The following is a 52116-nucleotide window of genomic DNA, read 5'->3' as shown; positions in this document are numbered from 1 at the left end:
AGTCTATTGTCTTGTGTTTAATACGTTATTGTACTGTGTTTTGTACTGTGTTGTCCAGTGTCTTACACTTTGTTGTCCCTTGTCTATACTATGTTAACTTTATTGTGTTGTGATATTTGGATGCAGATTTTTCTACCCATAGGTTATGATTCTCATTTTTATTTGGTCGTTTACAATACGAAGTCGAAGATAATGAATATCATTGACAATAGGCCACTCCCGAAGGGTATAGATATAAGTTCAAAGTACGCAGTATTGAAGACTATTGGATGCAAAATTTTGAACTTTGTTGCGGATATAAAGTTGAGCATTTTTGACACACTCTTTAAATGCATTGTGAGGATATTGAAAATGATCTGGCAAGACGTAGCGAACTATAAGGATTGTGGAGTATTTTGTATACTGCACATGGAGACATACAAGGGAGATCCGAAGTGGACTTGTGGCATAACCCGAGCAAATGCGAGCAAGAATATTCATTGTCTACGAATTTAATACCTATCGAGGATTCTACAATCCGATTCTAACATTTATCGGATGAACTTAAAATATAAGACCATAAAGTTGTATGAAACCAAATTATCCGAAACATTAATGTAATGGTTTCAAGTTAGTAGAATTAAAACATTTCCTTTTTGTGAACCATCAAGTTGTACTTAACGTTTTAATGTGAAGCAACAAGTTGTACTTACCATTTATTTGTTGTAAAAATATAACATTTATGTACTCAGAACAACATAATAATAAACACAGGACAACATAATACAAAATACAGAACAACATGGTATAAGACACAGGACATCACCATTATAAATACAGGACAACATAACAACATAGTATTGGTTTCTAGAACTGTTATAATTTTCGACACTAACGCTATTTCTAGAACCTGGTTTCTTCTTTTCTTTCTAAATGTAAAGTAATGATTTATTAAATTTCATTCATAAAGTAATGAATATAACATTTTTGTAATCATTTTATCCAAAACAAAGTTATCTTTGGGAAATATATTATTAAGCAAAGTTATCTTCTGATGTTGTCCCCACATGAATTATCTTTGGGAAACATATTATCAGATACATGATGTAATTGACCCGACAACAATGAAGTAAATGATAGTTGAGTCGAGACTGGATGGGTGGTGAAGTGTTGATTCCATTGCTCTTGCGTTGATATTGGAGAAGGATTACTTGTTGCGGTAGTATCCTAAAACAAAATGACAACGAAGTCTTAAAACATAGTGTAATATATATGACAACATAGTGTAATACATATGACAACATAGTGTAATACATAGGACAACATAGTGTAATACATGGGACAACATGGTGTAATACACGGGACAACATGGTATTGGACATATGAAGACATAATTGTTGACACTAACCTTATTTCTAAGAACTGGTTTCTTCATTGTTTTCTCAATGGCAGACTGTTTCCGTTTTGTGGGTGGTCGCCCTCGAGCTCTTACCTTGACGGGCGAGTGGATAACTTTTTCGGTTGGTTCAGAATCCGTCGTACAATTTGGAGATATCTTGAACTTTTCCTTCATATCTTTCATCACTTCATCTAAAGAAGAACAATTAACTTGGGATTTGGATGCAAGTTGTTGAACCTCTAGCATGATGTGAGTTAGATAGTTGTACCGATTTCTTTCAATTTCACACACATCCGAATCATAAATGTTGGTGAATATTTGGTAACCTCTCTTCAAGTCTTTACGCCAACGGTCCAATATATAATATGCAGGCACCTGGTTCACTTTTATTTTATTCAAAATAGCCAATATATGCCTACAAAGCAGTCCAAAAATATTAAAAGTTTTACACAGGTTTTTAAAAACAACAGAATATTAACAGTCTAACTACATAAACAACAAAAAGATATATCTATTTATGTCTCCAGTTGTTGGTAGGTTATTTTCATAAATAAACGACATCCCAACATTGGGAATTTTGTCTTCGGTACATGGTGATGATGGTTCATCCATAGGGTTACATAAGACAAAAAAGAGAAATCAGCACAAAGAATACATGACAACACATGAACAACATATTACAGTAATACATGACAACATATTGGATAAAATGCAGGAAGACATATTGAATAAAACGCAAAAAAAAATAGTTTAAAACACAGAACAACATATTACAATAACACAAATGACATCAGAATATTAACATTTCGAGCAACTTAAATATTTACACGGGACAACATAGAACAAAACAGAGGACAATACAAGCCAACAAAAATATTAACAGTTTTATACAGGTTCTTGAAAACAACAGAATATTAACAGTCTAGCTATATTAACAGTCCCCGGTTGTTGGTTCCTACACATAACAATCACAAAACAACATAAAACGTGAATCTCTTAAAATAAACAGAAGAACAATAAAACAAAGAAAAAGTAAACTATGATGACAGAGAAGATATATCATTAGAAGAAGAAACTAAACGGACAGTCGGACAGTGACAAAGACGAATCTAAACAAAACACAGATCTCCAGAAGTAGTGATTTATTCAAACGAACAAAAGAACAGTAAAAAGTGCCACGACGAGGATGAAGACGAATCTAAAGAACGGAATGAGAAGAAGCTAAACGGCGAGGATGAAGACGAATCTAAAGAATGGAATGATAAGATGATAAACAGCGTGTCGACGAGGGTGAAGAAAATGGAAGAATAAGAAGAATGAGGGTTTTGTTTGATAATGAGCAAGAAATGAGATGAGAGTTTACTAGAGAGAAAAGATGTAATTTTTTCTCTTTCCTCCGTGGCATGCCAGGTGGATTCGTTCTCCCATTCGTTCTCCCTATTCGTTTCCTATATCATTTCCCTATAATATATATATATACCTTAATATATATATATACCTTAATATAGAGGGTCAATATTAACCGCTATTAACAATTTTAAATGTTATATATTTAAATTAATTTGAAATTATAATATATATAATTTAAATATTAATAACATTAAAGGATCAGTCATACAAACTATATAATTATTACTTATTATAATTATATATAAAGTATTTTCGTGGACAATGCATATTTTTAGTTGGCGATGACTTTTTGATTAGTTTTTGGGATGACGTATGGTGTAGTGTCATAAGTATTTCTTCATCGGTCCTTGCCTTGATTGCTATATGTAAAGATACAGTCAAAGACATATTTGACGCGAGTTCTAATGATTTGCAATGAGAATCAGGTATAGAAGAAGACTAAATGCGGAAGAGTTACTTTCACATTATAGAGTGTTGAGCTTGGTGGGGCGTAAAGAGGTGAATCATTGTTTATGTGATATTTTGCGTTGATAAGATATTGATAATTTTAATATTAGTCATTGTTATTATAATTGAGGAGTTACGGTCTCATATGGGAAAAGTTGTGGGACTTTAAGTTTTCATTGAAGATGGAGTGTCATGCATTGAGGGATTTTAACAGATGATAAGTGCATGAAAAAAGGGTGTATTATGGCAAGTCAATGTAGAATGTGTCATAAAGAAGCGGAATCGACGCTTCACTTTCTCTTACACTGTGTTGAAGTGATTGCGATTTGGAGCTTATTATGGAACATAACTGGTATTTAGTGGGTTATGCCGAGTTCCATCGTTAGTTGTTGGGAAGTGGGATAAAGACGGTGAATTCAGTTGGTCTAAGTCGTTAGGCCCCTATCCCGTTTATCTTCTAGTGAACCATAATTATATTATTATGACAACCGTGGAAGTTTCATTGGATAAACCAGTTGAGGTGGTTAGAGAACTCATTGATCTTTTTGAAGATCTCCGTGCTCGTTAAAATTTATTCTTTTTGTTTGATCATTGGTAAACCATTTTGTGTTGTGCTTTTTTTAAATGTTTTTCTTTCAATTTTGTAATGTTTTTGTCGTTGAGCTTAAACCACTCTCATTTATATCATTTAACATGAACCATTTTAAAAAAAAAAAATATTATATAAATATTTATAATTTCAATAATAACCATAATATATTTATAATTTATTAATTAATTATATAAATATTTATAATTTAAATTGTAACTATAATATATTTTAAATTTAAAAACTTTATTTAACTTATTTATAATATTAAAGGATATTGAAATAAGTGTTTGGTATAGATTGCTCATTTTTTATTATAATATGTAAATAATCAAACAAAGTTATGCACTTATTAAAAATCATATTCACCTATTGAATTATATAAACAATATTTATTTATTTTTTATTATTTTTAAATGACTGTTTTATCTGTTTCATGTAAAGGGTATAGAGAACACCGTAATATATTGCGTATGAGTAATGATAAAGATAAGAAAATAAGAATTTAGTATCATAAATGGTATTGGATGTGAGTGGATTACAAAATAAAATTTATCTCTCCTATTAAATTTTAAATTGTATCAAATGTTGTCGTATCATTCTCGATATCATTAATGACATAAAAAAATGGGATTATACCTGACTTACTCGAACCCAAGACCTCAGAGAAGCTGAGAATATCCAGCTCTTATTGTCGTTAGGCTAGAAAAAGAGATAAAATTCTTACTCTATATATTACTCTCTCTATATTACTCTATTGTATATATTGATAAAGTAGTTAAGTCATTAATAAAATAACACACTATTACTTTATTACTTTCTTTAGCAGTGTTCTTTGTTCTTCATATTCTTGAATCTTTTGAGACTTGTTAACTTGATTGATCTTCCGCAATTAGTTTCTATATGGTATTAGAATCTAACAATTTATATTTACCAATCACTCGAGAAGGAAGGCAGTTACTCAACTATGGGTGGATCAAAACCTAATTCGATCCAAGAAGAAATAACTTATGATTCTTCAACGATTGTTCTTCAGATGGCGGAGAAAATACATGATCCTACAAATCCACTCTATTTGCATGGAGGAGGAGGATTCTCGACTATTCTTACCAGTATAGTTATCACGAAAATGAATTATTTCGAATGGAATGCCAACAATATCCGTCTTGGACTTCAAGCTAAGATGAAGACATGTTTCATTGAGGGTTCTGGTAAGATACCTATGAAATCGAAAGAATTTATACTCTGAAGAATGGTAAATGTTACTGTCAACATGAATTATGAACACGACGGACAAGAGAAACAAGGTACAATTTCAAAACACTTTTATCTCGCAAAAGTTATGGGATGAAATTAAGGCTCGAAGAAAATAGTGGGTCTATACAGTACTAGTTAAGATAAAATATTTATATCAAACAAGGTAAAATATATGGATTCCGAAGAATACTACTCTAGATAGATTGAGTATTTTTTTTTTAAATCATCATCACACATAATATGGTGATATTCTATTCATAAGAAATTACTCTTCCACTATTTCAAGAGCCTAAAAATCCATCTTCCACATTTCTTAACTACAAAAATTTTCATAAATTATATAAAGTCCAACAAAAACTAATTATATATAATCAAAATGAAAAATGAAAAATAATTTAAATGGGTTTCAACAATATTATTCTTTAGACGTTCACAAATAAAACAAACCCCTAAGAAATATCACAATCAACGAGCTGAATGTGACAGTCTTATTTAATCAATCAAAAAAAATTCCGTTCTCACTACAAAAATATCTTATTTAAATAGAGTTTGTGATTATAAAGATTGTGTTAGTCGCTTCAAATAAAATGATTTATAGATAGAATTTTCAAATATTCTTCAATATATATAATAAACAAAATATTTATTACCCATCAAAATTATCTTAATCACTAATTATAACCGGTTAAAATCTAATTCTCCCTCATTTATCTACATATCCCAGCCTTTCCAACTCTCTTCTCCGCATATAAGAACAAATTAACTGACTAGATTAGATTTCTCTTAAATCATTATACACTAGGAGATTTTTTATTAAATAGATTGATTAATAATATCACATAATGTTGTACATATATAAATAATACAAGAAATAGCAAATTTTATTTGAAGTTGTATTTGTGAGATTAAACACAACTAAAATCATAAAAATGATTCCTAGCTATTGCACAAACTATCTATAGCAACAAATTCCATAAATCAAAAACCTAACAAACCCGAGTAAATCATCACTAACAATAGCAAGACTATATGCATTACATTGCAAGTGACTATTGAAGCTCTTGATTTCGAGTCATCAATTGTGGCTGTGACATCGCCGTTGTTAACGGGATGGTCAAAAATCGATGCAAATGACTTAGTAGGAGGCGATTCAACATCATCACCACCGGATTCAGGACTCAAAGCTGGTGTTTGAGATGAACCATCATCAGCTATTAGGCTTGGGGGGAGACCTTCACCATAAGTAACATTTATATTGAATCGTTGACCATTCATGCATTGCTCACCGTCATAGCTTCCGGAAAAGAAGTAGTTCATGCCAAGTGTGACTAAAGGAACTTCAATGGACACCTTTTGGACGGACGTGGATGAGAGATCGAGGATAATCCATTCTATTGTGTCATTATCTTGCGCATTGTTATAATCGCAATACTGGTAAGTTGTCAAGTTGAATGTTTGAATGACTGAACGGTTGTTATCGGTGTTGAATACTACACAAACATATAAAGAAATTGAAAAAATAATATGATTAAATTCTATCTTCTTTATTTAAAATAAATGTCGCTATTGAATTTTAGCGACAGAATTGCCGACATGTTTGTGATAACCGTCGCTAATAGTTAATTATTGAGACTTACTGAGAAAATCACCGAGGCTGAAGTTCTTGCCGGCGACCCATTTCTGGTAATCGACGGTGGGCTTGAGAAGTTTGTCATACCAACCCAAAGAGTCTCCGACCGTGTAATTCTGGTATGCTTCGGTCGATCCAAACCATGAAATGAAAGACAGCAGCAAAAAAACACTAAAATGATGATGAGAGATTTGAAGATTGTTGCCAAACTTTTGACTTGTTTGTCCCATCATTCTCTTTGTCTTCTTTATTTGGATCGATCTGAGGATTTCCGACAATGAAAGATGTTGTATATATATATATATATATTATATGCGGATTTGTAAACTAACATGTATTTTGTCAAACAACCTTTATATATATATATATATATATATATTCATTCATCATGATGATATGTTTTAGCATATTGGTATTTTTTATTTGATGTAAAGTTAATTAATTTTTACTATTTAAATTATAATATATACTGTTTTTAATTATTATTTTCAATTTTGATCAAATTACTTTTTAGATAATTATTTTGGAAAGAGTTCGATTTAAGAGATCAAAATGTCATGATTCTATCGCTGCAAACGAAATCGGTAGTTTTCCATAATTCAAACAAAAATAATGATCAACTTATTTTTATTTTTTTTAAACATAATAAATATATTGTTCAGTTTCACTTTTGTTCAACATGCATTATATTCATGATCATAATTTTCGTTTCAAATTTTTTTTTGTTTTTGTCAAAGTTGAAAGAGAATTATATATGTTTGATTTTCAACTTTTAAAAAATATATTGGATTCACAACTTAGATTGAAGTCACGATAGATTACTCAATTATAAAATGAACTTAAACTTTCTTATTTATTAACTAACTTACTATGCAAACAATAAAAATATATATAAAACGACTTGAATATTCTATTTGACATTTTTGAGTTTTTAACCAATTTTATTGTTTTCTTTTGGAATTCTAGCTAACATCCTAACATTAACTAATACCTTAATTTTAGAGAGTATAATATAATTTGTTTTTTATTTTAAGAAAAATGACTTATAATAATATTCTAAAGTAGAAAAACATTAATATAATATTTTTTAGAGCGAAACGAATATTTACTTTAACACATTCATAAATTTCAACGAAATTAAGCAATTTTATAACAACTAATATGTATCCCGTGCATTTGCACGAGTAATAGTATAAAAACCGTGAAAAAAATATTACGGTAAAATTTTTATGGGTGGGTCAACCCACAATCCGACCCAAATATCCATTTACTCTCACATATATCCAAATTAATCACAGCTCTCGATCCGGCAATCCGGACACTTTAAAAATTAAGCATCATTATATATATAGATTAGTTAGTTAAAAAGTTGAACTTATATTGTTAACATGTCACGCGTTTATCAAATTTTGGGTTGAATTTAAAATATAAAGTGTTATTAGCCTAATTGATTAAAAGGTTGGACTTGCTTTGTTATGTTGCAAGTTTGAACCATACCTATAACATTTTTAATTTTATTTTTAACCGTTTTAAGTTTATGGGCGGGTCAACCCACAATCCGACCCAAGTATCCATTTACTCTCACATATATCCAAATTAACCACAACTCTCGACCCGACAATCCGAACACTTAAAAAATTAAGCATCATTATATATATATATATATTTATATATATTGAATCTAATTTACTCGTGTTATATTGTTTTTATGACTTTGACATAATCAATACTTGAACTTTTGACATGTTTTTTAGTTCTATTAAGTTATCGAAATTCTTCTCTGTATATTTATGCACATCGGTTCAAATATCTATTCGAACAATACTTGGAAACTAATTATAGGTTTGCACCACTTACATCGAAGTTTTAAAATATATATATATATATATATATATATATATATATATATATATATATATATATATATATATAAAATGTAGTTCATTTTATAATTTTCAGGTGGCCTAGCTATATAACTAAAATATGTCAAAATAATAAAATTTTTGTATAAAACAATCCAATATAAATTAATTAATTAAATATCGAAGTGATTGCTACTTTATCTAGGGTTTGACATAACTTGTGGGGACAGATGTTGGCATATGCATGCATGTGATTCACTTTCAATAATAATAAAAAATAAATAAAAATTCTGCCAGCTAGCATTCTTTGATATTCTTTAATTTATACTTCTAAAAATAAATAATTGATACAAAATAAAATAAAAATTTGAAATGAGTTCATGTCAACTATCACGATGCACATGCCAGAGTCAGAAGCAAAAGATTGCGTCTGTTAGAATTCCTGAAAAAATAAAAAGAAAGAACATGATGTGCCTTGCTAGCTATGATTATCTGTATGCAACTATGCATGATTGTAGGGTTTAAATAATTATTTATTTATTTATTTATATATATAATTCACCAAACAACCACAATCAAGAACTTTATCATAATTAAATTATAAAATTTTGTATCATTATTAAATTATAAGCATTTGCATCCTAATCTTCTTATGTTTTCAAAAGCCTAATCCATTCCTTTATTCTTTTATTAATTAATGTTGATTCTTAATAAATTATATATTATCTCAATGCACTAGTTCAAGTGTTTGGTTAATGGATTTATAATAAGTTTTTTTGGAATTATTCATAAATATTAGGAAATAAAAAAAATGCACTCAAAAGTTGAGTTTAGAAACTCATCCACAATTTTATTGTTTTTTTCTCATAATTAAAATTAATTAGCCAAGATATAATTTTATATTTTTAAACTCGAAACACAAAACCATATACACACTAAGTGTTGAGTCGTGTACTCTAAACACAATGTGATTTGAGCTAATGAACCTTAGTATTTCTAGTGTTGATATATCTAAAGAACCTAATATATTCATGTATAGATAATGACAAGATTGATGTTGTTTAATCTTCCTTTTGAGATGTGAAGCAAGCAATTACGTGATTAGTATATTCGTCTATTCCTCATATATGTTGATAATGACGTTTAATTTTTTTTTGCTAGATTAGTTAGAAGGTTGAATTATGATTATATAATGTTTTGGGTATATATTTTGTAATATGAAATTGACAAAATGTTATGATAAGATTTTTTTTATAAAAATATCATAAAATCATTTTAGTGCCAAAATGTAAAAAGTTTGTATAGAATTGTCATATTTATTTTAAAAATAAATTTAGTATTAATCACATTTGTATTCTCAAAACTTATAGCAAACTAAACACATTAATATTGGTAATTATATGGCCAAGCTTATTCAAATTTCAACCTACTATCAAACTCATTCCCCTTCCGTTTTGAGTATTCCAACCAAACAAAGTCTCAATAAAACCGTATGAAATAAAAAAAAAAAAAAAAAAAAAAAAAAAAAAAAGGAAGTTACAACAATGAAGTTTCATCATAAATAAATAAATTAAAAAATCTAAAAAAGTAAAATCTAGAACTACTCCAAGATGATTTGATTAAATACTTAATTAACAATAATATTATTTATTTTGTAGAGAATGCCATCACAATAACTATTTTCAATTCAAACAATTAATGAGATTTTAGTTAAATCTTCTCATATTCAAGACAATATTGTGAATTTTTTTTTTGCTGGTTTTAAACTTTAATTTTTTTTCATTGGACGAATTATTTTTGGTGAATGGGGCATGCATCTCAATATAAATATAAATATGATCTCTTATTGTCACTTTATTATGTTGATATTGGGTGCTTTTATTTTAATACACATGATTTTCTCAATCTAGTACATTCCAAACTATGTATAAAGGTTTGTCCTTATTTAGACATTTTACAATTTCCTATTCACTACCTTTTAATTATACATTTTAATTATTTCGTTAATGAGTTTAGTCATCGATTTGACAAATCTCAATTTATGATTGTCTTAAAGTACTAGTAATATTTAATCTCTATACAACATTTTTCAATTATCTCTATCTGTTTTTGAATCTTTTACTTAGATTCTTTAGAGATCGACATGTGATTAATAACTTACTAATCCTTAAATGATCTCCACTAGTGATTATCATGTTAGTGGATATGCATAAACATTGAATTTTGGGAGAAAAAAATTAAAGTAGAAAAATCAGTATTATAAAAAATGAAAATTAAAAGTTTAGATCGTCATAGGTTGAAGTAAAGTCGCAAATTCGGCCCTAAAGGTTGGATATTCTTGGTGGACATGTGTAACTTTTATTTTTTTTAACACTTTTTAAAATGATATAGAGATGTATAATAATTTAATGTAAAAATAAACTTATCTTAGTTTAATAGTTATCCTCCTTATAAGCAAATATATATGTCAAATGTTCAAACTTAAGGAAGACAATTTTTTTTTGGATGGTTATATGTAGATATGCATATGTTGCACACGGTTGGAATAGTCTAAATAAGAGTAATGAATGGTCATGTTAACTTCCAATATTAAAAAAACACAAAGTGATATTTTTTTTAGATTGTCAATGTATATTAAAAATGATAAGAATTGTTTAAACACAATGACAAAATATGACATGAAAACGTAAAAATAATATCTCAAAAAACGAATCTTAGAAACGTTATAATTGTATCATTATAAATAATATTCATCAAACGACTACAATCATTGAAAGTTAGACGATTTCTCTTTAACTAGATAGTCCACCAAAAAACAATCGGGATGGTAATCCAAATATGTAGATTTATCATATTAGTAGTAGCGGCCCTGAGAAATGAAGTGCATAAGCAAACAAAAAAAAATATTCTTATTTTTTAATTTAGTAGTTATATTTTATGTTATGTTAAATAAATATAATAAGTTTGTATTATTTTAACAAAATTATTATAGTTAGTTAAATAAGTTGTTAATATATATATATATATATATATATATATATATATATATATATATATATATATATATATATATATATATATATTTGTTTTTAATCAAACCTTGTTGGGTTATTTTTTTTAATATTTTTGGGTGCTTTTTTAGGCCCCTAGACTGCCCTCTAGCTAGTCTTATCATATGGTCAGTCTTTCATATCATTCACCTCAATCTAAATTTTTACAGACTTGGGTATCAATTAATAAATTTCAGTAATATTTCACAAAGACTTAAGATACTCGTCACAGATCGACAATACAAAAATAAATGAATTGTTGATTCAACCTTCTCGTAACATATACAACAACGATTTACCATAATATAACATTTTTTAATACACAAAAAAAAATGAAATTTTAGATGAAATATTTGACTTCCAAAGCTTCTTCCAATAACAATCATATAAAATTATCTTAGCGAACAAATTGTAACAATGTTTCATATGAAAATTATTAATGTCTTGCCAACGCATAATAATTTGAATTCTACCAAATATAAAATTTTATTATTGAAAAAACTCTACACAATGTTTACTCTCATTCTATATCTAATTCGACTAGCGAAACTATTAAATTGAAAATCAAAATATCATTAATTGTTGCATTTATACATATAATAATGAAAGTATTCTCAAGATACGTTACATCTAGACTTTTGACACTACATCAAGTATCATCCCAAAAAGTAATCGAAGATCCATCTTTCACAATTAATCCGATCTACTCGCGAAAACTCTTCTACATAAAATAAATTCCTTCTAAATATTACAACTCTTGGATGGTTTGAAATTTTGGTGACCCAACCAATCCATTAAAAAAAAACACAATTATATACACTTTTTTTAAACAAGTATATATTTTTTGTAAAAACATTGAAAATTCATTAAGCATTACCTCCCACATATTAATAAGATAGATGAAATCTATACATGATGCAAACAAGATGTTCTATGATTTTTTTTCAAATTTAAACTCATCTATAACATGGACCATGGAAATTTAAAAAATATTTTATTAAGATTTGACCGTGCATCTAAATTAGGAGTGTGTCAAAACGATATACAATAAGTTTTTATTCATATCGTATCGAAAATTTCTGTATATAAAAAATAATGTCGTTATCGTACAATTATTTTGACATACCGAAATCTCAGTATGATACAAAAAATATACCGATCATATCGAATATTAACGGTATACCGTGATTTCGGTACAGTATCGGTATTATACCGTTGATACCGAATAATATTAAAGTTTAATTATATTTTGATTTAATTTTTAAAAATTAAGTTTTTATAATTAATTGAATATCAAATTTGTTTAGAAAAAGAATTTTTTTTTATTAAAGTGAGAATAAATATATTTAGATTTGTCTGTAATTTAAATGAGATCCTTTACTCTCATTTAACCCATGTTCCTTCCTTATGGGACAGGTAAAATTAGAAAAATAAATAAATAAATATTTTTGTAAAAAGACTTTTTTGGAGTAGGGATTAGATGGGAACAATGATCCCATTTGAAAATCTATTTAAAAATTAAAATATATTTTTAATTATTTTGAAAATTTTATAATAACCTGAATCTAATTTTAAAATAATTAAAATTTTTAAAAGTAATATATATTATTTTTAATTTATAAATATTATTTCGATATACGTACTAATATATCCAAATTTTAAAAATTTCATATTTTAATTATATCGATAATTTGAATGTTGGACCATACATTACATATATTTTGGTATTATGTAAATATTGATATTTTGATAACTAGCATGTAGTCAGCAAATGCACAAGTAATGATATAAAAAATCGTAAAAAAAATTACGGTAAAAATGTGATACCATTTTTAATTTTATTTTTAACCGTTGCGGTTCAACCCATGATCCGATCAAAGTATCCATTTATTCTCACATATATATCTAAATTAACCAAAACTTTCGACCCGACAATCTGAACATTTTGAAAATTAAGCATCATTATATATATATATATATAATATATATAGTTAAAGTGTCTCGCATTAATCAAATTTAGTTTTGAATTTAAAATATAAAATTTTATTAGCCTTTATATTTGTTTTTGTTATGTTGCAATTTTGAAATATACCTATAGCATTTTTCTTTTATTTTTAACCGTTTTAAGTTTATGGGCGAGTTAACTCACAACCCGATCAAAATATCCATTTACTCTCGTATATTCAAATTAACCACAGCTCTCTCGACCGAAAATCTGACAATTTAAAAATTAAATAATATATATATATATATATATATTTTTGAGTATGGTATTTGACAATTTTGTTATCCTAACAGAAAGTTAGGATGAAATTAAGCGCTGGTTTATGTTTGGTTATTAAGATAAAAATCTAGTTTTTATCTTAAAACTCAAACATTTTATTTTATCTAACAATTTAATTATTGATTTTATTCATTTAAATACTTAAATTACCTCCCTCTCCCTCTCCCTCTCCCTCTCCCTCTCCCTCTCCCTCTCCAATTGATAATTCTCACATTCACTCTATCCTTGCAATCCAAGGATAAATCCAAAGATAAATCGATCCTAAAAATTTAAAAATTAATTTTTTCGAGAGTTTTTAAGAGAAACCCAAGTAAAACCCATTTCCTCAGGCATGTCCTAAGTTTATGTGAAATAACAGAACTAATAATGATTAATGAAGGTAGTCGTTATAATCCAAATAAAGAATCCGAAGAAAAGAGCCAAATTGAAACTTATAATAGAGAGAGAGAAGAGAGAGAACGCTTTTTACATAATTTTGCTTTCTAGAAAGCAAAGCTAACAGACCGTCATCATCTTCCTTCATCTTCCGTTAACCTTTTTCTCTCTCCATTTATTCTCCTCCATTGCTAAAGTTCATCTTCTTCACTCTAGAACATTATTTCTCTACCAGACATCATCTAAGTTTTGCCTCCAGATGATCCAAAGGAAGGAGCATGAATAACAAACTTATCAGTTGTTTTGCATGATCCGTGAGTGAATTTCATTTCTCTTTTTACTTATTCCATGTCTTCTTTTTCACAATCTCATGATGCTAGGGTTTTAGTTTACAGATGTTCTATTAATTAAGAGAATAAGATGTACAGATTTTGATAATTGCAAATCAAATTACCAAAAATGAAGCACGAATTGATGCGGTCCTTTGATTTCTCCAGCGAATAGTGTGAGTTGAGTAGGTATGTCTTCTTCTATTTGAATGAGTTCACGAGTTTGTGATTTATGAATCTGATGTGTAACTTTCAATAGTGTAAAGTGATTCAGTATCATGACGAGGATAGACCGAGTTCTAGGTGATTCTATTAAGAAGAATGTGCTCTCTCCCGTCTCTGCTGATGTAATATTTGCGTCTAGTCGTTTTCCGACTTACAAAGTTGGAGCTAACAATCAGATTGTGGAAGTGAATGATGGTCAGAAGATATTGGCAATGAAGGAAGCTGTTGCACGTGATTCAGCTCAGATCCTTGAGCAGCAGAAGCGTCTCTCGGTTCGTGACCTTGCCAATAATTTTTCGAAAGGTTTGGCTGCTGCAGCTAAGTTGTCTGAAGAGGTTTGTGTTTGTTTAACTTAGCCACTTCATAATACCAGGACTAGTTTGCAGGAAAAGCCACTCCTAGAATATCACACAATCTTGTTATATTTTTCCTGATCAAAATAATTGAAGCATGTAATTTCTTGAGAAGACAATTTTGTGGTATCTAAGAGTTGTTCATTTGGTAATTTAGGGTAGACTTAGGGAGGCAGTTCCAGTGGAGAAACACGCGCTTGTGAAAAAGCTCAGAGATGCGTTGGAATCACTTAGAAGTCGTGTGTCTGTTACTAACAAGGATGATATAGAGGAAGCTATTTCTATGGTTAGTTTTTATTATATAACACTTGTTTCCTAATGCTACCTTCTGCTCTGAGTGTGGTTTAACGGTGGTCGCAACGTCTAGGTTGAAGCGTTGGCAGTTCAGCTCACTGAAAGGGAAGGTGAGATAATTCTAGAGAAGGCAGAGGTGAAGAAGCTCACAGATTTCTTCAAGAAGGTAGAAAAGGCCATCCAGCAGTCCATTTGCATTTCGAATTAGATATTACTATAGTTAAAGGGTTCACAAAGCACTGCCTACTTCGTATGGAGGATATCGAACATCATTCAGAGCGGATGTTGAACTATCATGGGTTTTAAGTGATTTCTTGAGTTATAACTTACAGTTTGATCAAATACTCCCTTTCGGAATTACCTTATAACTTCACTTCTGGACCCAAATTTCCATTACTAGAAATAGGAGCTTGGAACAATTAAGTTTCCAGTTAAATCCTTGCGTGTCTTATATTGTAGCTCTTGTTCTTTCCTGGAATGAATTTGTCTTCAAATCTTTGATCTTTTTGTAGGCTTCAGAAGATGCTAAGAAACTTGTTGACGAAGAGAGATCTATTGCTCGGGCAGAAATTGAGAATGCCAGAGCTGCTGTTCAGAGAGTGGAAGAAGCTCTTCAGGAACATGAACAATTATCGCGTGCTTCTGGCAATCAGGTTTGTCTCACTTTCTCAGGAAAATTACCCATAAAAAAGTCACTACAGAAGAAGCAGATTTATAAGGAGTTGCTGAATTCTGCTCTTTTTTGTTTCCTTCCATCCTTTGCCTAATTAACAATTAATGAGTGTATATTTGATCAGGACAATGCAGATTCTTGCTTGAACTTTGAGTTCTCTCCATATTTAATATGTTTTCACAATATTGATGAATGTTAGTAGTCTAACTGGTCGGCAGCAGCATATGCACCAACGATCAATTTTCAGGCGATGTGCTTGTTAGATTTTACTTTTGTTGTTTAAACATCGTCATTTCTAAATGTGAATCTTTTTTATGTATTAAGGATCCGGAAGAACTAATGAAGGAAGTTCAGGAGGCTAGACGTATTAAAATGCTGCATCAACCCAGCAAGGTGCGTGCATGCCTCTGTTCACAGAAACTCTTTTTGTATAATCAACTATGAGGTGTACATATAAAAAGGAGTACTCTGGATCCTATGATCTCATGTAGTTCCATGATTCTTTTAAGTTATATATTGTTAAAATGATTTATTTGCAAGTAGTTTTATGAATGTGATCCATATTCTTTGATATCACCACACATCCAACTTCAAACATGAAAATTGTTGGTGGTAGTATTTATATCTTATTTCTGTGAACTACATCTAGCTATCATATTCATGCTACCTTTTACAAATAGGTCCCTATTTATTATCACGTTTTATGATCCAAATTATGATCCAGAAAAATTTACATTTGTTTTGTTTGCCAAGAATCACAATTATTTAGAATCTCATTTCTAATCTTCATACCAAATGAAGCAAAAAAAAAATTGCACTATAATCTGGAATAATATTTGGATCATGACCCAGAAACGATGATATACCACACCAAATGTTTTTGGCGATTTTCCAACAGGGCCTCAAATATGCTCATTGTTTGAGCTGCTTGTTAATAAAATTGACTTCTCTTTTGCAGGTTATGGACATGGAACATGAGCTTCAAGCACTGAGAACTCAGCTTGCCGAGAAATCTAAACAATCGCTCAAGCTTCAGAAAGAGGTGTATTATTGCTCCCTGTATCTTTCATCTGTCATTTTATATTCTCACTCTCTCTGGTTGGTTAAGTGTTTTTGTCTGGGTAGGTCTGTGTTTTGTGTCTGCTTCTGCATGGCTGGTACTACAAATTTGTATTATACCACTAAGGAGCTATTTCCTTTTTCTTTTGAAAAGTTGGTCAAGTGTGTTCACTTGTTTTTACAAGAAATGAACATAAAGTCAAAAGACAGGCAAACATTACAAAGGGATAATTTTTTTTAAATCTGAATCAATTCGAAAAAGTCCCATCCTGTGCAATACTCTCCTTGATCCTTTCTCAACCCACCACTTTCCTTGAAATGTCCTTATTCTAGGCTCTTTTCAAAGCTACACTATCCTCAAAGAAACTTTAATTGTATTGCCATGTTAATATTTCTCCATATCTTATTTTCTTTTTCTGTTTTATTTTAATAGTTGACTGGTTAAGAAGATCATCCATCTTGATCACATTGGAACATACCAATTATTAATATGGGGTTTCTTTTTCTGTCATGCTTTGTCTTCCAGCTTGCAATAACTAAGAGGGTAGAGGAATACATGGTGGAGTTTTACGAACTTGATGGTCTTGAGGCTCTAGGTTCATGTTTGAGGGTCCAAGCTTGCTCTAGTACTGCTCCTGAACTTTCTAGTTGTACGATCCAGTGGTACCGTCTAACAACTGAGGGTGGCAAAAAAGAGCTTATCTCAGGTATCTTTTACAAATGCGTGGTCTCCTTTCTCCTGCTCTTATTTTACCAATTTCTTTGAAATCACTCAAAGCTTTTCTCTTTTTTCGGAAAAGTGAGATTCTTTTCATTGACCCCACCCACGGTAAACCAAACAAATCATTACATCATTTGTACTAAGTTAATTTAAGTACATCAAAATTGAGAAAGTCCCAAGAAAAAAAACTCAAGCTTTGCGAATTGCAATCAACTTGTTGGAGCTCAACTCTTTCATCAGATGCAACACGTTCATGCTCGGGCCTTGCTGAAAACTTGATTTTGCTGCAAGGTGTTGAGCGATAATGGAACCTACAGATTAATAAATACCACAATTTTATATTAATATGACCTCTATTCCTTTCAATGATCCTTGTTGTCAGACAACATACAGGAAGCTTACTTGTTCTTGCTTCCCACACAATGTCAGGAGCCACTAAACCAGTGTATGCTCCAGAGCCATTTGATGTAGGTCGAATCCTGCAAGTTGAAGTGATTTTGGATCAACAACTCGTCACATTAACCACCACCAGTCCCATTGATCCTGGTTTGTTTGTCGCTCTATATACAAGATATTAATTACTTCTCATAATTTTTCTCACTTTAATCAGTTTTAAGGCTTTATTTTTCTATGCAGTTCCAGGATTGGGAAACTATGTTGAAGCATTGGTGCGAAGACATGACACCGAATTCAATGTAGTGGTGATACAGATGAATGGTACGAATCACCTTTCCCAAGCTATCCACATTCTCATTGTGGGAAAGATGAGGATGAAATTGTGTAGAGGCAAGGAAACTGTTGCCAAGGAATTCTACTCCACTTCAATGCAGGTATGGTGGCTTTAATTTCCCTTATTTGTCTTGTCATTTTAAAACCAGAATTTTTTTACGGGTTTCAACAATATTTCCTAAAAGCATCGAGTGTTGGTGTTGTTTTGATCTTGATGAAGCATCCAAAGGATATCCCCTTAGCAATCCCCTTGTTTAGTGATCTTCTACGCCCTATTTGGAAACACTGATTCTTTTTTCTTTAATCAACCACAAATGAATTTCTAGATATACATATGGTATGAAAGGAAGATCCAAATCTCCAAATATCATTAAGAACATTTTTGTAACTTGAAGACGATTTCTTTTACCCCTTGCTGATCCCAATTAGACACTGCCTCCAGCTGAAAGAGTTTCTCTATTGTTTTTTAATGTGCATTATGATCTGGACCAGATTAAGTTTAGATACTCACAGTGGTCAATTTGGAACACTTTCTGGAGCTGGGTTTGGACGAGAAAACGTTTTTTTTAAACACTTTTTGGGTCAGATGATTATTTAGAATAGATAATGTTTTGGAACATAACTTATAAATTTGTTTAATGTTGTCTTGTCCAAACTTAGCTTCAGTTCCAGCTCCAGAAAGTCTATTTTCAAACGTGATCTAGAAGATGTATTTAAAAATGAATATCATTTTCTAATTTACTCTAGTTTCCATGATGTGAGGATGTGCTCGATCACATTTGTGTAAAATGCTTATTTATTATTAAAATATGTTGGATGGATCTTTCATTTTTATAGGTGTGCGGGATAAGGGGTGGTGGGAATGCTGCAGCTCAGGCTCTGTTTTGGCAAGCCAAAGAAGGGTTTTCATTCGTTTTAGCATTTGAATCAGAAAGGGAAAGAAATGCAGCCATTATGCTTGCAAGGCGGTTTGCCTACGACTGTAACGTAATAAACACACTCGATTTCTTTTAACTGCGTCATTCATTCATTCTCTTGGGTTATATATATAATAATAAGCCAACGGTTTTGTGATGACAGATAATGCTCGGGGGTCCAGAAGATAGAACTCCCTCTAGGTAAGTGTGCGTGCTGTTGGTATGTATCATCAACCTTAAAATTTATGTAAATATCTGTTTGTGTTGTGTTAAATGGTCATATTAATATATTAGTATTGCTTGATTTGTTGTTGTTGTTGGTTGTTTGGACTAAAGTAACATTTATTTTTTGGAGAGTCTGATTTCCTTTTTGTTATTTGATACAAGTTTTTAATTAACCATTTCAAATTGGGGTAATCACACTTATGTTTTGTAAAGAGATAGAATTGAGTGATGATGCTAAACAACATTGATTTCAATATCAAGTTTCAGCTCCTGAATATGTAATAGGACTTAAGATTTATAAGATTGTTGTTCCAATTAAGGTGTGATTACAACCTGGATAAGAATAGCTCGAGCTAGCTCTCCACTAACAAGATTCTGCATGGATGGATGGGATGCATCACCTCCTTTTCATATCTACGTTTGAGAAATCAAGAACCATTTCTTAATTTTTTTTTAAAGTGAACTTTGTATTAAATTTAAGAACCATTTCTTAAATTGAACACTCATGATATAATACAATTTCAAATTTTTTCTTTTGTATTTTTTCTTTTTATTTTTTTTGGAGAGAAAAACCTGAGCAATTTTACTAATTGAATTGGAATTTAATTTTAATCCCATCAGAATTGACTGCAATTCCTATATTTGTAAAAATTATTACAATTTCTATGTTTTATAAAAATATATACTCCTTCCGTCTTATTCAAAACTTTATATACTATTTTAGGCTTCCCACTCAAATCTTACTTTTCCAAAAATAAAAATCATGGTCTCTACTTATTACAACTATCCTAACGTTTCATTTATATTACATCATATGTCACTCAATTAACACACTAATTATACACAACCCGCCCTATCTATACCCTGTAACTCGCTCACTCAATTAAAATTCTCTAGATTCTTCCATTATGAAACTCTAATCTTATTCTCTATCTCTCTTTTCTCGCCGATGTTTCTCTTTTCTCACAATGGTTGACCCTCTACCTCTTGCCTTTCTATCTGATTATGTCTTTCCTATTTTTCGATTCTCCGGATAGAAATTAGCCGGAATCGGTAGATTTTTTGAAGGATTTATGGGTTCCTGAATTGATGTTGTATTTTTGAGAGCCTGTGTGGCCGGATTCGACTCCAGAAGGGTTCAAAAGCCTATTTTCACCGTCGGTGGACTCCTTGGTGGCCAAAACGTTGCCGACGGAGGTCGGAAGACGAAGAACGAGACGGCGGTTGAAATGGAGGAGAGTCAGGTTTTTGGCTATGCTTGTTATTCTCTGCCCTCTTACGATGACACTTCCTGAATTCTAACAAGTGCTATTGTTTTTATTTTTATTTTTGGCGATGCATGTTAATAGATTTATGGTTACTTAAATTTGACTGAAATTATACAAATTAAAACATTTAGTCACCACATATTGAAATGTTAAGAGACTTGGCCTTCAAATACTCTATGATGATCATTTTCTGATAGATGAAACCCTTAATTACATCAGAAGTTAGGCCATGTTTACTGCATAAACAAACTCCCTACTGTGGAGATGTTTAGTAGTAGTAAACATACAAAAACTAACATAAATATCCTTATCTTCATCAACAAAAACTGATTTATTCTTCCCGCCAACACAAAAACCGACATATTCTTTCTTTCAACACAAAAACTGACATATGTCACCTTCAATAATCTCCTTTTAGTTGATTCACTTTTGTTATCAACTCCTCAAGTCCATCAGCTTCATTTAATTTCACCAAGTAGTCTATACTCTCCTTCACTAAGTACTTATCCACTACTAAAACATGTGGTAAAGTGTCTGCCTTAAGTTGAACTTCTTTTTTCATATGTGTGGTCTTGTAGTTGTTATGCCCTTTTGCCTTGAGTATTTCCACCATGCATCCTTGTAGGCTTAGAAAAACAAAGTTCAATATTGTGTCTGATAAATTCTTAAAATTAATAATCATCTTAATATCTAAAGTATTTCTATAATATCTTAATAATATAGATAATATATATTTAAATTATTTTTATTATATACTCCTTATGTACCATTCAAAGTTTTACGGTTACTGTTTTCACGTTGATTAAGAAATAATGTATTATATGTGTAGTGAGTAGATGGAATGTGTAAGAAAAGATAAAAAAAAATACTACAATACTTACAAAAAAGTAAATAAAGATAATTAACTTCTTTAATTAACATCAGACTGCTATAGTGTTGTTTACAGAAAATGATCAGTGAGGGTATTTTACAACAGTACAATATTTCCCTCCTTCTACAATGCTTTAAATATTTCATTACAAGGCATTTACTACACATTCAACCATCAAAACAATGTCAAATAAAAAACCTAACATTAGTGATAATCAAAGAAATTTCGTTGCGAGAGTTGCATTAATGGTGCACCACCTAAAGGAAAGCTCACAGAGGCAGCATAAAAGTTTGGCTATAGTCATCAAATAATCAGTGCTATATGGAAGACAACAATGATCCAAATTCAATCAGGTAATCTCATTAATGTCATCAATAGGAAAAGAGTTAGAACACAATAAAAAAGAATAGCATTTGATTCAAAAAACTAAAGCAAATTCAAGTATCAAAAAGAGGAACCCTTAAAAGCATAGCCAAGGAGATGGAGGTGAGCAAAAGTACTGTTGGGAGGTGGTTCAAAGAGGGCCTGATCAAAGCTTATACAAATGCAATTAAGTCAACATTAACTGACAAAAATAGGTACAATAGACTGAAGGTTAGCCTATTATCATTAAAAGTTGATAATGATCAGAAAATCATCAAATTCAAAAGTATGCAACTAACATGTTAGTTCATATTGATGAGAAGTGGTTCAATCTTACAAGAACCAATGAGAGATACTATCTTGTCTCTAGGGAAGAAGAACCATATAGGACTTGTCAAAACAAAAGGTTCATAATCAAGGTTATGTTCCTTTGTACAGCGGTAAGGCCCGTATATGAGATTAATGGTGAGTGCTTGTTTGATGGTAAGATTGGGATATTTCTATTCATACAATATGTACCCGCTCAAAAAAATCAAAAAACAGGCCATAAACTCATGATGTGAAGTACACGATCAAACCTCTTATGAGGGACCATAAGCTATACGAGTTATCTGTCTATCTTGGTAAGAAGCTACTATTTAGTTTTCGGGATTCCCTCACACTACTCCCGGGTAGTCTTGTTAACTTAGCAGTTAATCTCTGTCCTGAATTAGGTGGTAAAGGAACCATCGCCCATGAGGTACAATGGAAATAAAAACACTGGAATCAGTCACTAGAAAGATCACAAAATAATGTTTGATAAACAAAGTAACAAATTTTAACTCTCAGACATTAAATGTCATCATAGAGTAGTTATAACAAGTCTCCAAAATAAGACGGTAAGGATAACAGTCTTATTTGGTGATATTATTACAGGTTATCCCAGCAATAAAGGTTAAATTGTAGGAATTTTCTTTAGTCCTAAATTCATGATTCTAAACAAATACATATTAGATTTCTTTTCTTTCAGGCTTTAATCTATAATCTTATAGATCGATAATATCTAACATGGATGAATCACAATCCTAATACATAAATTTCTCTATGTCCATAAGTTGATTAAACAAGCGGAAGCGTACCTGAATTCATGATGAAGATCTTTGAGTACCTGAATTCATGATGAACATCTTTGAGTTTGGGTTTGCTCTTCCAATTCTACAAGCGGTTTTCTCCCTTCTTCTCTCTTACGATGGAGGTTAATGAGAAAATGAAAACTGACTACTTGTGAATCGGGGAACCACAACCCTTTTATATTTATTTATTTATTTATTATTTAACCATCATAAATAATAAATAAATTGACGGTTTCTACACATAATAAATCGTACAATACTAATAACCAAACATGACTTAGCCCAATAACCAAAATACTTTAGTGGATCACTTTATCAATTGGGTTCTGAATAGACAATAGCCCAAACACATTATTTATATATATTAGTCCAATAAATCTAACATAAATGGCCAAATTTTGCAAATAAGGATATCATAATTCAACAAGACAATGATAGACCTCACATAAAAGATAATGATCCAAAACTTAGACATGTTGCCAATAGTGATGAGTTTAACATTCATCTTGAATTTTAACCATCAAACAGCCCAGACACTAACATTAATGAAATTTGGATGGTTTAGAGCATTACAATCATTGTAGGTTAAGACATTATCATATACAGTTGGTGCATTTCTAAGGGCATTGGAATCAAACTTTGAGGATTTATCACACACAACATTGAACTTTGTTTTTCTAAGCCTACAAGGATGCATGGTGGAAATACTTAAGGCAAAAGGGCATAACAACTACAAGACCTCACATATGGAAAAAAAAGAAGCTCAACACAAGGCATGCACTTACCACATGTTTTAGTAATGGATATGTACTTAGTACAGGAGTGTATAGACTACTTGATAGAATTAAATGAAGCTAATGGACTTTAGGAGTTGATAACAAAGATGAATCGACTAGAAGGAGACTATTGAAGGTGGCATATGTCAGTTTTGTGTTGAAGGGAAGAATATGTCAGTTTTTGTGTTGAAAGGAGGAATATGTCAGTTTTTGTTGATGAAGATATGGATATTTATGTCCATTTTTGTATTTTATTACTACTAAACATTTTCACAATAGGGAGTTTGTTTGTTTATGCAGTAAACATGGCCTAAATTCTGATGTAATTAAGGGATCCAACTATCAAAAAAATGATCATCATAGAGTATTTGAAGCTATATGTCACGTCCCATTTTTATGGGGTGCAAACATCGAGCCACAAGGTGTACTTCCATGATATTCCAGAATGCAAGTCTATGTAATCTGTGCTCAAGGGACTTGTGCACAGATACGAGGGACCGTGTGGGGAATGTTTCAAGGAAGAGGTTGAAGAGTATCAGGCCAAAGTCGAACCGAGTACGGCCACGACTAAGGTGGGGGAGTATGTCGCGGCCAATTAGGGTCACGACCCAATCCAGGGGATGTCGAGGCTCATTAGAGTCTTGGTCTGATAGTGCGCTAATCTTGTTAGCCCAAGGGGAGGCCCAGTTGCCTACGTGGGCCCAGCGAATCTTCTAATCAAGGAAGAGATTGGAATATAATCTAATTAAGGAAGGGATTGGAAGATATATTCTAATCAAGGAAGGGATTAGAATATATATTCTAATTAAGGAAGAAATTACTAGAGATATTCTAAATTAGGTAGGGATATTCTTGCTATGGAAGGAATATCCTAAATTAGTGTAATTAAATTGTAATTAGACGTAATTCCTAATTTAACACATGTAAGTCCTATAAATACCCTGAAGGTATTTCATTGTAATTATCAAGCATTCTTTCAATATAATCTTATTCTCAAGTGTTTTCTCTCTCTAAGTCCTTTCTTGCGTTTGAGTTCTTCTTGCATTGTGTTTAGAAAGGCTTTCTAAGCTAGAATCAGGGTCGATTTAGCTTAGTGCCGCACGGGTCGAATTTTAGCCCGTGACAAGTGGTATCAGAGCAAGGTTGAATTTCCGCATTCAAGCTGCAAGAAATGGATTCACGAACTACCGTCACTAAGGTTCCGACCGGCCAACATAAGGACAAGGGATCCAAGAGGGATAAGTCCGTCGAGAGAGGTGCTGCCATGGAAGCGCGGGTGACCCGGCTTGAAGAAGGCATGAGCGATCACCAAGAAGCTCTCGAAGTGTTTAGCGCGGTGGCCGAGAAGGTGACGATGTTGGACGAGGGTGCTGAAAAGTTGGAGAATGAGTTAATGGGGATCATTAACGGTTCGAATCGTAGCATTCAGGATGAAGTGCTAGGATTGGTTCGAGGGGAGGTTAATGACATCTGCCAGAAGGTGCTTGATCCAATCCGGGGAGAAGTCCATGCGATGGTCGAGACCCTCAAGAGGGAGATCTTGGGGAGGCTAGAATCGATGGAAAGGCGGATTGCGAGGAATGGAGGGGAACATAGAGGTGCGACACCTCAACGGATGGATGTTCCTAAGCCAACTCCATTCAAAGGCTCGAGGAGTGCAAGGGAAGTGGAGGACTTCCTTTGGAACATGGAGAGGTACTTTCGGGCATCAAGCATACTTGATGATCGTGACAAGTTGGAGACGGCACCTTTCTTCCTACAAGAGATGGCGTTGCTATGGTGGAGGAGGCGAGAAGGAGATATTGAACGAGGGACCTTGAGGATGGAAACGTGGGAAGACTTCAAGACCGAGTTCAAACGCCAATTCTTCCCAGAGAATGCCGAGTACGAGGCAAGGAAAAGGTTGAGTCAACTTGTGCACAAAGGAACCATCAAGGAGTATGTGAAGGAATTCCAGGAGTTGATGCTCGAGTTACCTAGTCTAACGGAACAGGAGACACTGTTTGCGTTTGTTAATGGCCTCAAGACTTGGGCACAGTTGGAGCTGCAAAGGGCCAAAGTGCGGAACGTTTCCGAGGCAATAGCGGTTGCAGAAAGACTGATAGAGCTCAAAGTGTCTGTGGACAGGCCGAAGTTCATCAGGGATGATGGAGAAGAAGGTGGAGGAGACCGACCACAGGACCAGGAGAAATGTGGGGGAGACCGTTCATCTAAGAAGGGGCATGCACATAAAAACTCAGGGAGGCAAGCCGACGAGTCGGAGAAGCCAAGAGCCTGTTATATTTGTGGTGCCCATAATCACATAAAGTATATGTGCCCGTTTAAGGGGGAAAAGGTTGCAGCAGTTAAAGGAACTGAGTCCTCTGATGAGGAAGAAGAGACTCAAATAGGATCCTTAAAACTGCTCAATGCTGTGAAGACTAGTGTTGCGAAGCCGGACAAGGGAACAAGGAGGGGCTCTTTGTTTGTGGAAGCTTGGATCGGGGGAAAGCGCATCAAGGCACTAGTAGACACAGGGGCTACGCACAACTTCATGCGAGAAGGAGTAGCCAAGGTGTTGGGTCTGCGGATCAGCCCAACAAGAGGGACGGTGAAGTCCTTCGATGTAGCCAAGCCGGTAAATGGGGAGGCTAGGAGAGTGCACACCAGGATCGGAGGCTGGAATGGGACAGTCTCATTTACCTTGGTCCCAATGGAAGACTACGACGTAGTGTTGGGACTCGAATGGTGCGATCAGGTACGCGCTTGCATAATGCCTTATTCCGATTCCTTAATCATTTTGGATCACGGGAAGACTAGCGTGATTCCAGCAAGGAGAGAATCAGAGGGAATAAGCAGATTCTCGGCGATGCGATTCGTTCGAGGTCGCAAACATGGTAAAGAGATATTTGCCACTTTTGCCAAGATGGGTGATGGGAACGGGTCCAAGGGAAAAGAAGAAGTACCTGAGGAAGTCCAGATAGCGTGTGTCGAAGCCTTCGAGGGGCTCAAGGCCAAAGACAACACACAACCATCAGATCCACAAGGTTTGGCCACAGGCAACGTGGTCCAAAGTCAGTCTGCCTTCACTCGCACCAAGTCCGTGGGAAAGGAAGCAGATCGTGCTCGGACATATTCAGAGGGAGACACCGAGAATATGAAGAGAGGGGCAGATCTAAGAGGGTGTGCAGTCATGAAAGGGGACGATGGAAAGGGGGAAGTTGCCCCCGCAACTGTTGAAGTCTATGCGGTATGTGCTCAAGGGGCTTGTGCGCAGATTCAAGAGACCGTGTTCAATCGAGAGATGTGTGGGAAACGTCTTATATCGGTTAAGGCTGGCGACCATAAGTGCACCCAATGCCGTGACGTGCAAAGGGGGAGGAAGAGCGCTCAGGGGATGCCAGAAAGAAGATCACCATGCACCGGTCTAGGGTCGTGCCGAGGACGGCCACGACTTAGGCGGGGGAGTATGTCACGTCCCATTTTTATGGGGTGCAAACATCGAGCCACAAGGTGTACTTCCATGATATTCCAGAATGCAAGTCTATGTAATCTGTGCTCAAGGGACTTGTGCACAGATACGAGGGACCGTGTGGGGAATGTTTCAAGGAAGAGGTTGAAGAGTATCAGGCCAAAGTCGAACCGAGTACGGCCACGACTAAGGTGGGGGAGTATGTCGCGGCCAATTAGGGTCACGACCCAATCCAGGGGATGTCGAGGCTCATTAGAGTCTTGGTCTGATAGTGCGCTAATCTTGTTAGCCCAAGGGGAGGCCCAGTTGCCTACGTGGGCCCAGCGAATCTTCTAATCAAGGAAGAGATTGGAATATAATCTAATTAAGGAAGGGATTGGAAGATATATTCTAATCAAGGAAGGGATTAGAATATATATTCTAATTAAGGAAGAAATTACTAGAGATATTCTAAATTAGGTAGGGATATTCTTGCTATGGAAGGAATATCCTAAATTAGTGTAATTAAATTGTAATTAGACGTAATTCCTAATTTAACACATGTAAGTCCTATAAATACCCTGAAGGTATTTCATTGTAATTATCAAGCATTCTTTCAATATAATCTTATTCTCAAGTGTTTTCTCTCTCTAAGTCCTTTCTTGCGTTTGAGTTCTTCTTGCATTGTGTTTAGAAAGGCTTTCTAAGCTAGAATCAGGGTCGATTTAGCTTAGTGCCGCACGGGTCGAATTTTAGCCCGTGACATATGTCTCCTAACATTTCAATATGTGGTGACTAAATGATTTAATTTTTTATAATTTCAGTTAAATTTAAGTAACCATAGATCTATTAACATGCATCGCCAAAAATAAAAATAAAAATAATATCACCTATTAGAATTTAGGAAGTGTCATCGCAAGAGGGAAGAGAATAGCAAGCATAGCCAAAAACCTGGCTCTCCTCTCCATTTCAACCGTTGTCTCGTTCTTCGTCTTCCCGGGCTCTGGCGGCAACGTTTCGGCCACCAAGGAGTCCGCCGACAGTGAAAATAGGCTTTCGAACCCTTCTAGAGTCGAATTCGGCCACACCGGCTCCTAAAAATTCGACATCGATTTAGGGACCTATGAATCCTTCAAAAAATCTACCGATTCCGGCTCATTTCTATTCGGAGAATCGAAAAATGTGAAGAACATAATCGAATAGAGAGGCAAGAGGTGGAGGGTCGACTAATGTGAGAAGAGAGAAACATCTGCGAGAGAAGAGAGATAAAGAGAGGTAGAGAATAGGATTAGAGTTTCATAATAGAAGAATCTAGAGAATTTTAATTGAGTGTGCGAGTTAAAGGGTATAAATGAGGCAGGTTAATAGAGTTGTGTAAGATTAGTGTGTGTTAATTGAGTAACATATAGTGTAATATAAGTAAAAAGTGGGGATAGTTGTAATAAGTAAGTAGAGACCCTGGTTGGAAGGGTAAGCTTTGAGTGGGACACCCAAAATGACAAAGTGTAAAACTTTATCACTATATTATCATTATTAATATATAATGATAAAATAATAATTTAAAATATAAATTATTTTAATATTTTAGTTGATGAATTGAGTAACATACTAAATGAGAGAGGTATTAAAATGATATTTTTTATTTTGATTATTTAAATAAATTCAACCATACAAGACCCTATATGTTACTATTTTGAAAATGTATTAGTAGAATGAATATAAATAATAAAATATTAAAGTATTTTTTGAAATTTTAATTTAAAAATTATGATCCAATAATTAAATTTGAGTTTTTTTTTTCAATTGGAATTTCAAACTTAATAATTTAAGACTATGAAATTATTCTATTTAAAAATATATTATAAATATATATAAGAAATAGATGATATTCTAATTAATTTAATTTATAATTTGAATAATTTATTTATAAAAAAATTCAAATAAGATAGTGACTCTCCAACTTAAAAGTCTCGTTTATTTTCATTTATACCATAAGTTTTAAAAACATTAAAAATCAACTCTCTTTCATAATTTTGTTTTTAAAAACTTTCTCTTGAATGTTCAAGAAGATTTAAATGATCCTTCTAAATCTCTTAAAATAATTATTGAACTTTTATTTGTATGGTTGATATCAAAACTTTAGGTTTATTATAATTAAAAAAAAAAGTCTTAAATTAAAGCCAAATACATAATAGTTTATTAAAACAAAAAATAAAATAATAATAATTAAAAACTTATATTAAAATGTTTATATTCGGTCAACAAAATACCGCAAAAGAAAAGAACCGGTTAGTCGCCAGATGCGAATGGGACCACTAACCCACTTGACCTAAATGAATATTTTGGTCTTTTTCTTTTCTTTTTTATATTAAGTTCGAAAAATTATATTACTAATTTCATATCATGTTTAAGGCGGAATTATTATTTAGTCTCTAATTTAGATATTTTTAGTAGATGGATTCAAATTTTGAGTTATACCACATAAGCTTTAACTATTATAATTTTAACTATTTAAGGTTTTTTCATAACTAATCGCTCTTATTAATCACATAGGAGTAATTCTTTAATTTTTTTCGATTTTCTAATATATTTATACACATTTATTAAGGCATTCAAAATGTATTCGTATTCCACAATTTTGAACGCATATATCTCAAAAATATTCAATTTAAAACACAAATACGTTCAAAGTGATAGACCGCACACAATGTTATGTCTTTATTTGAACAAAAATACAAAATTTATCTATATTCAAAATTTCTCAAAATTTTCATTAAATTACACATTTTTGTAATCATCCAAAAACAACTTTAACAAATTAGAATAAGTAAATCTCAAAAAATAATACTCCGTTTTTAAAAAGAAATATGTTTATAAACGTCTCAAAATACCTTTTTATTTAAAAAACGTGACAAATTAATAAAAATATTACGTTAAAATAAGATTACACACGTTTTTACGTTTTTTTAAGAACTATCGCGACAACTCACCGTAATTAATAATCGAACACTTTAATTTCTTAACTTTTTCCACTAAATCAATTTAGTAGAATATATAACATGTAATTTGTTCATTTAATAAATCTCAAACAACTAAAATTTTGATTGATAGCTTCATAAATAAAATTAAAATTTAACTATATTCGATAAAAAAAAAAACAACCTAAAATATGAACTGGGCCAACTATTTAGAATATTGACTAAGAAAATTTTGTATTCTCTCAAACAAAGTCTTAATTTTACTAAAACTTATAATAATAATATTATTATTTATTTATTTAATGTGTATAACAAAAAAAAAAAAAAACTTTGGAATATAAAACGCCGTCTCTTTCCTTAGATCTTCTATATAATAGCTTTCTGAGTTCTTAGTTCCACCATTGCGATTCCACTTCATCTCTCTCCCCCACCCACGATTGTTCTTGCTCTCTCTCTCTCTTTCCAAAGTCAATTCAAATGGCAGATCAGCTCACCGATGACCAGATCTCCGAATTCAAGGAAGCCTTCAGTCTATTCGATAAAGATGGAGATGGTAAAGTTTCCATCTTTCATAGTTCCTTGTTTTCTTTCAGATCTGTATCAGTTTTTTTCATTCTTCATATTTCTTTCATGCCTGGATTTGATCTGATTTTGTGGAATGACCATAGGAACTGCCGTTTTTCTTTAGTTAAAATTTGAGAATCAGACCTTGAGGATTCTATGAACTAAATCCAATCTCTAATATCAATTTAGATGGATTGAATTTGATAAACTTATCTTAATTTCTTCCTTTTTATATGTTGTATAATGCATTCTTAAATAGATATTTCTTGGATGGACTAAAGAAAGATACCTAAACTAGTAAAGCCAAATTAGTATTTTTTTAAGGTCATTAGTTTAGGTTTACAACTGGACCAGAATGTTTCTGAACCAAATCATGAATTAGAACAATTTTTTTTTTAGAAAACGTTGGGTTTCACTTCTTCATAGGACCTTCTGGGTGATATTTAATCCCTGAGGGTTATAGTCCCGTAAATCTACTCAACCAATTTAATCAGATGAGTGGAACTTGTAGTCTAATGAGCTCCAGACATCCTTTTCCTTTTTGGCGTTAGGCTAGAAGAGGGAAAAAATTAGAACATTTTTATATAGCTTGAATGGATCACTAGCCACTGTTATGAAGAAAACAGTATGTTGAAGTAAGCAATCTGGAAATTATATTTTGAGTTCAAACATTCATAGATATGAAATCCATGTTTTGTAAAATTCTTAGGTTCTTCCATTCATTGTAAGCTTCTAAGTTTATGTTCCGATCTTTTCTGCTAATTTCCACTGAAACTGCAAGACAGAATTTTTTTCAAACGCTAAATTGTCCTGTTTGAGCTGAATTGAAAAGGAATGGATTATTGACATACCATTTTGGGGCAATTTCAATTTGCAGGTTGCATTACCACTAAGGAGCTAGGAACAGTGATGAGATCACTAGGACAAAACCCAACAGAAGCTGAACTGCAAGACATGATAAATGAAGTGGATGCAGATGGAAATGGAACAATTGATTTCCCAGAGTTCTTGAATCTAATGGCAAGAAAGATGAAGGACACAGATTCTGAGGAGGAGTTGAAGGAAGCCTTTAGGGTATTCGATAAGGATCAGAATGGATTCATTTCAGCTGCGGAGCTTCGTCATGTTATGACGAATCTAGGTGAAAAGCTCACGGATGATGAAGTTGATGAGATGATTCGCGAGGCTGATGTTGATGGTGATGGACAAATTAACTATGAGGAGTTTGTTAAGGTTATGATGGCTAAGTGATTATGGGTGGGAATAAACAAAATTTGTCATTTGAAAGAAGAACAACTGAGATAAGATAAGAAAAGAGTGTTTTATCATAGGTTGTTGATTTTTACCTTAAAAGGGTTTCCTTTTGAGTTTGTATTGCTGTGTTTGTGTGTGTCATTCCTGTTTTGCATTATTTTGTAGTGCTGCTTATAATATTCATCACTTTGGCTTCTTTTTATATATAGGTTTTGGTATTTTTATCATCTTGATTAAGTCTGATAAATTTGCTTTTTCTTGCATTATGTTATTTTATCAACTTGGAACTATATTCTAATTGAGTTAAATGCTATTTTGGGTCATTTATTGGGCAAATTTATATTCTATTACATCACAGTTAATAAAAATTTATATGTTAAATATTATTAAAAATCCAATGAAAAAATTTAACAATTTTGTAATTTTTCCATGACTTCAAATATTCATAACACTATCAAATATTTTGATTGAAATTGAAAAGTGTTATTGGTTGGTAATCAAACACTCATATATAATGAAAAAATACTTGTAAAAGATTTCATACTGAAAAATACGTTTAGTGTCTCTTTATTTAAAATATAAAAACAACTATATATTCAGTGACATTCTCTCATTTGATGTTAAGAAGGAGACCGTCACTGACTCAAGAGTATGATCAACAAACGATCCATCCACCGTTATGAATATTATTCGAATATAAAATTTGAATATGAAAAATTCAATCCAACTAAACATAATGGTGTGGTGAAAAAAAAACACAGTCAAATGATAAAGGAGGAAGAAACCTTCATTTTGATTCTATTTATTTGACTTTTTAACTTAAGGATTTATGGAATATTTGTTGATCTCACTTTATATCATATCCTCTAACAAAATATATATATATATATGGAGAATATTTGTTGATCTTACTTTATATTATATTCATTAAAATTAATATATATATTCGGGGAATATAAGTTGATTTCACTGTATATCGTATTCTCTAAAAATATATATTCTAAGATTAAGTAAAATAGTATTTTTATGTAATATATTAAAATTTTGTATTATGCAAAAAAAAATTAAAAAATATTGTAAAATATAAATAATAAATAAATTAGTTTTGGGGTAGAAAATACAAATATCAGTTCTGATCAACTAAAAAACAAACCAAAACGGGACAATTCCTATAAAAATTTGCTGGACAGCTTATAATTTTTTCTATATTTTTATGGTCATTGATTTATTTGTTTTTTCAATTTCCTTTTGAATGGAATTTATTATGTTGGAAGAGGCTAGCATAAATATATAATATGACCTAATTTAAATTATATCATTTTTAAAACCTAGATTATCTTATTTAAAGAACCTTCATGTTTCTTTTTTTATACTTAATCTTATCTTCTAGTAACAAATCGACATGAATAACATATTAAACACATTTTAAAATTTGATATATATTTTAAAGTTTTGTTACTTTTCAATTTAATTTTAAAATGGTCAAAATTTTAGTAAAATATGATCAAACAATTTTACCATAATTAATATTTTTAAGTGATATTTTGTCACAAGTGTTAAATACTAAATTCAAAAATTAAAATTATTTTACCCTAAACTTGTCTTTTAGATCCTCATCCTATATTAACAAATAATAAGTTTACAGATTTATAACTTACAAAACTAAAATGTTTTCAGTATTAAGATTGATCATAAAGAACTTGGTCAATAGAAGAAGAATTTACATGGACCATTTACATTTGTTGTACTTAAAACGATTATTATAATTTGTACAATTTTCAAAAAAGAACTTACATAGTTTCATCTATCGAGTGGCTAATAGACTTAGACCTAAGCTTGTGAGTTAAGCCAAGTGAAGCCACAGATTGTGAACACATATCCTTTCTCTATAAACAGATGGTTCTGTAAAATACTTGTATGAAGACATAGAAATGAAACATCAGTTTAAATTATTGAATTATAAAAATTCAATACGGGCTAAACATAATGACAAAATGGAGAGAAAATAGAACATCAAATCCAGAGTCCCAATAATGAGTCCATAATTGATATATATGAAGTGATACCAGAAGTAAAGAGCAACTGATTTGGAATGAAAACATAACCTTCATAAAGTTTGAAAATATTAGAAAACAATCATTAATAAACAGTTTAAATAAATGATGTTTTAGAAAATATAAATTTTTTATGACATAAAAGTAATTGCAGCATGTTAAGAACTTGAAATTAAATATAGTAGACTCCCAAGAAGAGTTTTAACAATCTTGATAAAAAAACAAACTATTGAAACATCAAAGTAACATAGCAATCAACAAGATAAAACCAACAGTCATAATCAAAACAGAAACATATTCTGAAATTTCTAACTTAAAATAGAGAAGTTCCCTTGCCCTTCTTGTCTCCACCAATCTCAAAATGCTTGCACCTCTGCCCAAATAAATTCCAATTCAGTTTTACAAAACCCATATTAATCTAAGGTTTATAAGTAAACCTAAATGCTACAAAAAAACTGACCTTGATTGGATGTTGAGACATATGCTTGCAACTTTGACACTGCAACCTCAAGACAATCTTCTTTGTAGTTTTGGCCTAAAACAAACAAAGTATCAAAATATAAAGAACCAAACATCCAGCATCCAAAATCAATACATGAAATCAAAAAATGAAATGAAGAATTCAAACCTTCTTGTGGAAAACAGGCTTAGTTTGTCCACCATAACCAGATTGTTTCCTGTCATAACGCCTTTTTCCTTGAGCTGCCAAACTATCCTTACCCTTCTTGTACTGGGTGACCTTGTGTAAGGTGTGCTTTTTGCACTCCTTAGACTTGCAGTAAGTCTTCTTGGTCTTTGGCACGTTCACCTGCAAGACCATACAAGTTAGTTAACCTAGATTGAACTGAAACCTAATTGGGTTTCCATTATACTTATCAAGACCCATAAATCAGAATCTAAGCTCATATATTGATACAAGTACTCATAAAAAAAAAGGAAAATTTAGGGAAAATCTGAGTGCTAATCAGTTCAACTTTGCTGAAGGCAACATTGAATAATAGATCATGTATCAACAAAACTGAAACCCATATAGAAATAGTCGATCTTGCAACATCTAAAACATGAATTTGATGGAAATTATATAACAAATCTGACAGATGGATGAAATCGTGGAAATGAAATCAGGGTTGGATACATTTTGTCAAAAATTCGTCTTATAATGAATTTACAGAACCCAGAATCAAACGATTTTATCGCCAAACTCCTAAACCAGCTAATACTTAATCAAATCATCAAATAAGAAGTTCAGCATATAAGTAAATCACAGATAATACGAGATTATATGAAGAAACTAGAACAGATGTATAGATCATATTGTTCATACAAGAGAGAGAAAGAGAGAGAGATTTACCATTGTTGAGCGATATGAGATTGCAAGCGGCTGCGCAGAATTTCTTTACCTTGCTTCAGAAAAATGCTTTATATTTCATTACAGAGATAAGAAATGGGCTAGGGCAAGGCCCGTTATGGGTTTAGTATCATGAATGGGCCTCTCTGTAATTCAAAGTCAGCCCACTTAACATAACAAGGTTTTGTTTGGAATCAGAAATATTTGGTTATTAAAAAACATAATATTAAAATAATTACTCAATTAATAATCTTAAACTTGAACTTTTACAGTGTTTACCAAATGGAACTCCTCGAATTTTGTATTGTGTTATATTAGACTGAAACTATTATCTTTTAAGTCATTTGAAGCTTCCTCCCAAAGTTTTCTTATTTTAATCTCTATCTCTTCAATTTTTAAATTATTCAAAAGATACATTTAAATTGATAAATCGTACACAAAATTATGTTATCTCAAAATTATGTGAAAAATAAATACAAAATATATATTTATTCGAATTTTTTTTTAAAAAAAATTATCATATCACACCCGAAAAAAATGAGTTGATTATCTTTCACTCATAAAAATCCAAAATTTAACTTCTTTAATTCGAGGAATAGAAGATGTGCCAAATTGTTCTCTATTGAAGCTTAGTCTAGAGTCGGATGGATTCCACTTGAGCTACAAGATGACTCTCTAAATATGCTTACCACATATATAATGACTATAACACAACTAGTTTTTCGTCACTTGATTTCAGATATTTCCTAAATGGAGATTTTCTCTTCGACGAGAACTTCTCCTACTTCTAGTTAGTATACCTATCTCATTAATGGTTTAAGTAAAACGATCAAATTGAACCTAAACCGTTCAAATAAAACCGAATCGGTCAAACCAAATTTATTATGGTTTCCTTTTTACCAAACCTTACCAAACCGATCGCAACCATTTAATTTTTCAGTTCAGCGCCATTGTAACCATTCTAACGATGAATAATATGTTATAACTATTAGGTCATTACACACATTTATAATAATAAGAGAATATAATGAATATAGACTTATTAGTCGACTATCAAAAATATTAACTATTAGTAATAAACAAATTTAATTTTAAAATTGTTGACTCATTTTTAGCATGATAGTTAGTAAAAAATAATTTTAGTATAATGCATTTTTATTTTGGAAATTATGCTAGTGATTCATAAATTATGTTATCGTAACTTATTTTATAATGTTTGTATTTTTTTCATATACATTAAAATATGTATAAGTTCTTATCCATACACATTTTATATATTTTAACAAATTTGTCAATGGATAAATCAATTTAACGACCAAATCGATCTTCTAACCGTTTAAGCTAAACCGATCAAACCGACAGTTTGAAACTTAGTAAACTGACGTCAACCCTTTAACGACCAAATCGATATTCTAACCGTCTAAGCTGAACCGATCAAACCGACAGTTTGAAATTTAGTAAACTGACGTCAACAGTTTGAATATGCATTTCAGTCAATAAACCGGTCAAACTGAACCGCTTACACCTTTATCTGTTATTTTTTAAGTAATATTATTTTATTTATAAATGTGACAAATTATTTAAAAAACAAAAATAATATACTAAAACAAGAAGACAAACATTTTACCTATTTAATTTTATTTTCAAACAATTAAAATTGCGATAATTCAAATCTCGTTCAAACCTATCCAAGAAAAAAATAACTCAAATTTGAAAATGGATAAGAATTGGGCCTTAAAAGAATACAAAAGGGAAGAAGCATGCCCTAAAGGCAAGGCTTTAGTTTGAAAGTAGGTCGTCGGTAGTGAAGTAGAAGAAGAGACGAGACGATAGACAAGACAGACAGAAGAGCAAAAGGCCCCCCCATTCCCATCTTCGTGTGAACTTCCTACCGTCTTTGTCCCATCTTCAATATCACATTCTCTTTCATCTCCATCATCGTTTCCGCATTCTTCATCTCCATGACCAGTCCTTGGTAAGTCTATCTTCGATTTTCACTTTTAATCGTCAATTTCCTCAAAATCTAGCTTATATATCTATCTATACGATGTGGGTTTGTTTTAGAATCGTCTTTTATCTTGTCGATTCATCTATCTCATGGATCGTTTTACTGGGTTTCGTTTCAGATTCGATTTTCCTTTATTAGTTCTTGCGATTGTGCGATAGATATGATAGTTGGGTTTCTGTATATGGACTTTCTAAATGTATATGCTTTTTGAACTTGCTATTATGAATCCATGAACAGTTGAGCTGTTTCAGAATTGATTTCAGTTTATAATTGATTCATTTGGTCTTTTGCTATAGGGAATCATCAATGCACTGGTGTCACCAGTGCAGGAGGGTAGTTTGTCTTCGCAGCCACACTTTAGTTTGTCAATATTGTGATGGTGGGTTTGTCCAAGAACTTAGTGAGTTTGTAAATGGTGGACAGCCAGATCTATTTCGATATAGGTCAGATAATGTTGCAGATTTAGGTCATATTGTGCCTCCTCCAGACCCAAGTTTTGGACTTATGGATGCTTTCACCAACTTCATGAGGCAAAGAATGACAGGAAGAAACTCTCATTTTGACATTAGAGGAAGATCTACTCTTGCTCGTGAAAACAGTACCGGGTCTGTTCCAAATCCTATTCCGTGGTTGGTTTTACGTGGCCAAGCGCCAGTAAGGATGCCTGAGAATGGTTTTGAGTTGTTCTTTAATGACAATCTTCGTTCTTCTTCTAGAAGACGAGCTGATTTCAGTGATTATTTCAATGGGCCTGGCTTGGAGGAGTTACTTCAACATCTTGCTATGAACGATAGACATGGACCACCACCTGCTCCTCGTTCTGCAATTGAGGCAATGCCTACTGTCGAGGTTTCACAGAGGCATGTTAACACGGATTCGCATTGTCCTGTTTGTAAAGATAAATTCGAATTGGGATCTGAAGCCCGATTAATGCCATGTAAACATATGTACCATTCGGATTGTATTGTTCCTTGGTTAGTTGAGCATAATTCGTGCCCTGTTTGTCGGTTTGAGATGCCACAGATTGGTTCTGGAAGTGGGCATGGGAGTAGGAGGAGAAATAGTGTGAATAATAATAGTAATGCGAGTGGGAGCACTAGTGGCAGTAATGGAGGTGAAAATGGTAATTTGAATCAAGGTAGGAGGAATCCATTTTCGTTTCTTTGGCCTTTTAGGTCGTCTGGACAGGTTAATTCACGATATGCTGCTGGTCGAGGAAGAAGAAATTCGAGCTCATATAGTGAAAATAATAGAGATAGCTATTCTGGATTTCCGTTTTGAAGGTGACTGATAGAGTTCTCCTCCTTATTAGTAGTGGTTCTTTTTCCCTACTTTCTTCGTTGTTTTGAAGTTCAACTCTTTTGTGCAAAACTTTACATGAATATTCGGAATTAACAAGAATTCTTGTTTCTACATTCTATCACGATTTTTCGAATTTTAAGTATGATACCTTGTTTTACAGTTTCATTTTTCATTTTTTTTTTGAAAGTAGCGACTCTATGTGAAACTAGAACATTCAATCATTCATGCCACTTTTGAAAAGTGACCCGACATAGCTCTAGCCCAAAAGATAAATAAATACAAATTAACATTTGTTGCGATTACAATTTAAGAGTGGATCGGTCTCACATTGCAAAGCACCTCAATGACGACTCTTGACCACCAAGGAAATCCCTTGACGTCGGTCTTATTAGTTAGTTTGATTTGGTGAGCTATATGATCGGTCTCGTCAGTTTAATAAAAGTAATCTAGTTGGTGAAACATTAATTTAACACATACTATAGTTTAGGATTGTGTTTTGGGTGCATGTAGGAGGGTATGACATAGGCTATGGTCGATAATGTCTTAATTGGACATAAAAATCGAGGAGAATATTCAAAACTATATCTAGAAAGTGATTTGGTGGAGCTCAAACATTTAAAAACCATTTATTGACAATTTTGTGTAAACATTCTTCATCTTCTTCTTCAGATTTTATGTGAAAAACAAAAGGATTGCATAGCCATTTATTCCCACTTATGTCTTAAAACATTCAGTCATCATCAATCAACAACATATTCAGTTATCAAATCAACACATGAAAGCCTATATTTATTCCAGCAACCAATTAAGATTCCAATAAATCTTATTCGGTTTGATTAAAAAATGATAAATTCCAGCATATGAACATGTCAAATCAAAAATGAAATGTCAAAAATGAAATGGCATGATCCTTGAAGAAAATCTTAAAAATAAGAGGAGAAACATATCAAATTATGAAGTTCTGAATCGATAATGAAAATGGAATATTATTTTGGCACGATCTATGACTAGAGAATAATCTCATAATTCTTCGAGAGAAATTTCAATCTATCAGAGTTAGAATCAGAAGAATTTGTCTCTTGTACTCAGTCATAGATATTTAAGAAAGAAATTACAGCTCTATTCTAAGGAATTCTAGAAGGAGTCAGAATTCTGAATCTGATTAATAATCTGCAATTCAATGAAAACACTGATACAAAGAGTTCAGATACTGTTATGAATGGAAAGTTCATGTCAGAAAAAACATGAGAGATAATTAGAACAAAGGAGGTGGTGGTCGATTGACATAAAGTAGTATGGTCTTCAAAAGTTATACATCGACACCAATTTATCTTTTGACTGACATTCAGGAAAAGATTGGCGACAAAAGACAGAGTTAAGAAGTATATGAATATTTCAGACGTCAATTGCTCAATCTACGCAGTAAAATATGAAAACATTGACCAGCTGTTTGGAGAGTGCGCATTTGTATCTAAACTGTGGATCAATTTTGTTAAGAACATTAATATCACTAACTTTTCAGGTACATGAAACGAAATCATTGAGCTTGTAAAGAAAAAGATTAAGGGTGATAACTTCTACGCGAATGTTTTCAAATGCTTATTTGGAGCTCTGGTCTACAATACTTGAAAAGAAAGAAATACAATAATTCATAACACGAATAAGAGAACAAAAGGAAAAAATTTGGAATGATATTGTTTCTGATGGCAACGCTCTCATACATATATATATGGAGGAAAATTCCGATTAATGAAGACATTTGCAAGCTCAGTCAAATGTGGAATATCCCTATAAAATCATTATTTGTAATTCAATTATTTGTTTTTCTGTTTATTTTGTAATTCAGTTGTTTGAAACTCAGTTGATATTTTCAACAAAAGTAGGGTCTGTCTAGCTTTGTTTCTTGACACTCATTTCCCTCTTTTAAGTTTTTTTTAATGAAATGACACTAAGTCGTTTTTTAAAAAAAATGATAATTTTTGTTAAAAACTTTTCAAACTTTATTTTATCTGTTAAAAATTTATCATATTTTAGATTACTTTTGAAAGTTTAAAGACATTTTCTATTAGGATATCTATTAACATCTAATGTGAACTTTAACAAAACTTTAAAGTATTTAAACCTAGTCTAACATGATTTGGAGTATTTTCATCCAAGATTGTCAATCCAATGTTATAGACCATCAAGGGCACTTTCAACAATATTTCAACCTTCATCCCATTCATTTGCATAGACACTTTCAACTACATTTCAATCTCCATCTTATTCATTCTATAAATTTGTATCTCAAGATAGAAATAAAGTCATGTGGATCATTTAAATGAACCAAATTTGTCTCTTTTAACATCTTGATAAACTAGGGAATTTTCTCTCCATCAAGAAAACATAATGATGTCAAATACTAATTATCTCACAAATCCCAGCCCATTCTAAAAAAGAAGGTTGAAAAGGAATTGATTCTTACCACAAATAACATCTGTTCTACATTCTATAACACTAAAATGTTGGTGAGAAATTATTCCCAAAAATCCTGTGTATGGGATCCAACTCAGAGTCCTCAAATTAACATTTTTGGCTTCTTTTTTATTTTAATTTTTATATATAAAAAATAGATGCAATGAATGTAGTTTTAAAAAGTTATAACTACTTTTTGTTGATTTTAAACTAAAATTATAAATAAATCTCCTTGAATTTGTTACATGACCATATAAATTGTTACTAGTAATAGTTTCCACATAGGATAATATGAAAGTGGTGCTTATTCATATGTGGCCATCATTAATAATGGAATCTATTATGGTATTATCCTTAGACAAGGATATCTCTTTTTAAGATCATTGTCACAAACTAGTCAAACTTAAATGAAAATTTTACTATTTCTAATTTCACTTTTTTTTTATTTGTATTAATACATATTAATTTGTTATTTTATCCATTTACTGTAATTCTAAAATTTAAAAATAAATAAATTAGGACTTGACATGTCGCTAATCTTCTTACCCGTGAATTCGAAAATAGGTGGTGCATGGTTGTATTAAGTTGTCTTGTCGACTATATTAACTTAAAAAAAAAACAATGTAATCTCACAATTGGTGGTAGGCTTATTAATTGAACTTGTAACAAATTAAAACATTATTTTTCTTATTTTCTTATAACAAAAAGACAATAATAAATTGATAATATAAAATCAGTTTCCAAAATATGAGATTTTTTAGGTAGACTAAAGAATGTGTTGTATAATAATCATAAGACATGGCAACAACTATCAACATAATAAAGAATACAAAAAAAAAGTTGCTTAATACAAACCCTAGACTACTTTATATTTTATTATGCATAATTTCATTTAAACTACTGTTAATGATAAATTTAAGTCAAATGATTAGATTATTTCTTCACATAAAATGCCCATTAATTTATTTAAGTCAATAAAAAGTACAATAACAATCAAATTAAAATTGTAATGACCAATTGACATTCTTAGTCAAATAATAAATTATAATTAAAAAGATTTGGATATCTTTATATTCAACAATGGATCCACCAATTGAGGGACAATTGTATATGTTAGAAATGACATTTAAACTTAAATGTTAATAGGTGTCATAAAATTATTCAATAAATTTGCATACAAAAATATATGATGATTCCATTTTTCTTTAAAGATTAAACATTCATTTAACATGAATTATATAATCTACACTAAAATCCAAAGTGTGTTTGTTTGTTTGGATTGATTCAAAAATCAAACATATGTGAAATGGAGCCCCTATTGAATGCAGTTTTGTTTTTAATAAGAGTACAGCTTGTATTCTTATTTTTTATTTTTACTTTTGGAATAAACTTATTTAAACTTATAATTATTTTTTATTTTCATTTATTCTTAGTAGAAAGTCATCTTGATAGTCTAATTCTATCTTTTGACATGAATTATTGTGTTTTCTAACTTAACATACAATCACCTTAATCCTCAATTCAATTAAATATATGGTGATAAACTTGAAAGATTTAATATATCAAGATATTATTCTTAGAATATAAAATAAAACTTAAAACTGAAATATAATTAGTTTGATCTTGAGTTTTTTAGATTATTTTTAATTTAAAAAAATATATATAATGATAGAGTAAGTGAAACAGTTGATATTATAAGGCCCATTCTGAAAATACATATATCAACAATTATATTAATTAATATTTTCTTAATCTTTCTTATCCAATAGTCTAAAATTCACTTAACCCACAACAATCAATTAACACACTATCATATTAATTTTGAGAATAAAAAATAAACAATTAATAATTATATATAATTTAAAAATAATAAGTTTATATTTAAAAATATATTTAAGTTTGTTATATATATATATATATATAATATTTTAATAATTTAAAAAGATTATATATATTTTAATTTAATATTAAAATATTAAAATAATAATAAAATTTAAGAAAGAGAATATAACAACTTAAATGTTTATATTTTTTAATTAAAATAATATAAAAATGGTTAAAACATCTTTTTAGTGACATAAAGTGAAAATTTTATTTAAAAAAATGCAATTCTTTATTTTTTTGTTTGAAATCTTTTACTCTCTCAAAAAATATTTCTTCACATAATTACTTCACCTAAATTTAAAAAGTTTTAACTAAAATTCACAATATTTACTTTTTTTAATAAACAATATGGCTTGAGTATCTTACTTAATGAGTTACAAAGTAAAAAATACATTATAATAATTTAATAAAAATAAAATTTAAATAACTCATTATTATTATTATTATTATTTTCAAATAACCAAACATCAAAACAAGGTATTGGAATTAGAAAGGAGCACCTAGACACTTTCCCTGCTTCAAAACTTTCATCTTTATTATCCTTAACTAGCATTTAGCCCGTGCATTTGCACGAGTAATAATATAAAAAACCGTGAAAAAAATTACGGATAACATTTTTAATTTTATTTTTAACCGTTTTAAATTTATGGGTGGGTCAACACATAATCCGACCCAAGTATCCATTTACTCAACATCATTATATGTTAGTTAGTTAAAAAGTTGAACTTATATTAATATTAAAACGTCCCGCATTTATCAAATTTTGGTGTTTGAACTTAATATATAAAGTCTTTGTACCCTAGTTGGTTAAAAAGTTGTATTTGTTTTGTTAGGTTGCAAGTTCGAAACATACCTCTAGCATTTTTAATTCTATTTTTAACTGTTTTAAATTTAAAAACGGGTAAACCCACAATCCGACCCAAGTATCCAAATTAACCACAACTCTTGACCCGGCAATCCGGACACTTTAAAAATTAAGCATCATTATATATATATATATAGATTAGTTAGTTAAAAAGTTGAACTTATATTAATGTTAAAACGTCCCGCGTTTATGAAATTTGGTGTTGAATTTAAAATATAAAGTCTTTGTAGCCTAGTTGGTTAAAGAGTTGTACTTGTTTTGTTAGGTTGCAAGTTTGAAACATACCTCTAGCATTTTTAATTTTATTTTTAACCGTTTTAAATTTAAAAACGGGTAAACCCACAATCCGACTCAAATATCTAAATTAACCACAACTCTCGACCCGGCAATCCGGACACTTTAAAAATTAAGCATCATTATATATATATAGATTAGTTAGTTAAAAAGTTGAACTTATATTAATGTTAAAACGTCCCGCGTTTATCAAATTTGGTGTTTGAATTTAAAATATAAAGTCTTTGTAGCCTAGTTGGTTAAAGAGTTGTACTTGTTTTGTTAGGTTGCAAGTTCGAAACATACCTCTAGCTTTTTTAATTTTATTTTTAACCGTTTTAAATTTAAAAACGGGTAAACCCACAATCCGACCCAAGTATCCAAATTAACCACAGCTCTCGACCCGGCAATCCGGACACTTTAAAAATTAAGCATCATTATATATATATAGATTAGTTAGTTAAAAAGTTGAACTTATATTAATGTTAAAACGTTCCGCGTTTATCAAATTTGGTGTTGAATTTAAAATATAAACTCTTTGTAGCCTAGTTGGTTAAAGAGTTGTACTTGTTTTGTTAGGTTGCAAGTTCGAAACATACCTCTAGCATTTTTAATTTTATTTTTAACCGTTTTAAATTTAAAAACGGGTAAACCCACAATCCGACCCAAGTATCCAAATTAACCACAACTCTCGACCCGACAATCCGGACACTTTAAAAATTAAGCATCATTATATATATATATATAGATTAGTTAGTTAAAAAAGTTGAACTTATATTAATGTTAAAACGTCCTGCGTTTATCAAATTTGGTGTTGAATTTAAAATATAAAGTCTTTGAAGCCTAGTTGGTTAAAGAGTTGTACTTGTTTTGTTAGGTTGCAAGTTCGAAACATACCTCTAGCATTTTTAATTTTATTTTTAACCGTTTTAAATTTAAAAACGGGTAAACCCATAATCCGACCCAAGTATCCAAATTAACCACAGCTCTCGACCCGGCAATCCGGACACTTTAAAAATTAAGCATCATTATATATTTATAGATTAGTTAGTTAAAAAGTTGAATTTATATTAATGTTAAAACGTCCCGCGTTTATCAAATTTGGTGTTTGAATTTAAAATATAAAGTCTTTGTAGCCTAGTTGGTTAAAGAGTTGTACTTGTTTTGTTAGGTTGCAAGTTCGAAACATACCTCTAGCATTTTTAATTTTATTTTTAACCGTTTTAAATTTAAAAACGGGTAAACCCACAATCCGACCCAAGTATCCAAATTAACCACAGCTCTCGACCCGGCAATCCGGACACTTTAAAAATTAAGCATCATTATATATATATATAGATTAGTTAGTTAAAAAGTTGAACTTATATTAATGTTAAAACGTCCCGCGTTTATCAAATTTGGTGTTGAATTTAAAATATAAACTCTTTGTAGCCTAGTTGGTTAAAGAGTTGTACTTGTTTTGTTAGGTTGCAAGTTCGAAACATACCTCTAGCATTTTTAATTTTATTTTTAACCGTTTTAAATTTAAAAACGGGTAAACCCATAATCCGACCCAAGTATCCAAATTAACCACAGCTCTCGACCCGGCAATCCGGACACTTTAAAAATTAAGCATCATTATATATTTATAGATTAGTTAGTTAAAAAGTTGAATTTATATTAATGTTAAAACGTCCCGCGTTTATCAAATTTGGTGTTTGAATTTAAAATATAAAGTCTTTGTAGCCTAGTTGGTTAAAGAGTTGTACTTGTTTTGTTAGGTTGCAAGTTCGAAACATACCTCTAGCATTTTTAATTTTATTTTTAACCGTTTTAAATTTAAAAACAGGTAAACCCACAATCCGACCCAAGTATCCAAATTAACCACAGCTCATCCAAATTAACCACAGCTCTCGACCCGGCAATCCGGACACTTTAAAAATTAAGCATCATTATATATATATATATATAGATTAGTTAGTTAAAAAGTTGAACTTATATTAATGTTAAAACGTCCCGCGTTTATCAAATTTGGTGTTGAATTTAAAATATAAACTCTTTGTAGCCTAGTTGGTTAAAGAGTTGTACTTGTTTTGTTAGGTTGCAAGTTCGAAACATACCTCTAGCATTTTTAATTTTATTTTTAACCGTTTTAAATTTAAAAACGGGTAAACCCACAATCCGACCCAAGTATCCAAATTAACCACAGCTTTCGACCCGGCAATCCGGACACTTTAAAAATTAAGCATCATTATATATATATAGATTAGTTAGTTAAAAAGTTGAACTTATATTAATGTTAAAACGTTCCGCGTTTATCAAATTTGGTGTTTAATTTAAAATATAAACTCTTTGTAGCCTAGTTGGTTAAAGAGTTGTACTTGTTTTGTTAGGTTGCATGTTCGAAACATACCTCTAGCATTTTTAATTTTCTTTTTAACCGTTTTAAATTTAAAAACGGGTAAACCCACAATCCGACCCAAGTATCCAAATTAACCACAGCTCTCGACCCGACAATCCGGACACTTTAAAAATTAAGCATCATTATATATATATATAGATTAGTTAGTTAAAAAGTTGAACTTATATTAATGTTAAAACGTCCCCCGTTTATCAAATTTGGTGTTTGAATTTAAAATCTAAAGTCTTTGTAGCCTAGTTGGTTAAAGAGTTGTACTTGTTTTGTTAGGTTGCAAGTTCGAAACATACCTCTAGCATTTTTAATTTTATTTTTAACCGTTTTAAATTTAAAAACGGGTAAACCCACAATCCGACCCAAGTATCCAAATTAACCACAGCTCTCGACCCGGCAATCCGGACACTTTAAAAATTAAGCATCATTATATATATATATATATATATATATATATATATATATATATATATATATATATATATATATATATATATATATATATATATATATATATATATATATAGATACGAGAGTGTGTTCATCTGCCTCTTTAGATTTTACTTTTTATACTCACCTTGATGGGAAAACGTAAAAGTGAGTTTATCCACAGCCGACCATTTTTCACCTCCCCATAGAAGAAGAAAGAAGAAAGAAGAAAGAAGAAAGAAGAAAGAAGAAAGAAGAAGAAGAAGACAGATAATTCTATTCACTCACTAACAATACAAATATAGACCCCCCACCCCCATTTCTTTCTATTTTATTCCCTCCCTCTCTTTCTCTTGGCGGAAAAAGGGTTTGCAAGTTGGGAAACTGTTCAGCCGCCCCCCGGTTGGAATAGGTAAAGTGGTTCTTTCACTTACATTCTTCATAAATCTTTCCGATTTGTGATTTTCCATGTCTATTTGTTTCTGGGTCTTGCTTGATTCGGACAATTGAAGCTTCTTTGATCGATTGATTATTGATCTAGTCTGATATTTCCTCTTTTTGGGTCTGGGTTTTCTATTTTATAACGAATTGAGCAAGATCTATTGAATTTTTTTCTTCACTTTATAGACTTGATATGATGATGTTTTGCAGGTGTTGAAGTTACGAGATCTAATCTATGTAGTTGTTGATCTGAAGATCTGTGCTCAAATATCAGTGTTTCTCATTTGATCCGTTTGGAAAAAAGCAAGAGATGTCGATCGGTGTGATGAAAATGTTCGACGATATGGCGTTTTGCGGTGATCTGGATCTGTTTTGCGCACCTTTGGCCGATGATATGACTATGATCCCACAACCTGAGACAGATCCGGTCGATGATGATTATTCGGATGAAGATATTGATGTCGATGAGCTTGAAAGGAGGGTTTGGAGAGACAAAATGCGTTTGAAACGTTTAAAGGAGATGAATAAAGGGAAAGAAGGAATGGATTCAGCAAAACAGAGACAATCACAAGAACAAGCTAGGAGAAAGAAGATGTCTAGAGCACAAGATGGGATCTTGAAATACATGTTAAAGGTTATGGAAGTTTGTAAAGCTCAAGGATTTGTTTATGGAATCATCCCTGAGAAAGGTAAGCCAGTTAGTGGAGCTTCAGATAATCTCCGGGAATGGTGGAAAGGCAAAGTTCGATTTGATCGAAATGGTCCTGCTGCGATCACGAAATACCAAACTGATCATGCCATTCCTGGGAAAGACGATGGACTGACTGCGGTTGGCCCGACACCACACACTTTGCAGGAACTGCAGGACACCACTCTCGGGTCTCTGCTCTCGGCCCTGATGCAACACTGCGATCCGCCTCAGAGGCGATTCCCTTTAGAAAAGGGAGTCGCCCCGCCTTGGTGGCCTACTGGAACCGAGGATTGGTGGACTCATTTGGGTCTTCAAAAGGAACAAGGTCCACCTCCTTACAAGAAACCGCATGATTTGAAAAAGGCGTGGAAAGTTGGAGTTCTGACTGCGGTTATAAAGCATATGTCGCCTGATATATCGAAAATTCGTAAGCTTGTTCAACAATCGAAGTGTTTGCAGGATAAGATGACGGCTAAGGAGAGTGCTACTTGGCTTGTTATTATTAACCATGAGGAGGCTTTGGCTCGAGAGCTTTACCCCGATTCGTGCTTGCCTCCTTCAAATGTTTGTGGTTCTTTCGTAATCAACGATGGTATGGAGTATGATGTGGAAGGTGTTTATGACGAACCTGAACAGAAACCTAGGTTACCTGAAATGGCGACGAATTTGGATTTCTCGAGGAAGAGGAAACCTAGTAATGAACTGAACAATCCGATTGACCCTAAGATGTATAGAACCAACCAGCCTTCGGTTATTGGAATGTCTGCGTTTCCTCCTGTCAACGATGCTAAACCGGTCTTTTTCCATCAGCAGTCGAGTCCAATACAGCCAATATCATTTGATCTTGCTGGATATGGAGTTCCGGAAGATGGGCAAAAGGTGATAAACGATCTAATGTCATTTTACGATACGAATGTGGTAGATAAACCGAAAGGTCAGATTCAGATTCAAAATCTGCAGCAGCCGAATGACGGTTATATGATAAACGGTGGTCAAGCTCAAGCTCAAGTTGACTCGAGCTACTTCGAGAGCTTTCATATGATGTTTGGATCGCCATCGCCGTTTAATCCACATCCCGGAATTGTGGATTATACAGAGGGGTTGCCAGGGAAGCAGGACAATCCAATCTGGTTCTAGAAAAAGGGTGAATCTATGTGTTTAAGGTTGTTTATTTAAGTAGATGTTGTTTTTTAAGTAGATGTTGTTATTATTAAATCTGTTGTTTTTAAGGTAAGGTGTGTTTGTAAATCTAGATTATTATGGCCTTTTGTTCTTACAATGGCCTTAATATGCTTTTGGTATGCTTTCTTTGGTATGGAACTCTTCTATGTAATATAAATAAATTTTGTAATATACATGTGTTTCTTTATCTTGTCTCAATTTTTCGATTTTCATTATAAACGACCAACTAAAATATCGAACTTGAAAAAAATGTTATTAATTCTTTTGAAGTGTTTTGATAAGGAATGAAGTTTTAATAAAATCTTTATTTTTTATGGTTGTATTAGATTTCTATTAAGAACGTTTTAAATGAAAGAATTTTAACTTCCTTAAAATCAAAATAGATTAGGTTCTATTTCTTAATCAGTTTTGTTTTATGATATAAATTGGTGTTTTTGGTATGTGTTTTCTTATTTGATTATCTTATTAAACAATCTACATTAGTTAGGTTTTAATAAATTAATAGTTTAAAAATAATATGAATTATTATTCATAAATAAAATCTATATAATAAATAAATAAAATATTATATTATAATATTAATATACTTAAAATAATTATTTTAACAATGTTACCATGTGACTGAAATTATGACAAAATAACAAGTATATACAAATTATCCTAAATTATTTCCAAAACCCATGTGCATAAGGACCTAAGGTGGTTTAAATTTAATATAATTTTAAATGTTTCTGTTTTGTGATATTTTCAAAATATATAGTGATTTTATTAAATAGTTTAAAAAATTTAAAAAAAAAATAAAGTCAAATCAAATTGAACTTAATGAAGCCCATATTGTAATGGGGTTCCATCCCACTTTTTAATGATATCGATCACACGAAGTGGAAGAAAAGTGGTAAAAAGATTGCATTTTTATTCACTTTATTTACATTATTCTAAATTTAATAATATTAAAATTTTAAGTCAATTATTTACCAAATAAATTTAAGTAGCTTCATCAAAACAAATGTCACTAGTGTATTAAAAAAACACTTTAATTTAAAAGGAGATCATAACTTAGAGAACAAATTCTAACAAAAACAAACTTAAATTTAATTTTATGTTTTGTTAATTAAAATGAGTACTTAAAGTCTCCTTCAAAATTATTTCGACTAATATGACTTGACAATCTTTCTAACATATAAATGAAGTGTGGCGTGTTTAATTAATTTAAGTAACGTATACGTTAATAATCAAGAATATTTAGACTTTGTTTGATAATATATATATTATTATATCAATTGGATAATTTAATCTACCATATAACTAATTACAAATCAAGTGATTAATTGCACTTTAAAAATAAAATAATTATATGTATTATAAACTAAAATGTTTTTTTGGGTATATAATATATAACTAGGGCCAAGAACATATAAAAGAAATGATTAAAAATCACAATTTATTTGAATTGAAAGAAGTGGAGTAAATAGTAGAAAATGGGGGTGGGGACAAAGGAAATGTCATATTCAAAAACATGGGTGCTTTCCATTTCCAAGTTATGGGTGAAATGATCACATGGAGAGTATTAATGGAAAGCTTTATCATCCTTTTTTGTTCTTTATCATCCTTTTTTGTTGGTAGGTCAAAGAAACACACTTAATCTTCTTATCCCAAACCCTAGAAAATCTTAGTTGGCTCTTGAGTTTTTATACAATGATCAAATTTGCTCATAAATCCATCTATTGAGTTGACATTTAGGAAAGATAATTGAAGTTAAAAACTTACCATCTTAAAATCCTAGATTTGATGATAAATTGAAGTTGAAGATCATGATTAATGAGTTAAAATTTGATTTTTATATAGGTTTTAGTTAGATTAATATAGTATTTCTCAAGTAAAAAATAGTTGAAAAGTCAATTTAATAATTTGTTATAAGTTTAGGTGTTAAATTGAATTTTAGCTTACAAACTTTAAACACCATCTAAGTTTTTCTCAAGGTTTAGTTTAATACAAATTATTGATAAGTTTGATTAACTAAGATAGTTTTCAAAAAGTAATTTTAAAAAATTAAAGTTTATAGGTTCGATTCTCATTTAAAACGTTTAAATTATGTGGAGTTCATACTACCTTCTTATATTATTTTTTTTTACAAATTTAATGATTAAGTCGAACATCAATATGACAATGGATCAATTTGAATATAATTTTTAAAACCGAGTTTCTAATTAACAAGAATAAAATAGATTTTTTGAAACTATTATTTTCTATTATCGGTACTATTTAGTATCACGATTACTTTTGAAAATGGTGAAAAATAAATTTTGAGAGTATTTTTTTTTTGTTTCTATTAGATATTAAAGGATAATTTGAATTATATAATTTTTTTAA

General features: G+C 31.2%; 6 protein-coding genes across 10 annotated transcripts; 4 read left to right on the top strand and 2 right to left on the bottom strand.

Annotated features, from left to right (window-relative positions):
* Positions 1–5944: 5944 nt before the first annotated feature.
* Positions 5945–6941, bottom strand: LOC124912026 (blue copper protein-like). The gene is made up of 2 exons (XM_047452584.1): positions 6719–6941; positions 5945–6571 (listed from the first exon to the last, which is right to left on the bottom strand). Exons 1-2 carry the CDS (start codon positions 6939–6941, stop codon positions 6060–6062), a joined length of 735 nt encoding a protein of 244 aa, XP_047308540.1. The 3' UTR covers positions 5945–6059.
* A 7716-nt stretch (positions 6942–14657) lies between these two features.
* Positions 14658–20179, top strand: LOC124920283 (stomatal closure-related actin-binding protein 1-like). Of its 5 annotated transcripts, none has more exons than XM_047460733.1 (13): positions 14658–14800; positions 14871–15171; positions 15347–15475; positions 15557–15649; positions 15996–16136; positions 16481–16549; positions 17115–17198; positions 17742–17922; positions 18366–18482; positions 18573–18766; positions 19503–19652; positions 19746–19783; positions 20128–20179. In XM_047460733.1, exons 2-13 carry the CDS (start codon positions 14890–14892, stop codon positions 20162–20164), a joined length of 1515 nt encoding a protein of 504 aa, XP_047316689.1. In that variant the 5' UTR covers positions 14658–14800; positions 14871–14889; the 3' UTR covers positions 20165–20179. The 5 variants fall into 5 exon arrangements, with proteins under 5 accessions (XP_047316689.1, XP_047316693.1, XP_047316691.1 ...); XM_047460735.1 differs by having other exon boundaries at positions 14659–14800; positions 14886–15171; XM_047460734.1 differs by having other exon boundaries at positions 14671–14800; positions 14878–15171.
* A 10820-nt stretch (positions 20180–30999) lies between these two features.
* LOC124920282 (calmodulin-7-like) lies at positions 31000–32647 on the top strand. The gene is made up of 2 exons (XM_047460732.1): positions 31000–31158; positions 32047–32647. Exons 1-2 carry the CDS (start codon positions 31083–31085, stop codon positions 32418–32420), a joined length of 450 nt encoding a protein of 149 aa, XP_047316688.1. The 5' UTR covers positions 31000–31082; the 3' UTR covers positions 32421–32647.
* A 1988-nt stretch (positions 32648–34635) lies between these two features.
* Positions 34636–35892, bottom strand: LOC124916943 (60S ribosomal protein L44). Its single transcript, XM_047457602.1, has 4 exons — positions 35829–35892; positions 35106–35285; positions 34938–35012; positions 34636–34850 (listed from the first exon to the last, which is right to left on the bottom strand). Exons 1-4 carry the CDS (start codon positions 35829–35831, stop codon positions 34791–34793), a joined length of 318 nt encoding a protein of 105 aa, XP_047313558.1. The 5' UTR covers positions 35832–35892; the 3' UTR covers positions 34636–34790.
* Positions 35893–37600: 1708 nt separating this feature from the next.
* LOC124916927 (probable E3 ubiquitin-protein ligase RHC1A) lies at positions 37601–39297 on the top strand. The gene is made up of 2 exons (XM_047457601.1): positions 37601–37800; positions 38130–39297. The coding sequence occupies exons 1-2, from the start codon at positions 37787–37789 to the stop codon at positions 39112–39114; spliced, it is 999 nt and encodes a 332-aa protein (XP_047313557.1). The 5' UTR covers positions 37601–37786; the 3' UTR covers positions 39115–39297.
* An 8404-nt stretch (positions 39298–47701) lies between these two features.
* On the top strand, positions 47702–49936 carry LOC124920281 (protein ETHYLENE INSENSITIVE 3-like). Its single transcript, XM_047460731.1, has 2 exons — positions 47702–47844; positions 48084–49936. Exon 2 carries the CDS (start codon positions 48184–48186, stop codon positions 49699–49701), a length of 1518 nt encoding a protein of 505 aa, XP_047316687.1. The 5' UTR covers positions 47702–47844; positions 48084–48183; the 3' UTR covers positions 49702–49936.
* The last annotated feature ends 2180 nt before the right edge of the window (positions 49937–52116 follow it).

The sequence above is a fragment of the Impatiens glandulifera genome, chromosome 1, assembly GCF_907164915.1.
Source record: "Impatiens glandulifera chromosome 1, dImpGla2.1, whole genome shotgun sequence".
NCBI lineage: Eukaryota > Viridiplantae > Streptophyta > Magnoliopsida > Ericales > Balsaminaceae > Impatiens > Impatiens glandulifera.
This window is presented reverse-complemented; position numbering and strand designations above follow the sequence as displayed.

What these genes read in the sequence shown, in the direction of transcription:
- LOC124912026 (XM_047452584.1), bottom strand. Translation starts at nt 6,941, where the DNA reads ATGGGACAAACAAGTCAAAAGTTTGGCAACAATCTTCAAATCTCTCAT. An exon ending in CAGCCTCGGTGATTTTCTCA is followed by an intron (nt 6,572 to 6,718) that starts GTAAGTCTCAAT and finishes ATGTTTGTGTAG; the next exon opens with TATTCAACACCGATAACAAC.
- LOC124920283 (XM_047460733.1), top strand. Translation starts at nt 14,890, where the DNA reads ATGACGAGGATAGACCGAGTTCTAGGTGATTCTATTAAGAAGAATGTG. An exon ending in CACCAGTCCCATTGATCCTG is followed by an intron (nt 18,483 to 18,572) that starts GTTTGTTTGTCG and finishes TTTTCTATGCAG; the next exon opens with TTCCAGGATTGGGAAACTAT. An exon ending in GGTTTGCCTACGACTGTAAC is followed by an intron (nt 19,653 to 19,745) that starts GTAATAAACACA and finishes TTGTGATGACAG; the next exon opens with ATAATGCTCGGGGGTCCAGA.
- LOC124920282 (XM_047460732.1), top strand. Translation starts at nt 31,083, where the DNA reads ATGGCAGATCAGCTCACCGATGACCAGATCTCCGAATTCAAGGAAGCC. An exon ending in ATTCGATAAAGATGGAGATG is followed by an intron (nt 31,159 to 32,046) that starts GTAAAGTTTCCA and finishes TTCAATTTGCAG; the next exon opens with GTTGCATTACCACTAAGGAG.
- LOC124916943 (XM_047457602.1), bottom strand. An exon ending in AGCCTGTTTTCCACAAGAAG is followed by an intron (nt 35,013 to 35,105) that starts GTTTGAATTCTT and finishes TGTTTGTTTTAG; the next exon opens with GCCAAAACTACAAAGAAGAT. An exon ending in TGTCTCAACATCCAATCAAG is followed by an intron (nt 34,851 to 34,937) that starts GTCAGTTTTTTT and finishes TTATTTGGGCAG; the next exon opens with AGGTGCAAGCATTTTGAGAT.
- LOC124920281 (XM_047460731.1), top strand. Translation starts at nt 48,184, where the DNA reads ATGTCGATCGGTGTGATGAAAATGTTCGACGATATGGCGTTTTGCGGT.